The following is a 72,089-nucleotide window of genomic DNA, read 5'->3' as shown; positions in this document are numbered from 1 at the left end:
AAGTTCATTCAGGTTCAGTCAAATTAGTTTTAGGAGAATAGCAAAAGAGGACTGTATGTTAATTTTATACGTTGTATTTAGGAATTGCTCCTTAACAAATGAAGACTTATGTATGTGAAGTTCTATCTACTTGTGAGGTAATTTTGCTAGGATTGAGTGAATAATGAGATAACTTCTTAAAAATCAATAAACGTTTTTTGGCTATAAGATATTGCCTGCTATGTTACATTTCCATGTTAGATGAAAACTTTTTCATTAAATGATTGTTAAAGTTCTGTCCAGTTGACCTGGACTAAAACCCAGAATTTTGGGGGTGCCTGGGTGGTTCAGTCAGTTGAGCATCTGACTTCGGCTCAGGTCATGATCTCGCAGTTCACAACTTCAAGCCCCGCCCTGGGCTCTGTGCTAACAGCTCAGAGCCTGGAGCCTGCTTCGGATTCTCCCTCTGTCTCTGCTCCCCCCTCACCTCACTCATGCTCTTTCTCTCTCTCTCAAAAATAAGTAACATTAAAAAAATAAAAACTAGAATTTTCTATTTTGTGATGTTTATTTTGCTCGATAACAAAGCTTGATAATAACAAAGCTTGATAATTTTTCCTCAAATCCATTAGGAAATCTTGTTTCTGCCTTTAAGATATATTTAGAAGAGGGGCGCCTGGGTGGCTCAGTCCGTTGAGCGACCGACTTTGGCTCAGGTCATGATCTCACGGTTTGTGAGTTCGGGCCCCGCGTCAGGCTCTGTGCTGACAGCTCGGAGCCTGGAACCTGCTTCAGATTTTGTGTCTCCCTCTCTCTCTGCCCCTTCCCCACTCATGCTCTGTCTCTCTGTCTCAGAAATAAATAAACATTAAAAAAATTTTTTTTAAATATATCTAGAAGAGGAAAGCTTCTTCCACTTGCACTTCTGTTCCAACTATCTTAATCCAAGTAAGAACCATTTCTCTTCTGGATTACTGTATTAATCTCCTAGCCCTGCTCCCTGCTTCTACCCTTGATTTCTCCTATATTTACTTTCACCAGAGCAAATCAGGTAATCTTGTTAAATGTAAGCCAGGCCATATTATAATTCTGCTCAAACCCTTCAAATCACTACTCATTTCATGCAGAAAAAAAGACAGTCTTTACAATCACTGCATGATTCTGCATGATCAACCACACGCACACACACACACACACACACACGCACACATGCATTTGTCCACCATGCTCACTTCACTCTAGCCACGTTGGTTTCCTTGCAGTTCTTTGGTCAGATTGGGCTTGCTCCTGCCTTCCAATCTTTGTGCTGATCACACCCAATGTCTGAATTGCTTTTCCCCCAGACCATATGATTAAATCTCTCACCTCCTTCAAGTTTGTGCTCAAATGTCACTTTCTTAAGTTCTTTCTATCCTATGTGCAACTACATCTGACCCCCAAGCGTGGACTTCCTACTCCACACATCCTGCTCTTTCTTTTCTCTATAACAGGTAGCAGCATTTTCCAAATTGTATATATGGAAAGGCGTGAGGGTATTTATTATGGCTATTGCTAATTTCCTGTCTCTTCTCCCCTACTAGAATGTAAACTGTGAGGGTGGGAACTTTTTTTTAAATTTTTTTTTTTACGTTTATTTATTTTTGAGAGACAGAGTACAAGTGGAGGAGCAGCAGAGAAAGGAGACACAGAATCCAAAGCAGGCTCCAGGCTCGGAGCTGTCAGCACAGAGCCCGACACGGGGCTTGAACTCACAAACCGCAAGATCATGACCTGAGCCAAAGTCGGACACTTAACGGACTGAGCCACCCAGGTGCCCCATGAGGGTGGGAACTTTTTATACTTTGTTTATTAATGTGTTTCATGCCTATGTTTGGGAAATTATAGGTACATCATAAATATTTGTTGAATGAATGAATGAATGAATGAATTTGAAATTCTAACTATTAATTAAATACAATTTCCTGAAAAAAAAAAAAAAAACAAAAAAAAAACCTCCAGAGGTACATTGATGTCATTTGTTTTGTCGTTTAACAAGGTCAGGGCCATGTCTCTGAGATTTCCTTGGTCTTTCCTTCATGGCTGCCTCATAGTTGCAATATGGCTGTTGCTATTCCAGGCTTCTTATCTGTGGTCCAGGCAGGAAGAATGAGAAAGCAAATTGAACAGTTCTCCCCAAGAGAACAAACGCTTTCTTTCCCTTAATCTCTCCTGTAGTCTTCTACTAGCTTTAATCTCACTAGGTCACAGGCTGAAGCTCAGTGGTAGAGAAGTTGAGAAAAGGAAACAGGATTTCTATAATTGATTTAGACCAATCATGAATCTCTGGCTTTAGATAAGAACATAGCCAGAGGATCCATTAAGTTGTGCCTAAGGGGAAGGGATACTGGGGAGGTCACTAAGAGGTTGCCACATGAAATCTTTAATCTACTTGCTGAGTCTGAAGTTACAACAGAGAATAACACTATATAAAAGAAGACACAAAGTGTTTATTTCACTGAAGTTCAGAGACATAAAACAATTTACATGAGTTGAAAATTAATAATAGTATCATAAGAGGGAGTTCTTGGGGTTTGTCCTTGGATTGGAGAAGCCACATCAGAAAGACATGAGGTTGACAGTGGGAATGGAGTTGGGACATAAAAGTCAGAACATCAACTCCATCATAAACAGTGACAATAAATATATAATTATATATATATATACATGTACATGTTAAATAAATAAAATGTAGTAAAACCTTGGATTGTGAGTAAATTGTTCTGCGAGTGTTTTGCGAGATAAGCAAACGTTTCTAATCAATTTTAACTTGATATACGAGTGATGTCTTGCAATACAAGTAGTATGTGACGCCAAATTGTCACATGATCACAACTGAGCCAAAGGTGGTTCTCTCTCTCTCTCACTCTCTCTCTCTCTCTCGCTCTCTCGGGATTGTGGGTGATCATCTCCCATGCTCAGATGCTCCGCCTCAGGCTGCAGTGTTTGGCAGAAATCAGTGATTTTTTTAGAACATTGCAAGGTGCCCATAACTGACACTTGTGTATTTTTTGTCACTTCCAAGGACCTATGGACAGTCCTTTGCTTTTCCCTCCAAGAGTAAGCTTAGGGATGCTTTGCTTCATTCTGGTCAGGCTGCCTGCAGATAGAGACCCTTTCCTCTGCCGCCTTCTTGCCACTTACATTAAATGTAGTATATGACAAGAGTTTCTCAATCCTGTATTATAGTCCATATCTGTGCAAGTGTATACAATGGCTCCCATGCAGAAAAAGATTCCATTGAGCCAGTAGATAGCAGTGGTTCTGTCAGTGATACTGAAAGTCATCATTCACAACAACCCTCCTCTCTCTGGTCTTCCTTACACCAGCCATCAAGGTTTTCAAAGGTAACTTCAGGTCAATTTGCTCATTTATATTTTGTATTTTCTTTCATTATTTTGTATCATTTTACAGTATTGCCATCATTTTTATATGAATATCTTTGGGTTGTGGAATGAATCCTCTCAGATTCCATTCTTTCTTATGGGGAAATTCGCTTTGATATACAAGTGCTTTGGATGGTAAGCATGTTTCCAGAATGAATTATACTCCCAAACCAAGGTTGTACTGTATGAGTATGAAATACTAAATTAATTAAAAATTTAAAAAACCAATAAAAATTAAATTAAATATTTAAAATAAACAATATAGATAACACATATAAATAATATATAAAATATAAATCTATAAACAAAAATATATAAATATTTATAAATAAATAGATAAAATTATGGCAAAGTTTTATGCCAGTTTTTATAGAAACATGCTGCAAAAAACAAAACAAAACAAAACACACATCTCAGAGAAAACAAACCATATGGTACTCACTTAACATTGCCTGAAAGGCTTTGGGGCTTTTAGAAACATAGTTGAACACTGGTGATCTAACCCAGTGATTTTATTATAATCATGAAGGAACTGAGGCCCAGAGATGTTCATGGATTTTCTCTAAGGTCACATGGTAGCTTTCGTGGCCAAGACAGGACTGCAACAAGATCTTTCTATTACATCATTACATTTCCTGAATTTAATTTTAGCATGAATATCCTCCCTTGAAAAACATCACCAAATAGCCATTTGTTATCAACAAATAACAAGATCTTATTATTCTCATCCTGGTCTTACTGTGTCCAACTCTAGCTGAGTTGCTAGTAAATAACAAAAATTTGTGCAAGGTTTGGAGAGGCCATTGTAAAGAGTGCTTAGATGTGTATCAACAAACTCAGGGGGAAAATTGGAGAAGAAAAGGTCAGTGTTTACACAACTGAGTATAGCTTTCACTGTTGACTGGACACGTGTTAAATCTAGAGCTTATATCCCAGAAAAATGTTCAATTATCAAAAGGGCATTCACTCACCAGCTACACGTTGTTAAGATTTTCTAATATTTAAAAGTCATAAAGGTTACCATACTTAAAAAGATATTATTGAATGTTACTGTTCCTTCACAGAAATTGATCCTTTTACTATTTATTCAACTATTCATTCAATTGAACTCACTGAGGAGAACGTACTGCAAATATTTAAATGGCTTTTGTCAGAGACAGAGTGTTTCAGCCCAAATAGGCTGGCGAGCCCCATGGGAACACTCTGAAAACAAATATTCAGAATAAAGAGCCCGATTTTACATCCAGGACACCAGCCTCAAGCAGTTCCCTGATCAAGTCTCTCTCAGTTCACATTGTGAACTCAAGACGTCGAAAAGCCCCATTTTAAGTTTAACAACAATGAGAAAAAGCACTAAGAAAGGGGTAAGAGGAAGGCAGGGGAAAACCCTAAGTCTGAAGCATTAGGAAATGAAGTCACAACCCGGTTTTCCTTCCTGACATCAGGCAAACACGGTTGACTTTGGAGCCAACAATGGCCTGCTTATAGTTATTTCGAGTGTCAAGTGCCACCTGGTTTCATGTCACTGAACACTTAACAAAGCACAGGAAAAGAGAGGCTAACGCATTGGGGGAAAGGTACCTATCAGATTACTTTCTGAAATCTCAATCTTTCCCAAACAAATGTAAATACTTAGATGCACCTGAATCATTCATTTTGAAAACCCAGCAGAGCCTTTCCTGCGCAAGTCAGACACATTAAGGCAACAATGACTCCGGCTTTGCTCAACTGATCTTTAAGATTGAGCTGACAAAACTGCTCTCGCAGAAGTCCCGCTTACTTCCTTTCCCCTGGAGAATTAAAAAGTTGCTCTGGGTTATGGTGCCAGAGAATCACAGCAGTAGAAGGGCCAGAGAAATGCCAGTAGAGGGAAGGGCTGCAGGGTCTGAGCGAGGACCACATGTTGACTAAGTATGTGTATGTACGTACGTATGACTAACTATGATGACAATTTTCAGACTGAGCTAATCATCTGCCAATGACCAACTTCACCTGTCATGGTGACTCATCATCACCTCACCCCTGCCCATTTAGCCTGCACGTGGTCTACACGCGTACAGCTAAAGGGTTCGGGTCTTCTTCAATTGTATTTCCACATTCACTTGTTCACTCATTTAATTTCTTACTCTTCCTTTCCCCACTTATCCACCCAACAAACCTTATGGGTGAAACAGGCAGGCATGATGATAACTGTTAGAGATGTGAAAGACAAAACATTTTACACACTAGGTAGTACGTACGTGGGAACAGAGATGGTGGTGCAGACTGAAATTTTGCCTAGGGGACTTGAGAAGGCTCCACTGGATCACTGACATTGAGAAAGGAAGGAATTCACCAGGAGGAAAAGGCATTCCAAGCAGGAGGAATGGTAAATGTAAGGGCAAGTTAGCACAGGTCTTGCTATGCTCAGGGAAGGCTGGTAAATTTCTATCTGCCAGGTTAGTAGGACACACAGGCAGGGATGAAAGGGAAAAGATAAAAAGTGACCAGGAAGTTGAAGGAAATAGACCAGTAAGGTAAATCACTGTCCAAACTGCTTCTCCACCTAGTGTTTTCTCAGCCCAGTGTAAAATGGCTTCCCTCCCACTGCTCCTCTGATACTGTTTGCCAAGGTCACTGATGACCTTCTTACGACTGAATACATGCGTAATTTTCTGGTCCAATTTTTCTTATCATCTAGGCCAGTGATGTACCAAAGGCTGAGCAGTGAGAATAGAGACCATCTTGGGTATAGGCGATAAAGGGGTACATTTTCTATAAGGAATTTAGAAAGAGTAAAAACTTAAAAGTTTGTCATTTTTTATTATCACAATGCACAAGCAATTCCAAACAACGTAAGTATAAAATACTCTTTCCCAAAATTCTTTTGTTGATCCAAGATCTATGTAATTGCTATGGTTGCTACTTTATTTTCATAATTACTTTATTTTAATAATTATTTTAATAATAATTAATAATATACATTATTACCATACATATGTATTATATTTTTAAAATTTGTTTTTTATTTTGAGAGAGAGTGCTCAACACATGTGAGAAGGGCAGGGGCAGAAGAGTGGGAGAGCATGAATCCCAAGCAGGTTCTGCGTTGTCAGCGTGGAGCCCAGTGTAGGGCTCCATTCCACGAACTGTGAAATCAAGACCTGAACAGAAATCAAGAGTCAGAAGCTTAACCTACTGAGCCACTATACATGTATATTATGATGGGCCTATTGTCTGTACAAATGCATATTATGCAAAATTAAAATAAGCACCCTTTTATTAATTACCTTTTAACAAATATCATATTGTACGTGAAAGTTAATTTCACGAGTCTGCAGTTATCCAGTTCACCTCAGACACATAGGGACTCAGCTACATATATTCATTTCAAGATTAAATCCATAATGATTCCAAACCATTCAGGCTTGCTTTGGGCATGGTTTGTGTCTCCAACCATACGGTATACATATTCCCATGTTTAATCAGTAGCTTCAAAATAAGCCGTCACAACACAGAGATTGTAAAAACAAAGACACAGAAATTGAGTTATTTTAATTCTGGCATTTAATGTCAACACATCTTAGGAGTTTTTATTTGTATTTAAAATAGGGGTGTACCTCGCTGGCTAAGTCGGTAGAATATGCACTCTGGATCTTGGTATTGTGAATTCAAGCCCCACGTTGGGGGTGGGGGGGTGCAGTAGGGGTGTAGAGGCAACTTTAAAAAAAAGGAAATCTTTAAAATAAAATAAAATTGAAAACAGCAGCACAGAGTGTGAACTTTGAGGTGCTATTTGCTTGGTATGTACAAATTTTATGAAATAGTTTACTGAGTTTGAATAGTACCTATAAATTACAATTTATTCTTTTAAAACCGTGCTCATTTTAAACTTAAAGAGCAAATCAATAAAATAAAGATGATTATGATCTTACACGATGATGGCTAAAACTTATTTCACCATATGAAACAGGAACTCTGCCCCAGTATTAAATACACTGGGTACCGATCAAGGCGACGTTCAGCATTTATGACCGTGACATCCTTCTTCAAATGCTCTTCTCTTTCGGCCTCTCCCAGTATTTCTCCTACCTAGTAGTTTCTTTTGCAGGATTCTCTTCTCGTTGGTGAAAACATCATATTTCTCAGGTTCTGTCCCAGGTGTTCGTCTTGTCTTAATGTACACGTTTCCCCGAGCACCCTCTTCGGCTCCAGTAGCTTCAGTTATCATCAACTGCACGCTGACAACTCTGAAATCTGTACCTACAGCCTGAATCTCGCTCCTGAAGTAATTCATTTGTCTGACTCTCCGCTGAACATCTTTCCTCAAACATAGCTGAGATATCTGATGCATTTTCCAAAACTGAGCCCATGAACTTCACCTGCTGCTTGGTGAAGTCTGGAAATCTAGGAGTCGTCCTCGGTTTAGCCTTCTCCCCTCTCACACCACGCCTACTCAATCACCAAGGCTGACAAATACCTCTCCTAAGAATCTGTTGGAGCAGCCACTTATCTGCTTCCTCACTATCCCCACCATTACCTAGGTCTCTATCACCTCTCCTTGAAATAGCTCTGACAGCCATCTTGCACCTTGTAGACACAGAGCTCTTAAGGGTAAATTGGATCGCGTCATTAACCTGCTTAAGATCATTTAATAACCTCCAGTGTCTTTATTTACAAGATCCATATGAAGGGGGTCCCATTGTCCCTTTAGAGTTTCATCTCTCAGCTACTGTGATCCTATTTTAGTATTTTAATATATTTCAAGTTACCTCCTACCTCCAAGCCACTGCTCGTGATGTTTCCATCATCTAAGCTCCAAGGGAAATATTATTTCCTCTGCAAATCCTGATGACCAGTCAAGTTTGAGTTAGGTGTTTTTCTATCCAAGTGGTAACTGCAGTGTCTCTCTCCTGTTAGTGTTTAAAATAATTAGACTTTAAATTCCTTAAGAGCAGACACAAGATCTCTCGTTCCTCATTGCTTTTCTAGCAGCTTACACAGTGATGTTAGAGAGTGGGCACTAATAAATGTTTTGTTAAGTGAATAAATATACGTATGAACCATTTTTCCCCTAATAAGAATTTCTCTACACCGTGGATCATGGCTGCTTTGTCTATGGCTTATAGCATCAAATGTTCCATTTTGATTTATTTCATTCCTAGAAAACTTTTATTATTCATAATCACATTAATGATTTATTTCAGAATATATTGTAGTATAAAAAACGATACATGCTGAATGAAATCTGGCAGGTTTTTTCCCACCCTCAGGAAGGAAATGTGGATGGTAAATACGTTTAAAATCCACCACGTGGGGATGGCCCACGAGGCTTCTGGCCAATTTTAGAATTGTCCTTTCAGTTTCAAATCCACGTACCAACAGAGATGATCATTTTAAGTCTCTCTTGGTTCTGAGCTGTCAGGGAGAATGTGTAGAAAGAATCTTTTCTGATTTCAAATGAAGAGATACACAAAAACTACTGAAGGCAAGGCCCTTCGTAAGGAAAAAGATGATGTTTTCATCACTGGAGAGGCCCAACTGAAGTCTAATGCCAAGGAAGAGGAAGAGAGGGGCCTCATCTATTCCCCAGCTAGCACAACCTTCCCTTCATGTTTATATCAAAAGCAGTGGCTGCCTCCTGGTCTGGTGTTTACATAAAGATGAGAGGCAACTGGATACTCTGGCTCCATGCTGGCCCAAGGCAGGGTGGACAGCAGCAGGTAGCAGGCACCTGGACGGGGCTCCCCACGGGCCATCAGGGGTTCTAATCAGCTTCTCTTAGCCGGCAGATTTTGAGCAGTGGGTATGTTCCAAATGTGTCAGGGCATATTTTTCAAACATCACTGCGGATTCATTTGTTATGTCTTGCCTTTTTTTAGACCTTGACAATAAAGGGACATTTTTAACCAAGGAAGGGAAAGAGAAGCTAGTGCACACTGATGTTTTATGACATGTTAGGATCCACAGTGAGATTAACCTATTTCTTTGAGATCTTTGGGGCCCTATTATCTGTGACTCCTTGTTGTTTTCCTTTCCACGACTGCAATTATATCTCCAAAGGGGGAGGATTCAAACTACACTTTCATGTTTATGTGCTCTGAATTCTGATATATTTCAAAGTGTGTCCCTCAAGGTGGACTTTGAGAAAACACAGGGCTCTGTACTCTGCTCCAGGTGAGTGTGTGTGTGTGTGTGTGTGTGTGTGTGTGTCCAACTTAGAATATATATACCTCAAACACGAGAATCTTATCTTTGCTTTATTACCCTCCACAGGACAATAAATACTTGATACTTAACACATTTTCACACACACATAAAAAAAGACAAAGATCTCTAATGTACTTTGTGCATGTTTACTGGAGCCTGCACCTACCCTGGGAAGATATTTGGGGAACATTAAAATGGATTTCTTTGTAATGTCATTTATTTCCTCTGCAGCAGCAGGCGATATATAAATCTTCTAGGGCTGTTGTTACCAATCACCACAAACTTGGTGACCTCAAACAACAGTAACTTATTCTCGTACTGTTCTGGAGATCAGAAGTTCAAAATCAGTTTTCCTGGGCCAAAATTAAGGTGTTAGGGCCACCATCCCTTCAGAGGTTCTAGGGAAGAACCTATTCCTTGTTTCTTCCAGCTCCTGGTAGCTGCTGGCAGACGTTGGTCTGTGGCTGCAACATGCCGGGTCTCTGCCTCCACAGTCACATTGCCTTCTCTTCTTCTGGCTGTGTCAAATGTCCCCTCTGCTTCTCACCTATAAGAACTCTTGGGTGGCTCAGTTGGTTAAGTGTCTACTTCAGCTCAGGTCACGAACTCACGGTTTGTGGTTTTGAGCCCCACATCGGGCTCTGTGCTTCCAACTTGGAGCCTGCTTGGGATTCTTTCTCTCCCCTCTCTTCCCCCCCCCCCCCCATTCAAGTTTGCTCTAAATAAATAAATAAATAAATAAATAAATACTTTTAAAAAAAGGAACTCTTGTGATTATATTTAATATGCATCTGGATAATTTGTGATAATCTTTTCATCTCCAAATCCTAAATTTAATCACAAGGAGCTTCTGTAAGGAAGAGAAGTTTCTGGGGATGGACTGGTAAAGAAGTATCCAGTTCTAGGAGCTTTTCATAAATAAAGGATTCCCATAAGGTGGGTGCTGGTAAGAAATTGTCAGCAAATCTTGTAAATAAACAAATAAACAAGTCATGTATTTAACTTAAGGATTCAAGAACAATTAAATGAATTTGTGATGGCCTAAACCCAAACTGTCTCTTGAATTAATATTTGCTTCAAGATGTGTTTAGAGTCAAATGGAATATCCCATTTTGGAAAGAGAAGAAAAGCTTTAATCATATAAACAAACTGAAATAATAAGATCAATAAGTGTGTATGAATATATAGTTATGTGACACCACACGCGATCGTTTCTCTGTTGTTACGCTGAGCCCTGGTGAAAAGAACTCATCCTCAATCATTTTGAGTCTTATGATGTTGGTAGTTCCAACTCTATCAGTCACGCTCAGGCTCTTGCTGTCTTCCTTACAGTCAGCCTATAGAAGCTTCAGATACCACCTGAACCCTTTCTTTTGGGTTAGTAAATATTGTGTGATCCCTTAAGTCTAGTTAGTGGTAGCTTCTTGTCTATTGTCTATAGTCTGGAGAGGGAAGGTAAACATTAAAATATAGTGACCTTAAGTTTAGTGATCAAAAGATAATTGTTCTATGCTCACACAAATTTAAAAGTAAAAGTTGGTATTGCTGAATGCTCATCAATATTTCATTTTCTTCTAGGTACATGATGTAATGCATTTCCTACATCCATGAAGTTAAACTGACCAAACTTCTGTTTCATGTAATGGGAGGTGTTAGATCTTTTAGAAGTCGGTACTCAGTTCACCTTGTTCTTTAGCATGGCAACTAGTGACCTTTTCAGATAGTGAAGGCTCCACCAGCGTGGGTCCCACAAAAAGAGGCTTGTGCCAACTCAAGTCAGACATATAGCAAGCATATGAAATAAACCTTTGTGTTTTTCAGTCACTCAGAGTTTAGGTTGTGTGATACTGCAACATAACTCAGCCTACCCAACTGATACATCCAATGAAATTGGTGGACTTGGAACTGATGGTTAAGCACTTTGGGAGCACAAGAATGGTAGGAAATTTGAATTACCAGATGGTAAGCTCTACCTCTGAAAGCACATACTGAAAACAAAAGAAAGAAAACTTATGTGCACACAAAAACCTGCGCGTTGGTGTTTATAGCAGCTTTATTCATAATTGTTAAAACTTTGGAAGCAACCAAGATGCCCTTCAATAAGTGAATGGATAAACAAATGGAGATACATACATACAATGCAATATTATTCAGCAATAAAAAGAAATGAGCTATCAAGCTGCAAAAAGACACAAAGGAAACTTAAATGCATATTGCTAAGTGAGAGAAGCCAATCCAAGAAGGCTATATACTATATGATTCCAATTTTATGACATTATGGAGAAGACAAAATTATGGAGATGATAAAGTGATCATCGGTTGTCAGGGGCTGGGGAGAAGTCGGGATGGAAGCAAAGGTGGATGAGAGGGGTGAACAGTATAGGGAAATTTTAAGGCAGTGAAACTATTCTGTATGATATTACAGTGGCTACATGTCATGATACATTTGTTAAACACACAGAAGGTATAATACAAAGAGTGAACCCCAATGCAAACTATGAACTTTAGTTAATAATGTATCAATATTATCTCATCAGTTGTAAAAATGTGCCACACTAATGCAAGGTGTTAATAATAAGGGAAACTGAGTGGGGGAGTGGCGGTATGGTGGTTTGGGGAAATGTCTGTACTTTCTGCTCAATTCTGTAAACCTGAAACTGCTCAAAAAAACTAAGTAAAAAAAGAAAAAAAAGAAAAGTTAAGAATAATTTTACTGATTTAAATTCCAAAGAGCCATTTGAACTATTACGAATTGAATATGTAAGTGATGGCAGGTTGTTGTCGCATTGAGGTTGGTGTGGTGGGTTCAACTGTGCAACATTTGATGGGCAAGAAGTGATGAAACTAAAAGTTATCCTGGTGGGATATGAAAAAAAAAAAGTGATTCTTAATGAAATATGAATAGATTTAGGCGAACTATGGTTAATGAGAGTGAGGAAAAAAGAGTCTTTCAAAACAGGATGTGCCAGAAATGTGCCATCTTATGGATAGAAATAATGCTGCAGCACAATGTTGCTCAAGCAGGTGACCATGGCTTTGAATGCATTTATTTAGTCATTAGAATTTAGTCATTAGATATAAGGTACGTAGGAAGGATCCATTTTGAAAATGGAAGCATAAGGAGCTCTACAAACCCACTCCCCAGCAAAACAACATCACCAAAGACATTTTTTTTAATTACTCTGAAAATTTTCCTAAGGGCATAGAGCAAGTGAAGAAGACATTTACGCAGGAAAATCTCTGTTAAATCTTGGTAAGAACAGTGAGAGTCTATGACATTTGAGCTATGGCCTGCTCCTTTTCCTCTGCCGCAGTTTAATGGAAACTCCACTCAAGGTGGGTGTGGCTGAGAAGATGAGGATCCCTCTCCCCAGCTCCTAGTTAAAGGTTTACTTCCTTGGAAGGGCCAGGCCACCAGCATTTCTCGTCTTCTGCAAAGCTCTGTGTTTCAACAGCTAAATGTCAGGTGAATACCAAAAGTCAAGGGCTGTCTTCCTCTACCCAGATTCCACTCTAAGGGCAGACAGTCTGCCCTCAGTGTGGCAGGCCAGGAATGGTTGGCTTTGGTTGCCCCAATCCTGGCTTGATCGGGTTAGAGGTTTCTCACCAGAAATGGCGAACTGAGAAGACTAGAAGCTATCATCTCCACCCAGCACCCTGCTTATAAATCTGGAGTGTTAACTGAGAGAAGCAAGCCACTACCTCTGCTCTAGCAATGGAACAATGGCTCAGAAATTTTGCCTAGGGGAGGAGGCAAGCCATAAGGACAGAGAGTTCTGAAAGTCTCCATTTAGAATAGAGTTGAGGAAGTTCAAACCTAATGTGCTCTTGAAAATAATGAGGATTTTGGTGGTAAGCAATTGATGGGTGGCTAGTAGCTCCATGAGAACAGGAAGCTAAACCATAGGCCAGCTATTTACCAGAGAGAATCAGGGAAAGAGACTGTAGAAGAGCCCTCCTGGGAACAGAACAAATCTCAAAGACTGGCCTCAAAAACTACTCTTGCAAAAGGACCCAAATTTAATTAGATCAGACAATGGAGCTATTTATGCCTCAGGGCATTGTCAAAAACAATAGAGCAAGGATCAGGCAATTAGTGGAGCCTAACAGCTGGGTGTGACACCAAAAGAAATAGACAGTTTAACAGATCAGGGAAAAAGACAGTCAAAGAGAGAGCCTGCCACAGCCGTCATCCTAGGGTGCCTGTGTTGAAAGAAATTAAAGCCGAGCAATGTATGAAAACATTCCATGTTCATGGATTGGATGGATTGATCTTGTTAAAATAACAATACTCCCAAAACTGATCTATACATTCAATACAATCCCCATCGAAATCCCACCAGTCATTTTTGCAGAAATTGTTAGTCTTATTCTAAAATTTGAATATATAAATTTACGAAACCAACAATAGCCAAAACAGTCTTGAAAAAAGAAGAACAAATCTGGAGAACTCACACTTTCTGGTTTCAAAAATGACTACAAATCTACAGTAATCAGGATGGTGCGGTACTGGCATAGAATAATCATGTAAATCAATGGAATAGAATTGAGAGTCCAGAAATCAACCCACACATTTACAGTCAATAAACTTTATACTGTCTGAGTGCATGTGTGGCAATATCGAAACCAAATTTTTGTTAGTTTTGCGTTTTCTTTCTGAAGAGTGACTAAAACAACAAAGAGCATAGCACGGTTATTCATAACAGCTAAAAATGAAAATAACTCAAATATCCATTAACTGGTAAGTTGCTAAGTAAAGTGTGGCATGCATACCATGGGAAATTATTCAGCAATAAAAAAAATATCTAAGTGCTGATACATGCTACAACATGGACAAACCTTGGAAATACTAAGTGAAAGAAGCCATTCACAAAAGATCATATATGATTCCATTTATATGAAATGTCCAGACTATATGAATCTACAGAGACAGAAACTAGATTAGTGGTTATCAAAGACAATAGGAAAAAGTGCAATTTCTTTTGGGAGTGAGGAAAATGTTCCTAGAGATTATAGTGACTCTATGAATATACTAAAAATCATTGAAATCATTGAATTATATACTTTATATGGGGGGAATTATATCTCCATAAATCTATTATATTTTAAACAGAGGGCGACGAGAGAGAGATTGAGAAAGGGATCTGATACATAGGACGCTCTGGCCTGTAATCCTGCTTGAGTGAGTTTGCTTGGTGATGATCAGAAGCAGCTTCTAAGTACCTTAGGATCCCACTCACCTACTGGCATCAAGGTCATCATTATTTTGGAAAGTTGCACTTTGACTATTCCAAGACCCTTGGCTTCTCAGAACCTTCCTCAGACTACTATCATTTACAACTTGGAGCAAAAGAGAGTCCTGGACTATAACTTTAGTGTGCTCACTTCATCTTTAATACTAGTTTGCTTTTCCGGAAGGCCATTTGGACATGTAAGAAGCACGATTTCAACTAAGACCTTATTTCTTCTCTTGGGGCCGGGGACAGGAAGTGTAGTTTTTCTGAATAAAATGCGATAATTAAAAATTAAAATGTTTATTACATTAATTTTACATAAGACAGTAAGGAAATTACATCTTTCTGCCCAGTTCCACACATATGAAATGAGCTTCTGCTTTTACATCAATTTAACACATCTTTACTCAGCACCTAACTAATTACTGAATGTTTTACTTTTCTTTTTTTTTTTTTTTTTTTTTTTTTAACGTTTTTTTATTTATTTTTGGAACAGAGAGAGATAGAGCATGAACGGGGGAGGGGCAGAGAGAGAGGGAGACACAGAATCGGAAACAGGCTCCAGGCTCCGAGCCATCAGCACAGAGCCTGACGCGGGGCTCGAACTCACGGACCGCGAGATCGTGACCTGGCTGAAGTCGGACGCTTAACCGACTGCGCCACCCAGGCGCCCCTGAATGTTTTACTTTTCTAATAACTCTTAGAACCTGGCCATTTGGTCTTATAGCTAAGCGCCATCAAAGTCCTCTGATGAATGAATATTCATTCTAGTGCACTAGTTCGTATGTGGCACTGGTTTTTTTGCATTTCTACACCACACGGACCCAGATGTCCTTTAGAATCTAAAATAGCTTAATGTTAATTCCAGCTCCTACCCTGGTTGAAGGTCTTATCATCAAGGAGTTACTTGTGCCACACTTATCAAGACAGCATGTTCTGCCTGAGTTTGGTTTTGGATAGTTCAGACAAAGGTAGCCCTCTGGAACATAAACATGTTCATGATTCTCAGGAGAGGCCATGAATTCTTGCCCAAGGCCTATCTCAGCACCATGGTGTTTGAAGAGTTGACAGTTTCTTTGCTAAAAGGCAAGACTTCTAAGATGCTCACGGCTATTTGTAGGAAAATATGGTACAACAGGTAATTAGACTTTTACTGGCAAAACCCCCAAAGTTTCCATTCTCCTTTCAAGGACCAGTTCCTCTTATCAGGAATTTCATAGCAGAACAAATTTCTGTAGATTAGAGAAGGGAGAAGGGAGGATGCCTGGGTTGGACCACAGAGATCACTAGCTCTAGGGCTAGGGGAGGCTGGCCAGTTCTTCAGGGAAATGGACGTGTTCCTACCACATAAATGACTTTGTTCATGTCCCAGACCAGTGAGGGGAGGAAGCCTTTCGTTTTTTGTGTGTGAAGAGATCACCTTCTGTTCATTTTCCGACTGGGCATAATTTATTAACTGCCATCTATTAGGATTTGGACTTGCCACTGAATGTAAAATTTAGAAGACACACTTCTTGACTTTAGAAGGAATACAAGGTAAGTTGTTAACTACTCTAATGAGTGCAATAAAAGAGGTCTACACAAAGCATTATGGGATTATGGAGGGCTGAACACTCTGCCCTAAAGGAATCACAGAAGAGCTTCCTTCAGCAGGTAACTATTTATTATGTTTTAAAGACAAATATAAGTTTACAAGGTTGGGATTGGGAACGAGAGGGAAAGGAAGGAAGTATTTTAGGCAGACAATGTTATATGATTGAAGGCATTGATGCCAAGAAGGTGGATGTGCTCAGGAAATAGTGAATTATTCTTGGGAAGGTATGGACATTGGAATGTTTGGTGATGGTGGGCAGGAAGGTGTTAGGTGGTAGGACAATGAGCTAAAAGTGTGAAAATGCAGGCAGAGCCAGAAGTCAGAGAGCACACTACTAGATGTAGCAAGGCTAGCTGGCACATCCAATGGGGTGCAAACAGTCTTACAAGGATTTGCAGCTTGCTTATGAAAAGATGAGCTATAATGGCTGCCACAGGCAACCCGTTCAGTCGCAGGAGAAAGGGGTGGTTTTCTAATTATAAGAAAGTCATCTTACTATTTTATCTTTATATTACCATTTCATATTAATTAGCTAAGGGAAAATTCAATCTCATACGGTGGACTGACATTTTGGCTCTCCTTTGTGGTCCTGCTGGTGGTTTTCAAAACTATAGGCTATGACATCCACACGTTAGGCCACTTCCTTTCCAGAAGTGATTCCACAGGTGAATGCTCTATCAGCAAAAATGAGTAAAACACAGTCCACATGAATTTTTCTCAAAGTTTAGAGCACCTACCAATGAAGCTTGGTAAAAGCAAAGATTGGAGGACAGAATTTGTCTAAGTATTTGTGTCAACAAAATGCTATAAAAAGACTGCTTGGAATGGCTCAAAAATCCTCTTCCTCTGACTGCAGAAGTACACTATTTTAAAATTCGGGTTTTTTATATTTCCTGTTAGCTACTCAAAGACGACATCTTATGTGCAGCAGCATTTCCCCAGGGCTGACATTTATAAGATTTGAATTTTATTTCCAATTATTCCGCTACAACTCAAAAGAGTACATTAATTCTGGTTTTTCAAAACTTACCCATAACATGGCATCTTTAAAATGTTGTAAATAGTCCTGGACCATTTAGAGAAATGTAGAAAGAAGATAATGCTAAATAATACCAATAGATTCCTCCACCAACCCTACAAGGTGCCGGTGTCAGATACTCCTCTAAGTTTCATGGAATAAACAAAAAGTGACATGCTTAATAACAAATATTTAAAACCCATTTTTAATAACCAAATAGGTCACAGTTTAGAGATACCAGTAGTAGAAAAAACTTTGATTATTAAAGACTCTCCACATTTAAATCACTGGCACTATCTTGTAGTCAAGACCTCACTGGTTCTCTTCTTAAAAATCCCTTGAGGTGCCTGGCTGGCTCAGTCAGAAGAATATGCAACTCTTGATCTCGGGGTAATGGGTTCAAGCCTCACATTGGGCTTAGAGACTATGTAAATAAATAAATAGGTAAACTTAAAAAAAATCCCTTACTAGGCAATTACTCTGTGCACCTGTTATGTATTTTCACAATATAAATCAATAGATCAAACAAAACATGGTTGCACATCTCTGACTCTAAAGGTGTGGTGTCTGTATGTTGTAGCAAAGTGTTAACTTTTTCAGTATTTTAATAATGTAGAAGAGTTGAATGTATTTCTGCTACTCGGTTATGTTTTAGACAAGGTTTATAAACCTGTTAGGAGAGTACCTGCAAAATTTTCACTATTGTAATAGACTTATTTTAGTGACAGAAAATATAAACTCATTTTGGGAAAATGCCTTCTTCCTAAATTATCATTAATAACATATTTGTAAAATAAAAGTTCCCAGGCTGTCAGTTCACAAAAATTGTTTTTTTTCCGTAAAAAAAATTGGTCTCTATTATTTATTACATATGTATTTCACTTATCATTGTCAATTGCTCATTACCTATACATATATATATATATATATATATATATATATATATATATATATATGGATGCATGTGTACACACATATACATTCACTTTTGGAATGTGACTGAAGACCATTTTAATTTTAAAATAAACATAACACTCATTGAAAACTGGATAAAAACCTTCTAATAAAATCTTAATTTAAAACAAATATTCATCAAGTCTTTATTTTTTAACATTGTACAAATTCGTTCTCCCTTTTAAAATCTACAGTGCTCATTCAGTTATACACCAAATAACAGAATTGAGGACAGGTAGGCTGACTATCTTTCTGAGAGATGCTTTAATTGTTCTGCTTCTAGATACACTAAGTTGCTGGCCACCTTCTTCTTCGCCGCACCCCTCCCCCCACCCCCCACCCCCGCCTTAATTTTTCTGAGAAGGGCAAAGCATCCTTGAAGACTTGCTATTTTCATAACCAGAGACTTTTATATTTATGGAAAACCTAAACACCAGAGAAAGCCCACAAAATAACAGTCATTTCAAACCAAAGACAATGCATTTTTTCTCATTTATTCAAATTCACTGCAGGAAGTAAACACTAAAAGATTAAAAAACAAAACAAAAAATTCACACTGCAGTATGTACAGTTTCATGACATCACATGAAGAAATTAAATTTCTAATAAAAATGACAAATTATATTACTGAGCAGATTGCATCAAAATTGGTTGTGTAAACCCCAGAATTCATATCATGAATGGTAATGTGCCTGTATTCCAGTATACTGGAACACTCTTGGTATAATGTTACATTTCCAATGGGATTAAAAAATTCATGAAAGTAGTTGTCTGAACTCTTTATGTTGAAAAGTGGTTGACTTGATTTTAAAAAGTTTTAAGACCCTTGGATTCAAAGCACATTCTTTCACAAAGCTTAAACCACAGAAGTCATGTCCGGAAATGGACTACTGTCCTGTTGGGACGGACATCTGATCTGACTTGTTAAGACATTTTGCCAAATGCACAGACGCACAGGGTCCCCCATGCACTTTTCATGCAGCAGGTAATCACAACTTAAATAAAGGGTTTATTCTATACATTTGTCCAGACTTGCAACTGTATACACACATGCACAATTTTTAAGCCTGTCTGATTATATTTACACTTATACATGGAATATACAGAAACCAAAGAGATTAAAAGGCTTTTCTGTTGCATTAGAACAATACAAAATATGTATTTTTCATTAAGGAAATCACTATTTACATCACCTTTAAAAACTGATTTTAACATCTTCATGTAACAAGTCAATATATATATATATACATATTATATATATATATATATATATATAAAATATATATTCTCACCAGTTTACTCTTCTGTAAGATGTACCAGAGAATAAACAGGTAATGCTACCTTACTGATGCCAATGAGAGCTGTAGTACCCTTTCACAAATGACTTCATTAAGAAGAAATTGTCTAGATATCTAAAATAGTCCTTGAAAACGTGTGTATGTGCATCCTTATATCTACATATGCATAAACAAAGTGGATATGGATGTATGCCCTTTCTCACCACTCTTCTTTAAAATCACCCTAAACTCAAATTGGGGACATTCTCCAGTACATCAGAACATCATTCTTGTGGTCATGTTTACCTACGTATTATATACCCTCATCCCTTTAACTGTTAATAATGATAACAAAACCAACCAACCAAAGAAACAAACAAAAATGTAGCAATGCTGGCCCTTGATGTCCTTTTCCTTGACCTAAATTTCACTCCTTTGTAAAAGCCTCTTTTCCCCTAATCAAAAGGGAATACCAACAATTTTTCTAACCTACCTCTAAGGCTCCAGACTTTTCATAATGGCAGGAAAAAAATGACTTGCTTAAAAGCTCATTTATATTGTCACAAGATTGTCACAGAGTAAATATGGGATGGAGTAGAATATATTCACTGGCCAGTGGAATTTCCATTTCAGAATAAGCATATGCCTTCATCTCTCCATGATGTAGCATAATATTCACTCTTGACTACTGTTTTATAATATATCCAGTACCTATTTACAAATCATTTTGAGAAAAAATAATCACTTAGGGTTTTGGATCATATTAGGAAATAACGCCCATTTTTAATATAAAAATCTTAGAAACAACTTCAAGTAGAACAACTTCAAATAGATATCCTTCTAATTAATAGTTGATTATGTAATGATTTTTTGATAGGTCAGTTGCAAACCTGGTTCACTTTTAAAAACAAAAATATCTAGTGAATGAATGGTGGACTGTAAAAACTGCACTTAAACATATGGATTCGTTTCAAGATCAAAACCCCATGTGGCTCAATAGTAAGTTCTTCCAAGATAACACCCGTGTTTACTTTTAATTACTATTTTAAAATAATAGATCCAATGGAGTGGTTGTGTACAACTCCTGTCACGCCATGCCTTTTCTACTTTTCTGTTAGTCAATCTGAGTTTAGTGCCATTCGTGGGTTTGAAGTAAGTATTTTCACCTTTGTCAGCAATGTTCTTAGGACAATGATTTTAATAGAAATTAAGGATGTATTCAGGAGAAGTGTCCAAACCATCCTGGAATCACCTGAGTTTGGTAAGTGGCCCTGTTATTCCATCCCTAAGGCTAATTAAGTAGATGTTACTCATTAGAACACATAAATAATCACAGATTTTCCTGAGATGTTGAGCCAGATATGAAAGTTGTCCCCTCCACCCAATTTTTTTTTGTCATAAAAAGTATTCTGAACCCGATTTCCAAAGACATAACGGTTATATATGAACTACAATATTGCAAATTTTGGGTTGATGTATAACTGTACTGGGGAAAATATAGGCATCAAATAGGGTTTTTTTTTTTTTTTTTGGTTTTTTGTTTTTTTTACAATCCTGTGTTCTGAGAAAAGTCATAAGCAATGGTTCTCAAACTTCAACATGCAGAAGAAACATCTGGGGAGTGTGTTAAGATGCAGATGGGAGATTCCCAGGTCCACTTAGCACAGATTGCTGTTCTGTAGATCTGAGATGCCGTCTAGGAATCTGCATTTTAAAACAAGTGCTCCAGATGATTCGAATGCAGGTGGTCTGAGTCCAGCTTTTAAGAAACCCTGGTCATAAGACTCACAGGTACCACAGAAATGGTGAGAAGTAAGTTTTACAAGAGATGGTGAAAATTGTCCAAAGAAAAGCCATTTTGCTTCTGTTAAAAACAACTTCTTAAATATTCAACTATTCAGGAAACCACCTGAAGATAAATGTTAACTTCCTAATTCTGTAAAAGGAGGAATATTAATTTAGTAAAGTAGTTAAAATACAAAAATGGAAATCTGCCTTTTTTTTTTTGTTTTTAAGGATCTATCAAACTTCCATCAGTTGTAATCAATTTTTACTAAGTAGTACAAGGTTTAAAGAATTAGGTATTGAAAAGGACTGGGGTGGGGTAGACACATTGGGAACCACAAAACCCCTTCCAAGAGTTAAAAATAATTTTTTTTTAGCAAAAGTGAAAAATGTAAGCATATTTTTTCTATTTTATTTTTGAATCGGATAATGAGAAGTGAATTAGGTTTTTTTATTCAATAATTAACATTTAAAGAGTTATTTAACAATTTGGACTTAAAAACACATGTGTTATGTAGACTGACTTCTGCAAAGCAAAATAAAGTACCCTAATAAAGGCAGTAAAATGCATTAATCCACTATGGATGGAGATTTACATTTTCATTTATGCCTATTATTTGTGATTATAAAAGAATTTCATTCATAGGCTACTCACAGTTGTTGTCTGATGCATACAGAGTGTTAAACAACCAATTGCTAGTTCAGTAGTTTCCTCATGGCATCTAACGTAAAGCAAAAAGTAGTATGCATATTTAAACATCACCAGTAACCAATACTTTTCAAAATGAAAAAAGTTTCAATTATACCATGCTTTTCTCAAATCATGCTCTTATTTATACAGATCTCAAGTTCACACTAATTAGTTTTAAAAAGATCCAAAGCTGGATGGCAGGTACATTTTATTCTGATTCTTTTTTTATTGTTAGCACGTTTCCCAGAAGTCCATAAACTTCTCCATTTGCGCTGTGTGGGCGAGAGGCATTACTTCCCATATGGCTATTGTAAGGGCTTCTGAGATTAAAGAAAGAAGCTTTAGTTTCTGCAGCAGGAAGTAACTCTTCTTTGATTGTAACCTGTGAGACGCTTTCAGCAGATGAGGGCTCCCTCCAAATGTCCTTGTCCTGTGTTTCTCGACTGGTAACAGAACTGCCTCCCTTCTGAAGCATGTAATACAGTATTGGGTTAGTTTTGGTCAGTCTGGGACAGTCTTTTTCATACTCATTCTTATCTGCATCTGTGATAACCCACTTAATGGGTCCCTTCTCACTGGTCATGGAACACCCATTCGAAAGCCCAGATTCTGGTCTAGACCCTGCACAGCCCATGTGCTCGGGAAAAGAAGGGCTCATGGGAGTTTTTACTCCCCCTGGGTATGGAAATGTCCTGCTATCCATGCAACTGCTCGGCTGAGGGGAGCTGTACATCAGTCCATTTAAAGAAGAAATGCTGAATTCAGGCTTGCTGTTGGTCACAGTATTTTTGTGTCCTTTCTTTTTACTCTCGACAACAGAGTTACTCCTGTGCTGGGACAAATCTCTTACACAGTTTTCTGAGAGAAGCAGCTGTTTCAGAACATTGAAGCTTTTGCTCTCTCTGGCCCAACTCCTATGTTCACCATCGCTGGCTGAACCATGGCTGGCAGGATATTTAAATTCAAGATCACTTTTGTTAAATTTCAGCTCTTGCTGGTTAAGCAAGGACCCATACAACACTTCTGAAGCACTGTGACTGTTTGCAGCATCGACTATATTATTTTTCATCTTTTTAAACGGATTTTCTAAAGGCTCCGTGTAAAGCTTCCTTTTCTTAGGAACCACGCAAAGATTCTTTGATTCTAGAAGTGTCAGTTCACTATTTCTGTGACTATTGTCCAGATCATCTGCCAGGTAACTCTCTTGGTTCTGTCTTAGCAATCGACTTAACAGACCATTCTTTGAGAAAGAAAAATCCTGAGGTGAAACGGGCTCCGATTTAAAGTCCTCGGGCACTGGTAAGGCAGCTGTGCTTCTCTGCACGGGAGGAGCCATACCTAAGAACGGGGCACCCTTGGCGTCGTGGCTCAAGTGCACATTTGTATTATGAATATGTAAGTCATCGCAAGGCTCAGATTTTATTTTTACCATCAGTATTTGTTCATTTAAAGCTCTATCTGTGTGTTCCTGAGTGCTTTCATCTCTTAAAGGAATTTTCTCTTTCTTTTCACTCTTCCCTTTGTTGGGGTTTCCCAGGAGCAACTGGAGGACAGTGCGCCTTTCAAGCAGATTTTCTATTTCAGAACCAGAAAGTCCTGATTCGGGACCTGTTGCTGGACTGCTAAATGCCTTATTTTCTTCAACCGCATTTGTTTTATTTGAGAGCAGAGGACTATTTAATCTGTCAACCATGCCTACAGGTTTATCTGTGTTTACACTTAGCAGCTGCTTACTAGGTCTCTGCTCGTCTCCTGCTGCGGAAGACTGCATTCCACACTGAGCTAAATTTTGTAACAGTTTACTGGCACTGAAAGTTGCAGAGTTTTGTGCACCTTCATTTTGGACTGGTTTCTCTCCTTGCGATTCTTTGCTTTTCGTAAGGTCCATCAAGTGGTTAGATGCAGTATTTGCTGGCTTTTCAGGTTGAGAGCTGCAGGCATATGGTGGGGAGTTCCATTTGATGACCAGAGAGTGTTGGGAAAGGTTGATGGGAGACTCTGCTTTTGAGGATCCCAGTAATGGAGGAGTGCTCACTGGGGTAGTCCTGTTTGTACTGGGGCTTTCTATTACAGAAGTCCTCGTGTAATTCTGTGAACCGAACTTCATCACATCACTGTGTACTTCCTGAGGACTGCTGTTTCTTTCGACGCTTTCTTCATTCTTATGGCCAAGGAGCAATTGAAGAAGTGTTACTTTCTGGTGCGAATTTAGCTTGGAATTCTTTGAGGTATCTTGATCTTCTTTGAGATCGACACTGGGGACTTTGGGATCCCAAGTGTTTAGCAAGGACTGAGTTAAATTATCTAGAGAAACAGGCTGGTCGGGTTCTGGTTTCTCAATTCGATGTTTGCAGGACAAGTCTATGGGAACACAGTTGGAATAAGAACTTTCATCGCCACTGCTATCATCTGTAAAACTAGGATTGTTATCTGAGTACTCATCAATGGTTGTAGGTGTACTGCTATCCTCAAAAATGCTTCCTCTCTCACTATGATTATGTCCGTTCATTGGCTTTGGTATGGTCTGGCTTTTAAGAAGATGTAAAAGCAAACTATTACTAGCAGCTTGTTTTATACTGTTTCTTTCCAGTGAGTTCTTATAGCCTGCATTTTTGGGGGAAGAGGGAACACCCACTGGATTCTGAAACGTGGCATTCTTGCTAGCCATTAGTTTGCTTGATGATGTTCTTGCCTGACCATTGAGATGGCTTGACATTCCTTTTGAGAGCTGGAAACTGCCAACATCCTTCTGGCCATTTTCCTGCAATCTGGCCATCGCAGCAAGTCTCTCACTCGCCGCCTGACTGGCGTTTTGTGTTTTTAAAGCATGTTCTCGAGAATACTGCTGCAAATGGGCTTCACTCGAAAGGAGTAATGCTAACTGGCTGCAAGCAACACTAGGTTTGGGGGAAGTGGCAGGACTAGCCCTTTTTTCCACCATGCTTGCAACCGCCTGCAATCTTGCAGCACACGACAAGGGTTCGCTCATGACCTTTGTCCCACTTTGTCCAACACGATGCGGTGACTCTGGGAACCGATCTCTGATGAGGTTCTTAGTTACGTCAGGAAGACTGGTATCAGGCTTTTGATCTTTAGCTTTACTTTTCTTCAACAAAGTTTTTAAGTGACTTGACGCAACACCGTAGCACCTTAAATCTTTTTCCACTTTTAAGGAGTCATGACTGAGGGCATATCCTTGCTCCTTGAGGCTCTGCCTAATTTGTTGCGACAGAGCAACGGTCTGCAGCCTAGAGCTGAATGACTGAAGCAAAGAGGCCAGTAATGTGCTATCTTGTTTGCCTTTAGGCACATTGTCAACCATGCCAGCTAGCAAAGCTTCCTTCTTTACGTTTAAATTTACGATGGAATCAGACAGCCTCTTCCGCTTCGCTGCGTTCCAGTCCTCAGAAGACTGCAAGAGCCTGGCTTTTTTGAGATGCAACATGCCAGATCCCTGATGTGAATGTGTATTGAGAACGGGCCCATTACTTTGACAGGTGGGAAATGCACTGCCAGAAATGTTAAAGTTCTGATCGTCTTCATTATGCCCAGCAGACTTTTTGTCAACGGCAGTCCCTGATCCCTCTGCTGCCTGATGCATTAGTAATCCTTCTAGGTAAGTTAAAACAATAGAATCCTGGTGCACATCAGAGCCAAGCTCTTCTCCATGAGTCATGTTCAATAGAAGTGTTCACAAGGGCTTGGTTTCTAGTCACGCTGAAGAATGGTTTTCTGTGGGGGAGTGAGATGTAACTTTAATAAGTGGGCGTCAGTTTATCACCTTCCATGGTAATTAGACAGAGATGCACTGTTTCACTCCAACCAGGATTTCTTTTGGCAATGACAAGAAAAAAAGCAGGCAAACTCCAAAGCAGTAGGACCACAGAGCAGATCAACTCCTAAGCAAGAAGCAGCAGAAGAATTCCTTAATACGTAGGTCTACAGAAGCAAGCAGACAGACTCCTTAGTGAATGCACTGCTCCTTCTTCATCTTGCTTCCAATTAAATGCAAATATCAGTGCTCTAAAAAATAAATAAATACATAAAAAAGTTAGGAAGGGACAGAGCTAGAATTATGCTATGATACCTATAAGCAAAACAATCAAATATGTGTAAGTTTCTGCATATATGTGTGTGTGTACAAAAACATAATACACATACATATGTATGAGTTACAGTCACTTCTTTAGTAATATATTTTGCCATTCCTATTAGATCGGAAATCTCCACTGGAAAGCCTATAAATTAATCCATATTGTTAAAATGATCAAATCAATTAGAGAAAGCACTTAGGTGTTACAGGACTGTCTTCCGAAGAGCACAAAGTTTCTGAATTTTCATGAGCACTTTTCTGCAAAGTAATATGAAGCTAAGTCTCTTTTATAGTAAGGGAGCCAGAATTTGCTCTCTGACGTGCCTGGGAGCTTATGAAGGAACAAAAGCAGCAGTCCAGGAGAAAACAAGAAAAGAGACAAACATGACATGAACCCCTCTGATAAGCTGGATGTGGAGGTGAGGACTGAAGAGAGATGCACTTCTGACATCATCCTTGAAACATCACACATTCCACAAGTGATCTGTAGATCTTCTGTTTTCAAAGAAATGGAAGCACTAACAAATACAAGTATTTTGTGGGCCTATGCAAACTATGACAGTCTTAGTCATATTCATAAACATTTAAGTGTAATCACAAACTTATTCACCCGTAATTTTTACCATGACTTATTAAAAACAGAAGAGATGGATTCTCTAGATGCTCATCAAGTGTATCCGAGGTTTAATGTTTGTTTTGAAATCTTTACTCATTTGCTTTATGTAGAAATTTTAATGTGAGGTCCATTCTGAGCACAGGCAGAACATAGGTTGTGGGTGAACCTGTAACTCCCAAGTTCCTAGGATGTTCCTAATATAAAGTACTTTTCTCCCCACGCATGCTATCTCTTTTTGTGTGGCTTTGCTATTACTGAGTATAAATAAATTAAAATACTGTATGTGATTTGACACAATTTTGTAAGATTTTAAAATAAAAATCATTAATTTAGAAAAACGTGTTAAGGTACTTGTACCTACTTTTAGTTTAGAAAATGTGGTTACTCTAAGATGTATAAGTATAACTATGTGTATACAATAGGCTATCACAGCATCCTGTTGAAAAATGGGCAGGAAATGAATTTAGAATAGATTTGAAGGGAAGATAATTGACTTCTTCCAGAAAATTCTAAGTCAACGTGGTTGTTTTTCATTAATTTCTTTGGAAAGAAATTCTACAAATAGCACCATTACATGAAACGGTGAGGAAAGAACTTCTTAGAGAAACCTGCTTTTTAATAAGATGACTCTGTAAATGAAAGATTGTATTTCCTATGACACTGCTTCAGGCGGCACTCAGCCACAACACCTACCATCATTCTAGCAAAAAATGAAATGCTGAAGAAATTAGGAACTCTGAGACTACTTAAGGCCTGAATTCACTCAGACTCTGCTATTAAAAACTCTTCAGGGAATCCAGTGAGCCAAATCTCTTCAGAAAACTTCCTTTTCTTTCCTTTCAATAACTGAAGCAGGAGAAATCGTTACATTTTATTAATATTTAAGTCAATTTATAAATAACAAAGCAAGAACGAAGAGATAATAAAAAACAAATCCATTATAATTTTAAATAAGAATTTACACATAGCCAACCCATTCTTAATTCCGTATCTTCCTGGTTTTGAAAGACAACATATCCATATGGGCAACTGACAGCTTGTTAACTGTCATGCATGAACTTGGAAATATCTTGTAAACATCAATTCCAGATTGCAAATACATGTCTAAGAGGCGGGCGTTATCACTTCTGGGTCTGCTCTCTGTACCTGTATAAATCAAAATGTGTTACTTTGGAAAACTTCGGTAGCTCATAATTATGCTGAAGAGAGGACAGACATCTTCCTTGTTCCATAAACTGCAAAATATGTATTTTATTTTTAGATTTTCTAATGCCAATTACAACGATTAATCAATGGATTATCTCATTTCCACGTCATCTATTTTCTTCTAATCTCTTTTCTTACATACCAGCCTTCAATAACTGTCCACTTATGAACCATTTCAAATAAATTTTGGTGTGCCAACATGGTAAGAGAAGAAAGAGTACTGCCATGCATCCTTTGAGCAAAACAGGGCAGTTGAGGTTCTTGTCACGAAATACTGAGTGATGAAGTCCTTCTTATTGAATAGCTGAGTAGACGGAAGTAGCCTATTTCCTTTTTGTCTTTAGAAATATACTGCTATGGGAACAATGTGAGGTGACAGATGTATTAACTAACTTTACTATGATAATCATTTTGCAATATATGTGCATATCAAATCATCATGTTGTACACCTTAAACCTTCACAATGTTACATGTCAATTATGTTTCAATAAACCTGGGAAAATGAGAACCATACTGTTGAACTATATTGTTCACTCATCAATTCTTGAGTCTGAGAAAATTCATTTAGGATTTTGTCCTCTGAAGACAACAGTCCGTGATGTTGCCTGTGCACTCAATGTCACCATCATCATTCATGTCTAGAGTACAACTATCATTCTCTTTGCAGCCATCCTCTGATTCATCTAATTGAAGCATCTTCCTATGCCAACTTTCTTCTCTTTCACATTATAGATGGGAAGGAAAAATACTGAATTCTCTATTGTGTTTCCTAAAAACTTAAAACAGAAGAAGAAGACTACAAAGACAGTGTCTCCAGACTTTTCTTCTGAAACATTCATGAGAAATGATACAGAATTAATGGGCTATGCAATAAGGAAACTGAAGATGATACAGGGATGACTTATTTCATTATTGCATCATCCTTCTAGGCACTTCTATTATTTTCCCTTGGCTTATTATTTAGTCTTTATTTGGCACAAGTGGAAATAATGAATCAATTCTCAAGATCAGAAAATGGAAAAATATACATAGATATAGGAAAATTAAGATCACTAAAGTTCCAATAATGTATCTTTGATTTATAAAAGGTTCTATTAGACATATATAGTAATAGCAATATAACACTGTTCTTTCCTATTAAAAATACATTCATTAAAACTTTAAGAACAAATAAAAGTCATATAATCCTTGCTACTACTTAGAAATATTAAAAAAAAAAAAAAGCTTCAAAATCTAAAACCAGATTTGTGGTGCCTAGGTGGCTCAGTGGGTTAAGCATCTGACTCTTGATTTCAGCTCAGGTAATAATCTCATGGTTTGTGGGTTCGAGTCCCATGATAGGCTCTGCGCTGACACCGTGGAGCCTGCTGATTCTATCTCCCTCTCTCTCTCTCTGCCCCTCCCTGCTTGCTATTTCTTTCTCTCAAAAAAATAAATAAAACATTAAAAAAAAACAACTAAAAAACTAATATTACATGTTTCAAAGAATGCTGCCTGAGAGTATATCAAGGATTAATGTATTTCATGGCAATTTAATAAAATTCATGTAAAACTACTTCACAATGTTAAAATTATAAACTGAATCTTCCTTTTATTAATTTAAAATTGTTTGTAAGAATAAAAACCTTTTAAATTTCATAAAATTGACTTTTCACTGCTCTAACTAGCCTACAGTTAAAAAAAATTGCTAGATTTAAAAAAACAGTAAAATCAAACTAAACTGTGAAAGAATTCCATGGAATCTTGACCATATGCACAGATTTGGAGAAAGATCCAAGCTTCAACACACAGACTAGTTTATTTAAATATCTAGTAAAATGCTTGAATTCAGAGAGTATTTTTTAAAAGCTACATTTTTAAGTACCTGAAAAATATGAAATTATGTTGAAGTCTAACTTTTTTTATTTAGAGTTTTAATCAATAAGATAGTTGTAAATAATTTGCACATTAACCATTCCCAAATGGGTATCATATTGATCTTTGAGGAAGTTAAACTAATTTCATTGAAATGTGTTTTGTACTTTCTATTTGGAAATGGCTTATTAAGCAAAGGGAAAATCTGAATTTTTAACCACTTTTGAAAATGGCAAAATAAAATTTTATTTGGATAAATGAAGGATGAATCTAATAGAATTCTTATATGTGGGACTACTTTTGGTTGACAACACATAAATAATGAGAAAGGTCTTCCTCCAGCTGTTTTTAAGGAAAGGATACAGTATCTTACTTGTCATTAAACTCTCCATTAAAAACACATTTCAATGACTAAACATCCATGAAGTTACTTTGTATGGTGGTTAAATTATGTCTAGTGAACAGAACACTTCATGACTTCCAATTGTTTCTGTGAAATCTCTTCTAATTTATTTTGCATTAGCAAGTAATACCAGTTTGCTGAATTTAAAGGTATTTCTCCAATGCCACTTTAATAAGCATTTCAATTTTTGGCTCTGGTTCCTCAAAATGTAAAATTAACTGAAAGTCTACTTATCCGTGACATTCAAGAATAACTCCTATTGGATAACGTTACCAAAATTCCACTGTAGATTATTTTAGGGATGCTTTTTATACAAAAGGCTAAGAAAAATATTAAGATGTTTCACTGAGGATTAGAAGAAAAATATCGAAGTTTTAAGAAGATTCCAAAGTCCTAATTATTGAACCTTTTATTAATACAAACTGAGGTAAATAATTCAGAAAATTCTTGGTGTTCTCTAAGGTGAGTCCTTGAAAAAAAGTTTTAAAAGTTGAAAGGAAACAAAATCCAAGAAAAATTTATCAGGAGGATGTAACACCAAACATTTTATCCAAATGTGTAAGATTAGGCTTTCCAAACCAGTGGCCTATGAAAAGTTCTAATACATAGCACTCAACACTTACTTTCACAGAACAAGAAAGAAAAAGTAACATTTCAGATAAGGGTTCTGGAGCTTCTTTAAAAAGTCAAGATTACAGTGAATCCCCTATTATAAACTGAAAGTTATTTTTTAACCAAGTCAACAAAACTGTAACTGAAAAAGGAAATACTACCAATACCGATACCACAGAAATGAAAATGATCATAAGAGGTTACTATGAACAACTATACTCCCAACAAACTTGACAACCTATAAGAAATGGAAATATTCCTAGAAACATACAACTTCCAAAGACTGAATCAGGAAAAAAATAGAAAATCTGAATAGACCAATTACTAGTACGGCAATCAAATTAGTGCTAAAATATCTCCCAATGAAGAAAAGCCCAGGACCAGAATTTCACGGAACATTTGAAAAATTAACACCAATCCTTATCAAACCCTTCCAAAAAGTCAAAGATGAGGGAACACTGCCAAACTCATTTTATGAGGTCAGCATTACCCTGATACCAAAACCAGAAAAAGGTCACTACCAGACAAACAAACAAAAAAAGACTACAATGATGAATTATATATGATGAGTATAGATACAAAAATTTTCAGTAAGATACTAGTAAACCAAATTCGGCAGCATATTAAAAGAATCATTCACCATGATCAAATGGGACTAATCCCAGAGATGCATGGGTGGTTCAACACCAGCAAATCAATCAATGTGATACATCACATTAATGGAATGAAATTATCATGACCATCTCACTGGATGCAGAAAAAGCATTTGACAAAATTCAACATCTACTCGTTAAAAATAGGCATAGAAGAAACATCTCAACATAGTAAAGGCCATTATATGACAAACCCACAGCTAACAGCACACTCAATGGTGAAAAGTTAAAAGTTTTTGCTTTGAGATCAGGAGCAAGGCAAAGATGTCCAATCTCACCACTCCTATTAAAATGGTATTAGTCCTAGGTAGAGCAATTAGGCAAGAAAAAGAAATAAAAGGTGTCAGAATTAGAAAGGAAGAAGTAAAAACTTCCTCTATTTATAATGATTTTATACATAGAAAACCCTAAAGATTCAACCAAGCAAAAAACTGTTAGATGTAATCAATAAGTTCAGTAAAAATTGCAAGATACAAAATTAACCGACAAAAATCAGCAGCATTTCTATACACTAGCAATGAATTTTCTGAAAAAGAAATCGATCCTATTTATAATAGCGTCACAAACAAAATAGTTAGAAATAAATTTAACTAAGGAAGTGAATGATCTCTCCTCTGAAAACTGCAAGACACTCATGAAAGAAAAGGAAGAAGACACAAATAAATGGAAAGGTATCCTGTGTTCACGGACTGGAACAATTAATACTGCTAAAATGTCAACGCTACCAAAAGCCGTCAACTTAATGCCATTCCTATCAAGATTCCAATGGAATTTTTTCATAGAAGAATGAAAAACACTCTTAAAATTTATATGAAACCACAAAAGATACCAAATAGTAAAATATATATACATATATATATATATATATATATATATATATATACACATATATACACACACACACATATATATATATCTCCTAGGAAAGTAGAATAAAGCAGGAAGCATCACACTTTTTGATTTCAACCTATACTATAAAGCTACACTCATCAAAATAGCTTGTATTAGCATAAAAACAAACAGGCCAATGGGACAGAAGAAAGAACCCCAAAATAAACTGAAGCATATACGATCAACTAATATTTTGACAACGGAGCCAAAAATACTGAATGGAGAAAAGACAGCCTTTTCAATTAATGGTATGGGGATAATTGGATAACATGTAAAAGAATAAACTGGACTCATATATTTTACTACTCCCCAAAATTAACTCAAAATGTATTAGACTTAAATATATGATCTGAAATCATGAAATTCCTCGAAGAAAACATAGGAATAAAGCTCCCTGATGTGGGTCTTGGTAATGAGTTTTGGGATACAACACCTAGCAATAAAATAAAGCACAAACAATAAAATAAAAAATAAGTATACTACATCAAACTAAAAAGCTTCTGCACAGCAAAATAAATCATTGACAGAGTGAAAAGACAACTGATGGAATGGGAAAAGATATTTACAAGCCATATATCTGATAAGGGTTAATAACCAAAAAATATAAAGAACTCATACAACTTAATAGCAAAAACGGCAAATAAATCATTTTTAAAAAGGGCAAAGGACCTGAAGTGACATTTCTCCACAGAAGATATACAGAGAGCCAACAGGTATGTGAAAATATGCTCAGTATCAGTAGTCATTAGGGAAATGCAAATTAAAATTACAATGGGCTATCACCTCATGCCTGTTAGAATGACCACCATCAAAGGACAAGACATAGCAAATGCTAATGTGGATGCAGAGAAAAAAAGTCCTTGTGCACTTTTGGTGGGATTTAAACTGGTACAGCCACTATGGAAAACAGTATGGAGGATCCTCAAAAATTAAAAATAGACCAATCATACGATTTGGCAATTGTACTGCTGAGAATATATCCAAAGCCAATGAAAATACTAATTTGAAAATATATCTGCATCCCCTTATTCCTAGCAGTATTATTAACAAAAGCCAAGACATGGAAATAAGCTAAGTGTCCATGGATGGATGAATGAACAAAGTAGCTGTGAAACACACACACACACACACACACACACACACACACACACACACACAAATACACATGACGGCATATCATTCAGCCATTAAAAAACAAGGAAATCTTACCATTTGTGACAACATAGATGGCCTTTGAGGCATTATGTGCCTCATATGTGCCTAAGTGAAATAATAAGTCAGACAGAGAAAGGCAGATACCATATACGGTATCACTTATATGGAAAATCCAAAACAAAAACAAAACAAAACAGCAAACTCAAAGAGATCACACTTACCGCTTATCATTACCAGAGGCAGAGAGTTGCGGGGAGGGGAGATGGGAGGAAGGTGGTCAAAAGATACAGACTTCCTGTTCTAAGATAAATAAGTCCTTGAGATGTAACACACAGCATGATGACTAGAGCTAGCACTGCTGTATGATATATAGGAAAGTTGTTAAGAGAGTAAATCCTAAGAGTTCTCATAATGAGTTTTTTTTCCTTTTTTTAAAAAATTGTATTTATATGAGAAGATGGAAGTCAGCTAAATGTATGGTAGTATTCATTTCACAATATGTGAAAATCAAGTCACTGTGCTGTAAAATTACAGTGACATATGTCAACTACTTCTCAAGCTGGAAAAACAAAAGAATTCTAAGTATTTGTAAACATTTGAAAAATGGAGTTATTGTGTCTAAAAAAATTATAAATATCATTTGCTATTCTTTTGATTATCATAACTATTGTTTTATTCCACTTTACAATTGTCTTACATATAGGGGCATCTGGGTGTCTCAGTCGGTTAAAGCGCCCAACTTCGGCTCAGGTCAGTATCTCACTTGCGTTGGTGAATTTGAGCACTGCGTCGGGCTCTGTACTGACCGCTCGGAGCCTGGAGCCTGCTTTGAGTTCTGTGTCTCCCTCTCTCTCTGCCCCTCCCTTGATCACACTCTGTCTCTCTCTCTCTCAAAAATAAACATTAAAAAAAATTAAAAAATAAATAAATAAAACTGTCTTATATATAAATGGAAACTAGTTATTAAATTTAGATTTAGTTTCAGTAACTCAGTCTAAAAAACTGATCACCACCGCAACAGAAGCAGAATAAATGACAGAAAAGGGAAAAAAGAAAAGTTGGTTTTTGAAAAAAATTTAAGGAAAAAAAACCACATTCAATTGTTGTCATTTCAAGCAGGGAATAATAAGGACATGATAAGAAAGGACGACTGAAATTTATTAGAATGCATTTCTAATCTATTGAGAAAAAAGGAATAGATATTAATGTCCTTTGATACAATTTGAATTCTGAGACAGTAACTTTCTTTGTAGTATTATCTTTGTGCAAAGACAGATGTGTGGTTGTACAATTTGATGGGTGCCAAGAAAATAAACTTATCTGAAAACATTTTGCTCAACTGAGGGCCTCAACATTGTAGAACAGAAGAGCTTCTTGCCGTCTCCCAGGGGTTCTCAATTTAAATAGTAAATAGTCTTCAAAGGTTGGTAACAGAAGCCAGTGACACTGTGTGAGTAAAACAGCGGCCCAGATTGCTCTCCATTGCAACCTGAGGGACTTAACATATTTTTGCCCAAGGCCAAATTTGCTCCTAACTTCGAGGTCCATCAGCTTTAACTTGCTGTCAGCTGCTTCCATAGGAGTAAAATTGTGTCATTCACATTCTCTATTAAATGAGACTCACTAGGACATGCCAGTGTTTGCCTGACTCAAGTGTTCAATATAAAGACATGTGTATGTGAGGACCTCTTCAACCCTAAAACTTTATTTCTATGACTCCAAGTAATTTATCAAATTGTAGCTGATAACAAGGACAAGCATGTTAACCAGAAAGTTGATAATGCTATCATAAAGTTGTGGAAACAGTCCTGACCAATATGTGTCATAGTCTTTTCAGTGAATTCTGGGGGAAGGAAATGATTTTGTAATAGCTATACAACCTCCCCATCCAATCGCCCCAAATTATTTATCTTCATTACTTTCTTTAAGGGGGCCACAGAATTTCAAACAGATGTTTACTTCAAAGCTAAAAATGAGCTTGTATCCAAACTGGAGCTTTTGCTGATCTCACAATGACTACATACTGAATAAAATGCAATAATAAAGATTCAGGATCCTTGGTGGCAGATAAAAGCATATGAGAGAGAGGACAATTATTGTCCTGGTGACAGAAACAAATATCTCCTATAACTGATATAGCAAAAGAAAGAGCTTCATTGTTCTGAATTATGAGAAGGCTTATGTTTATGAAGCAAATTCGATAAAAGCCACTATTTCACTCTACCTTTACAATTCATTAAAAAAATTAATCTTAAATCAAAATTAAGATTTGAAGCAAAAAAAAGGCCCACGAATCACAGGAGCTAGAGAAAGAGCTTAACTGCCAAACAATTTCTATTCCAAAAATGTAATATTTTCCTGGATACTATGTTGCATTTTCTTGAAAACACGGAAAACTAGAATATCATTAACAAAAATTAATTCTAACTACAACTGTTAAAAATCCAGAAGATAAACATTATATGATAAATACATAATTATTTATTTAGCATTAATATTAATGTCTCTCACTGCCTCCTACTATTCTTGAATAAAAAACAGCTTCTTTGAAGAAACACAAAACAATCACTAACAAATTATTTTGGTAGCACATAAAAGTGAAAAAAAAAGGGGGGTTTAAGTATAAAACAAACAGAGAGCATAGGTTCTCCTAACCTTTTTCAACAGCTGTTCAAAATAACTGGTTCTTTCTATCAGTTTTCAAAAGCATATTTTCCAAACTCTATCAAAATATAAAATATAATGGAAAATGGTGCTTTCTTCTGGAATTGAGTGTTTATAGTGTTTATAGTATAGTTTATAAACATACATACATACATACATACATACATAACATACATACATACATATATACATACATACTGGGACATTCTTTGAGATTGGAGTATAAATTCTATTTAATTCAACTATGGTCTCCCCATCCCTAAAATAGATCTGACATACAGATACAAGCACAAGGTCAAGGTCACAGATCAGTAAGAAAGATTACCAACAGAACGGATATAACAGCTGGCAATTGATCAAAGCTCCTGGAGTTTTTAGTACACTTACCAGATAGTCTGCATTTACTCATAGGGTACACTCTGTTTTAAAAATGTTTCCCATCTTTGAAGACAAGATCTTCATGTACCTTTTGTTATAAAGCATATTCTGCTAAAATGTTGCATTGATCACAGAACAAGAGAAGAAACTTGTGTATGTGTAATTCAGAATCATAAGTTTTTATGTGTGTGTATGTATATGTATGCTTTCATATTAATTTGCTACTACTGATCTTTGCAATGTGACAATTTGAAATTAATTCAGTTGCAGGTTCCTGAATCATCCCATGTTCCCCCACACCTCCATGTCTTTGTACCAGCTGAAATGGAAATTAATTGCGTATTCCTCAATATCTTGGGCCACTTCCTCCCAAATACACAGATTTAATGGCTAAAAATTGGTTCAACCAGGAAAATTTTATAATATAACCATAGCTTTCCATGACAGTTTCTAAATTATACATAGAAGAAGAAAGTTTTGTCATCAACAACAGCAACAAAAGTGATTCTTAATGAAATTATATTATTGAACAGGGCAATTATCTAACAAAACCATGCTTTTGTTTTAGCTGTTCAAATAAGATATTGAATTGATTTTAAATTATATTTATGAACCAAAAATTATGTGATAAATGTTCTTACTGAAAGTGTTCTGGTGAAGAAATCATCATTTTTAAGGATACATCATGCTGTTGGGGTAAATTTATAATAGAAAAGCCTTCCTTGTTAAATCAAATATCACCTGCTACGGCTTTATATAATTTGCCAATCAAGATATATGTACATGCAAATGTTCTCAATGACCAGATTTTCATTTTGCAAATTATTTTGAGAATTAAATAGGTTTAAATGAAAGTACGAGAATTGTACTATATTAGGAAGACTGGGGTTTCTAGGTAACAAAGTAAAAAGAAAGAAATATGTATCAAATTAAATACCACAAAAAGTGGACCATCCTTTACCAGGAGAAAAAAACTGTGGGTATAGAAAAATTACTAGTAGTGGACGCTAATTTGTATATCAAAAGTTGATCAGAAAATCTATTGACAATTTATTTTATTTTAAAACTAACAGAATTCCTTATAAAATACACTATTAAAGTCTATTTGCAGGAATCGCTTTTTAATCAATTCATCAGTTAATCAATTAACATTCTCCTTTGTGTGCTGCCTGGTAAAAGTGTTACTTTGCTTTGAATGGTCCATGAACTCTGACTTGATTTTCCAGAAATGGAAAACATCATGACATCATTCTTGCTTATACTGGTCCAGAATATAAAGCTTTCCAGATTGAAGGTTTTAGTCAGCTTGAGGCAGAGAAACATCACTACAGACACAATCCCTGGGAAGACAGACATAATGACGATATCTGTAAAGAGAAGAAGTCAATAAACCTGACAGGGTCCCACCTCAGGGGATTAATAAACAAAAACAAGAACATGTACAATGTACCTGGAGAATTTCTATGTCTTTAAATATTTAAAGGGTAACATTAAAATACGTTCTTCAACTAGGAAGATAATGCTACTGGCATACCATCCATCATTAGGCTATTCATTTTAAGTGGTTTCATTTTTATTGAAGAAATTGCCACCCATACTTTCCTCTGACCTCTCTTTTGCTCATCCGTACACGTAAACAAATGTTTGTAGGAATAATCTCAGTAACTATAGGCAGTAGCTGCCAATTTGAGCCCCAGCATTGCTGCTGTCCAAGTCTCTGGTGTGTTCAGTCCACGCAGCAGGGACAGCCTGCATGTGGCCCTTGCCAGGGCACCTGACAGTCAGACACAGACATAGACCCAGGTCGGGGTGGGGGTAGTAAGGATGCTTTAGCAGAGGCTCCTAAGAGCTGGCAAAGAAACAAGAAGAGCAGCAGTAACATAAGTCAGGGCTTTTCTGACCTCACTCACTGGACAGAAACATTTCAGAACAACTTTCACTTGAGCAATTAAGATCATTAAAAATAACCACTACTGTCTTCCATTAGCATTACTTAATAAAAAATAATTACACACTCTGGCTTTATGAGACCCTCAATCTATCATATACATCTTTTTTTTTTTTTTTTTTGATAGAATAGCATTTATGTGGAACGGCATATACATACTATATCCATCACTTCTATGCTTAGTAGTTTGTTCAATTCTAACATCAATTACTGAAATCTTTATATAAATATTTCCTACTGTTTATATTTTGCTTTGTTGTTTTGGTCCTTATTGTGCTTTTGATGACAGCATTTCTATAAAATGAATAATTTGTTTTACATTTAAATTCTTGTCATTACACTTGAAAAAGACATAAGAGTGGGAGCAATAATGTACAAAAAGTAAAGAACATTCTGCTCAGTGCCCTTTCCCCAACACAGTCCCTATAATCATTATTTGGTGAAATATATCAGACTGAAAAATGCATCATCATATAATGCATTTCTCAATCATAAAATAAGCCCCAACTGCCTACAACCAAGCTAAAGGATTAAGGCATGTCTTTTATCCTGTAAGCCTCAGCTGAGGACTCACCCCTTCCTTGGACACCTTCCCTCACCTCCACAGGCTGACGATAGTTTTCATCTCAGGAGCTCCACAGTACTCAGTAGATCTTCCAATCATCTCATCATAATGTTGTATTTTGGTTTGTTTATGCCTGGCCCTCAAAGAGAGGGTAAGTTCCTGATAGGCAAGGACTATGTCTTCATCATCCTTACATCTCAGTACCCTGCAGAGGTAGCATTCCCAATGGAACATGCAAAAAAGTCAACCTCTTAGAGACTGAGTCTGTAAAATGAGGGGTAAGCTACCATAAATTCTAAGGTATCTTAAGACTTCACATGATATGATAAAGCTATTTATATTGTTTAGTTTCAAATTCAATTTATCTCTTTTTTGTGCCCCCCACCCTGAATATAAACTAACAAAAAATTCATAAAATTAAAGAGCAATAAAATATTTTTCTCTGTTTGGAAGACAGTGTGACTAGCATTCTGTTAGAAAAACACAACATTTAGGGGCGCCTGGGTGGCTCAGTTGGTTAAATGTCCGACTTCGGCTCAGGTCATGATCTTGCGGTTTGTGAGTTCGAGCCCCGCGTCGGGCTCTGTGCTGACAGCTTGGAGCCTGGAGCCTGGAGCCTGCTTCAGATTCTGTGTCTCCCTCTCTCTCTCTGCCCCTCCCCTGCTCACGCTCTGTCTCTGTCTCTCAATAATAAATAAATGTTAAAAAAAATTTTTTTAAAAAGACAAACACAACATTTAAACATTTTAGAGATACATATATATCTAGAAGATTTTAGTTTTCATAAGATCATTTTCAACATCTGTTGACATAAAAAAAAATGATCATAGTCATTGAATTTGCTTTAATTAGTGTCTTCCCAGTCAAGGTTTATAAGAACTAATATGCCCACAGACTATATCTAGAATGGATAAATGTTTCAGAATACTGGTATCATACAACTTATCATTTTTCTTTCTCAAACTACTCATCCTTTGGAAAACTGAATCAAATCTATTTAACATTAAAACATTACTTTGTTAAATTTTCATATGATGGGCACGTGTTAAGCAATGAAGTTAATACATTGAAAGATTTATTCCCCCAAACTAGACAAATCAAATTCATCCTAAAAAATAGTTATGGTAAAATGGGGAAAGAAAAGCTTTATGAAATAACTTTGTACTGTATCGACCACAATTGAGAAACTGTTTCCCTATACTCATTTTAAAAACCAATCACTGCAGCATATATCACCATATAGTAAAGAACTTGAACCCTTTAAATTATGTGATAAAGATTAAATCAAATTGGTGAAAACTATTCTCAGGATAATCTTTTTCATGTGAACTTAAAATGCTTTAAGTGTGAGCTTTCACTGTGTCTGGCTAAATAAAAACAATATCCTACTGTTTTTGAAGTGACTCAATGAGAGTATGTAAACATAATCAAATAGTTGTTTAAGGACTTGAACATGAAAAACTAAAAACCAAGTCAATAAAAACAAATATTATCCAAGCAGGTCTTGAACACTGATGGAAGAAGAGTCAGTGTGTCATTGTTATGCCTTTTCTTTCTTTTTTTAAGTGTTTATTTATTTGTTTTGAGAGAGAAAGGGATAGAGAGTGAGGAGAAGGGGGGCAGAGAAAGGGGGGGGGAGAGAATCCCAAGCAGCTCTGCAATGTCAGCACAGAGTCCCATGCGAGGCTTGAATTCACAAACCATGAGATCGTGAGCTGAGCCAAAACCAAGAGTCGGATGCTTAAGCAACTGAGGCAGTCAGGTGTCCCTGCTCTGCCTTTTCTACCCTTCACCCTACCTGCAATGTTTCTGTTAGTGGCAATATAAAATTATGACATTCGCTCCTCTGAGCCATGCTGAAGGGGTAAGCTTTAGGTCTCTTCTTGCCACATGGCATGGTATCAAATCGAAATAATGTTTCCCGGGTCTGAGGAAGCGAAGAAGTCATGTAGGTCTAAAAAAATATCTAACTTTGATGTAGGTGGGTAACATTTTGAAAATCTGAGTTTTCTAAAATGTACAAGTAAGTACTCTTTAATTAAAAACAAAACAAATCAAAAACTATTTAGTCATTTCTTTTAAAGATACTGAACTTTCTCATCAAATTTCCTTGACATTTATTATAATTTTTTTTTCCTGACACTTTATTCACCTAGACCAATCACTTCTTTTTAAAGGTAAAGTGACAAACATCATAGGAAAACAAATTTATAGAACTTGTATAAAATTGGCAGAGGAGCAAATGGTTAGAAAGAGAAAGCTATTTTCTTACGATGATTCTACCATCGGCCATCATTTTCCTAACAGTATGTCTTGCAAATTGCTTCTATAAACACAACTGGATCATAGAATTTAAAGTTTAAAAGAGAGGCGAAAGGTCATCTGCCTAACCAATCGTTCCCACAGAATGCTTAAACCCCTTTATAACCTATTTGCTAACTCTGATTGTCTATTTTTTTTTTTTTGTTCTTTTGTTTTTGTTTTTTTCCTGAAGACCTCTAGTGACCATGGATTGTCATCTAACACAGTATCTTTTGGAATCAGAGAGCTCTGGGTTCAATTTCTAACTCTTCCAACTGTTCTTACCAAATAGTTGGTAAACTGTTTGACCTTGAGCAAGTTAAGTTAACTACTCTTGAAAGTTTTATATACAAATGTATAAAAACCAATACCTTTGTCACAGAGCCTCTGTGAGAGATAAATGTGACAATGTTCATATAGTGCTTATTAGCACAGTGCCTGGGTACAAAGCAGGCATTCAGTAAAGGTTATCCATTATTTAGAGAACTCCTTCCACATTTGCACAACTGCACTCCCATAAAATTCTTCCTTGCACTGGGCTATAATCTATCTCCTTTTAGTCTGATGGCCGGTCTTTTAGAGGCCTCAGAAAACCAGGCTAATCCTTCAATTATCCTTCAAACACTAGAAGATAGCTGCCATATTCCACTGACTAAGTCTATCACCTTGTTAAGGTCTAGATAAGATAGTTAAATTCCATTGTTGACAGGGGGCTAACAAAGGGCAAACAAGAGAAGATGAATGTTCCAGGGCTCCAGTCTGTGGTGGGTGCTGCAAAGATGCAATTCTTCACAAATTCCTGACTGGCCAAAGCAGTGTATTGCCACAAACTATTGACTCCTACAGAGTTTACTGTAACTACAAAGGCCCTGCTTTTCCCCCAGTACTCTAAACCATACCACCTCCTTAAATGAAATACCAAGATGTATTTTCTTTGTTTTTCCTCATGGGGTTGGTTGGTTAATATTATATTATCCTCATTCACATTTTAACAAAAAAGGTACTAAAGCTAAGAGTAATTGAATGATTGTTTAAACTGCAAATTAAGTAGCTTATCCAAACCCAAGCCAGGTCTTCTCAGTTCTAGCCTTGCCTAGTAGTATGTTAAACTGCCACAGAGTATAGAACAAAAGTGAATTTGGAAACATCTGGTAAGACAAATGCTCTTATAGCACTCTTAGAACTTTGGGTTTTTTTTTCCACTTCAAAATCTTATCTCGGTTATCCTAAGTCTCTTTGTTTTTATTAGAAAGACCACCAAGCACAGTGGTTCAGAGAACAGTCTGTGGATTCCTGACTCTGTAATTCATCAGTAAGTGACTTTGGTCAGTTACCTATCCACCCTGGGGCTCAGTACCTTTAGCTGTAAAATAGAAATCATAGTGTCTACCTCCTAAAGTTATTGCCTTAAATGAAATATGTATGTAAAACATTTAGTAGAACATCTGGCATTTTCTAAGCACTCGATTAATGTTAACTATTCTACTAGCCATGGCCATAGCAACAGACTTTCATAAAAAGAAAAAAAAAATATTCATTTGCTGGTCACTACACACAAAGCTTCTTGAGAATTGGGGCTGTCTTTTGCGTTTATAATCTTGGACCTGATAGATTAGAGGCACGCAAAATTATCTGTTGAATGCTTTAACATAATACTCCAAATATCCCAGAAAAAAAACAAAACAAACAAACAAAAAAAACCACCACAACTTTGTATCCATAAAATATTTTAAATACCTAGCTAATTAATTCTTTACTTTTATAATTTTATAAGACATGTTCCCATAAACCGAAGAGTAATTTTAGGTACAAAAGATGCCTATCATTTCTTTCTTTCTGAGACCTTTTTTCTTAAAGAATCTGTTCCCAGTCCACTAGCCACAGGGAAGTGTGGGAACGTCAGGAATTCAACTACATGGCATCAATTCCTTTCTTCTTCTGGGATCTAAAATTCAAGGAGATGGAAAACCTTCACTTTGGGTTGCTTTAATGAGGCCACAATATAGAGATTAGAATACCAAGGACTTAGTATGTTGAAAGGAAAGAATGAAGTAGGCACATTCAGAGAAGCAAAGACGAGGAAAGCAAAAGGAAGAGAGAAGAGACACAAGCTGCTGAATGGTTTTCCAGTTTCAATGAGGGGCAATGCACTCGTCACTAGGTTCCTGTGGAGCCTCTGGCATGTCTCTATAATGAATGAATGCCCCGTGCTTGAGCGCTGTTCAGTGGCCTTCTGTTCTGTGCAATCACAGCATCCTTAAGATATTATAGTAATACTATAGGACACAAACTTCACCTTTGTATCTACAGTCTTAAAGACCTCTGCAAATATTAATACTTGCCCTTACTTTTCCTACCGTGCCTCTGCTTCGTGTATGGTCTTGGAGAAACATGGATCTCCAATTTTCAAATGGGGAGATTTAATGACACAAAGAGGTAAATAAGTTGTCCAAGGTCATACTTAAAGTTTGTAGGGGCAGAGCTGATAAGAGAATTTCAAATTTCTTATTCCCATGAGCTTGAACTAACCAATAAACCAGCTGCCTCCCTTGACGGAACTAAAGTATGCCAATTATCCAAACTGTGTAGGAAACATTGACCAAAACAGGGGTTAATTGGACATTGGTTGTTTTAATTCCATAATCAGCTCTTTCCCTGAGCTACCCTGGGAGTGAATAACGTATCTTTTGCAGGAATGGGAAGGAGGCCAGCACAGGCCATCTGGCTGAACATGTCCTTTCGTCAAGTTATCCCTGCAGCTGTGTGAAACTTACTGATGTTGAAGAACTTTACAGTTTAATTTGCTTTATCATTTTCCCTCTACTCTATTAAATCTAAAAGTAGATAAATCTTTATTTTCCTATTAGCCAAGCAACTTAACTGACTTTGAAGTTACTGAATTTACATGAACATATATATTATGTGTGTGTGTGGGGGGGGGGTTTGAAGGGGATTGAAATTTTCTGATGTTAAAAATGATTTCTCATACTCAAAATGAGAGCAATTCGTTTAAACCATTGGCACTAGAAAAGAAATAAAGACTCATTGTTCTTTTCACATGAAAAGTAAAACAGAATATTGGTCTTCCTCTCAATCAAGAAAAGAAGGAACCATGAAAGAGCACAGGTGGCCTATTTCCTTGTCCATGCTCCTGAGTTCTTCTACTTTGTAATTTTGCACAAAGTCCACAAATCTGGACTTCTGAATTCAAGAGCAGTCCCTAAGATCTTAGAGTCAGACTCAGATCCTTTGAGTGGGTTCAGATCATGACTCTAGCACCACAAGCCTAAGGCAACAGTCAAGAGTTGCTCTAGCTCTTAAGCGTGTATTTTCCCCCTCACATTCCTTCTTTCTTGCTGAATCCTTCCACCCTTCCTCTGCTCTCAAGGTGTTTACTCTTCTTTTTTAATTCTCCAGTCTTAAATTAATCCTGCCTGTTTTACTCATGAATACTGCTGGTATTCAGAACTAGAAAGGGTCCTGGTATTGATGGGAAAGCTATATTCTCTATGCTGGGAATTGTCTCTAAGAGTGGGAGAGGGCGGGTTATTAATACTTAATAATGCAGGTATTAATGTCTAACTGTGGTTCAGACCAGTGTTGCCCAACCCCTACATGATGAGCCTTGAGCAGGGTTTAACGCCTTGAGACTCAATGTCAGAAAGAAAGGCAAGCTTAGAGGGAATGTCTATCCAATATACAATCCAGTTACTTTCTCTTAATTTGAAAGGTACGCATCCATGCCATGGAGCTACATTAGGAATCAGATAAGAGGTGATAAAATCTTAAGGGAGACACTTGTATTCAAGCTATATGTGTGAGAGCATGTGGAAAGTGAATTCTTAAAGTAGAACCAAGCAATAAGGATAGGTAGATGGGTTATGTTGAAGTTTGCAAGCAAATAAAGACCAGATGGTTCTTGCTCAGAGGGCTCTTGAGGGATCTTGATTCAGCTAACCTCTACCATCTCTAGAAAAACATGCCCCTAGTTCTTTAATTTTTTTTTTTAACATTTATTTATTTTTGAGAGACAGAGAGAGTCAAAGCATGAGCAGGGGAGCAGGAGAGAGATACAGACTCTGAAGCAGGCTCCAGGCTCTGGGCTGTTTGTTAGCACAGAGCCCAACATGGGGCTCAAACTCACGAACTGCGAGACCATGACCCGGACTGAAGTTGGACGCTCAACCGACTGAGTCACCCAGGCGCCTGGACCCTATTTCTAATAGAAAATAGGCATGGCATTGAACAGTGAGCAGCATCACACTGTTATAGTGCCTGCAGCGAAACTTCATTAGTGAAGTTGAGTGGGAAACAGGGTTACCCTGTCTCATGCAAGGTCAGGTTGTACCTAAGGGCTCTAAATGCTTCTCTTGTTTCATTTGCTGCTGTCAACTATTGGATTTCCACCTGTCTCCAATTCTTAACTAAACTTTGGTGGCTCCTGATCCTAGATCAGCCTTGGCCCAAAATGTTTTGACAATAATTGACCAAAGGAATAATGACTTGGTCAAAAATAATGATTATTCCATGGTGGGATAAACAAGGAAAGAATCAGAAGGTTCCACCGCAATAGTTCTCCAACTAGTTCTTGCTTAATTCCTTCCTGCGTATCATATATAATGCCTCTTCCTACTAATAGGACCTGGGCAGAATCAACAGAGGGAAGATACAGAATTTGGCCATCTGGATGAACTCCTGGAACTCTGTGGCTACAACAGATACTGAAGAAAAAAAAAAAAAAAGAAAAAAGTGACCTTGTGTTATTATATTATCTCTTTGTGCCTCACTTTACTCATTTAAAAGTAGAAGGCTCAACAAGATCCTCTTTAAGATTCTATCATGTCTCCCCAGGCTCTAGTTATTTTAAAGGCCTTCTTGAGAATGTTCTTAGTACAGCTAAGCCTAATCACTCTGCCTTTCTTTCTCTTCTCCATCTTTTAGAACCGAAGCTCCTTTCAGGGGTTAAGTGTGTATTCCCACTCCAGATGGAATAAAATGCCTTCTTCGTCTTCCTTCTTACTCACACAAGGGGGACTTGTATAAGTGGCACTCCAATTTTTTTGCAGTTGAGCTTTAGAGGTATCATGGACAGCGAAAGGAAATAAAAATACTTGCATAAATGATAATGAATGTTCAAAAAGTGACTAGAATGAAAAATTAATACACTCCTCTTGGAGAAGGAAGAAACCAGAGAAAATGTGGTATCCATTGCTCCATTTACTTTCCCCACAACATACTCTAGAGCCCAGGCACGTGACAAAGATTTGCCAAAACATTCCCAGTACTGGGGCACCTAGATGGCTCAGTTGGTGAAGCATCTGACTCTTGGGGCACCTGGGTGGCTCAGTTGGTTAAGCGTCCGACTTCAGCTCAGGTCATGATCTTGTGGTTTGTGAGTTCAAGCCCCACGTGGGGCTCTATGCTGACAGCTCAGAGCCTGGAGCCTCCTTTGATTCTGTGTCTCCCTCTCTCTCTGCCCCTCCCCTGTTCATGCTCTGTCTCTCAATAATAAATAAACATTAAAAAAAAAAAATCCGACTCTTGATACTGGCTCAGGTTGATCTCAAGGTCCTGAGACTGAGCCTCATCTAGGGTTCCAAGCCAAGTGTGGAGCCTGCTTGGGATTCTCTCTCTCCCTTTTTCTCCACCTCTCTTCCATTCTCTCTTTCTCTCTCTCTCTCTCTCTCTCTCTCTCTCTCTCTCACTCTCTCAAAATAAATAAATAAATAAATTACAAAAAATATTCCCAGCATTAAAGTGGGAGAGACTTTATACAAATATTGTCCATTTACCTTTGAGATGGTAAGAAACCTCATCCAGGATTAAAAGGTGGCTTTTCCTTTAAGAAATTTTCCTCCTCTCCCATACTCTCTCTGTTTCTCTGACCAATGTTTTCTCCCCTATTCTGAATACCCTATAGTACCTAAAGAAACTCAGTCTATGTTTGAAATAAGTCCCAGAGGCAAGGAAAACACTTAAACAATTTAACTTACAAATTCAGCTTCAGTGAGTTTTGTGGTTTATGATATACTCATAGAAATGGTTGATAAGTTTCTGTATCAATTTACACAAGAGAATACCATTCAAACTTTTCAAATAAAAAACTTAGAATCCACCCCACCCCTAAAAAAGTCTAACCGCAAACATGGGTTTGCTATAGTTACCAAAATTGACTTACCGATTACGGTATCCCCTCACCCTTTCAAAAGATATGTATGCTATTGGAGTACTCTCAAGAAAAGTGGCACAAAGAGGGGGAAAAACTCCTTCCATATCTAAAAACATCTACAGTGTACTAAAGACAGTCCCCAGATTTGACAATATTTTTGTTCTAAATATATTATTTAATGGCATAAATACTGTGAAGTAAAACGGGTTGGAACACATGTTCAGAATTAAAAGGGCTAGGTACCCACAAAATGAAAGAATAAAATTATACATTAAAATCTGCACACTGGAACAAAACTAAATAAGAATGTGTCCTGAGTTTCTACTTATAACTACATAATCAAGAAAAGTGGTCAGCAGGTAGTTGATACTAGCCAAATGCTCTTAATACAATTATTTACGACTGAGAAGGGATAAAAATGATTCAACCTCCTTAAAATCTGTTCAATATCCAGTTTTTAGTTACTAAAAAAAAAAAAAAAAAAAAAAAAAAAAAAGCCAACAAGAAAAACACTTCTACAGTTGCAGAAGATAATCTTTGCATTTTGCAATGTTAAGTATTTCTACTTTTGTTTTATCAAGGGATGGGCCTGGGGACAAGAGAGGATTGGAAGTAACCAACAAAACTCGAGACCAGTAACAGCAAACCATCGGTGACTAAGAAACTAGACTCCATAAACTGTTTTACTGCACTGGCTAGTCACAGAACTAGACATCACTCTCATCTCACCAGCTTTCCATGTCAATAATTTAAAATGAAGAAAATCTAAAAGTCAGATTTTCCACAGTTCCCTTTGGAAAGAGCTTCTCTTACACCTTCAAACAATTTGTAGAATCAAAAACTCCTTCCAGTTTTCATTTATAAAACATACTGTGAACTTCAAACGCAGTAGCACTGGGGCTCATCCACTAGCTCTGCAACTCTGGGTAAATCTGTCTGAGCCTCAGTTTAATACGTACGATATCAACTTATCTACAGAGACAGTTGTGAAGACTTAAATAACGGATATAAAACACCCAACACAGCAAGTCCTTAAGAAATGGTAATGTACTCTCCCCTTCTCTGTGCTGCTTACATCTCTAATAGATATTGATGATAATTTACATAATTGTTTTAATATAATTTTATGTTAATTAGGCAAAACCTATGCTTTCCAAAATCAAATAGTATAATGGAAACTACAGTAGGTAGTACTATATTGCAAATGTTTTGGATAGTAAGGTATTTTATTAAGTTTTTTTAATGTTTATTTTTGAGAGAGCGAGCGAGCATGCGCGCACACATGAGCGAGTAGGGGAGGGGCACGGAGAGAGGTGAACACAGAAGCAAAAGCAGGGTCCAGGCTCTTAGCTGTCAGCACAGAGCCCTACAGTGGGGCTCGAACCATGAACCGTGAGATCATGACCTGAGCCAAAGTCAGGCACTTAATCGACTGAGCCACCCAGGCGCCCCAGATACTAAAGTATTTTAAACAACCTTTTATATAATACCACATACCTAACTAACAGAATATCTAACAAATAGAATCTGAAATCTAAAGTAAAACCATATAAGATGTATTCTACTAGGACTTGGTACGTTAAGTTATAGGACATTGCTTAGCCACAGTATTGGGCCTATTGATTCCACTATCCAATTATTTATAAGATCATCCATTACAAGCAAAATGCTAGATTTTTATGCTGTTACAGTGGGAACTTAAGTGCTACCTGATTTTTCGTCTCTTGTTTTCATGTAACAAAAGGAAACAAAACTATTAGTTTACTGAAAAGTATCAGCCTTGTCAGTGATAAAACTTGGACCAATTTTAATTTTGCTAAGGAAATGTGATTTTTAAAAACTTAATGTTTAAACCACCTTTGCTTTTTGCAGTGAAAAATACTATCGACAGTGTAAGTGTTCTATAATGGATACTGAGAAGATAATTGTTTCAAATATACCTAAAAAGTGGGTAACATACTGAAGCTGAGGATTTGGGCTTTAAATCTTAACTCGGATATTAACTTTTCTGTGATTCTAGAAATGATGTTACTATCTAATAAGGCTGTAAAAAGGATTTAATGAAATAAAACATGCAAAGTACATAGAATTGTGGCTGGTATCCTCTAAGTACTCATAAGTGGAAGCAGATTCTATAGTAAATAAACTCTATCTTTCCCTCTAAAGCAAAAAAACCAAAAACAATTAAAAAAAAAACAAACAAAATTAGACTATATGTTCTTCATTTTTCCAATACTATGAAAAATAACCCAAAACCTGTACCACCACAGAATAGTACAAGCAATAGTGAAAAGCCAAAGTTATGAATCATTCCAATTTTATATAATTAAACAGTGGTACTACAAATATAGCTTCTGAGCCAAATAAAACTAATGACAAATCTAATTCACATTCATGTGCACAAATACACACACACATTACATAAAAGGAACAATTTAGATAAGAGGAAATCACAACACATATCTGAAAGATCTGAGTTTCAGCTTAAGGTTTGTCACTTACTACCCTATAACCTTGGCAGCTTGCTTAATTACTTTAAGTCTCAAGTTTCTTCATGTACAAAAGAGGGAGAATAAACTCTACCAAGAGAATAGTTGGGAGGATGAAATAGTTGGGACAAGAGATGGGAGATTACCAAGAAAATAGTTGGGTATGATGACATTTCTTAAATTTGAGATCCAAGGCTCCCAGACAGGTGGCTGTGCCGGCCTGAGAGACCCATGACGTCAATAGCCTCCATCAAATCATCAAATAAGTACTTGAACCCCAAAGTATTAACAGATATTTTAGTCTTGTCAAAACTCTTAAAAACCTTTCAAGCTATACAGGCTTTTCAGGTATTGCTATTTCCATGAACCGTGTTCTCCGAGGCTGGTCGATATTTAAATTTGTGAGAATTTTAATATTCCATGGACATGGAGGAAAGAAAATTCTTATACATGTAAACCTAAACCAATGTCTGCATCCACAGCTTAAGAAATTCTATCAAATAACACTGAGAAACTCATTGATGATTACAGAGATTATTTTTTATATAACATTATCTGACAGCTGTTGGGATAACCAGTTTAGCTGTGTGTTATGTGTGTACTATTGTACTAGCTTCCTAATTGGCCCCCCTCCAATACATTCTCCACATTGCAGTCAATGCTCTTTGTAAAAGGTAAATCCCTTTGGCTAAAAACCCATAATGGTTTCCTATTTCACTTTGAATAAAGTCTGAATTCCCCTCTACGGTCCGCAAGACCTTGTAAACTGGCTCCAGTGAATCTACCCAATCTTATCTCCAGTCATTGAGTCCCTTGCTCATTACATCCTACTAAGGTGCTGTCCAACAGAAATATAATGAGCGACAGAAACGTCATTTAAAATTTTCTAGTAGCCATATTTTTTAAAAGCTAAAAAAGGTAAAACTAATTTGAACAGGTTTTATTTAACCCGATATATCCAAAACATTGTGATATATAAAATTCTTAAGATATTTTACATTCTTTTCATCAGGTCAGGCCTTCTGTAGAGTCTATTTTACACTGAGAGGACATCTCAATTCAGACAAACCACGTATGGCTCATGGCTGCTATACTGGACAGCATCACTCAAGCTATGCAAACGTCCTTCGATGCCAGAACAGACAATTCTTACTGGCCTTCTAGCCTCTGCATGTGTGGTTCCCTCTTCCTGAAAGGCTCTTCCTTTGCTTCTTTGCCTTCTTCCCCAGCTTAGCCTATATGTCCACCTCCTTTCCCACAAGCCTTTCCCAATGGCTTTATTCCCTAGCAAAGCACCCAGGAAAACACAGTTGTCTTAGGAGTTCTCTCATTCTGTAGTTTTCTACTTTTGCTTACTTGCTTTTCCTTGCTTTTAAAGTACTTAACGCCTGTCTTCTAGTACTATGCTGTAATTATTGCTCCACAAGGACCAGGATTACTTTTATTCTGTTTGCCACAGGCACATCTGAGACGCTAAATTTTTGCTGAGTAAGTGGGTATCTATACACATTTCTCTCTGACCACATAATTTTCATACTGAAAAGCAACTTACAGTATAAGAAATATATATATAATCATTTAAATTTATCATGTAAGCCAACTAAAGATGCTTTAAGAAATCCTTTGATTTTTAAGTAATGAGCTTTTATAAAGATCAAAAGAAATAATCACTTCATTTAAAATTACAAGTACTACCCAATGAAAAAGTTTACCTTTAAACTCAGATCAATCATAAAGCATTTCTAATATCCTCTTTTCTGTGCCTTCCAGAGAAAGTATTGTATTAATTGCTATTTATTTGGCATTCACATTTCTAAACTTAGATCATCCCAGTCTCCTAAAGATCTACAAAAGTCTGTAATTGCTAAGTAATTTCTACAACTTAAGGGAGAAAAGAAGAGTCTAGAAACTACGAGTGGCATTTGAAGAAAGGTAAACTTCTAGATTCTAAAGTGAGAGCCATGATCTACTTAGGCGTTTTACACTCTTACATGGAAAGGTGGTCACTGAAATCATGCAGTTTTTATACATATTTTAACACAGTCAATACAAATAAAACTCAGATAACTGATCAAGTATGTACTTTTGGAAAGGAATCATATTATTAAAATTACAGACTTTTTTTAATGTTGAAATCTGAAACTAAATTGAAAGGTAAAAAATAGGAATAAGAGTTTATAAATAGCTTTACCATGTTGAATATAAAAGATGTAAAGACTGTATCATTCATTTTGAAATACCCAGTTCTACTGAATCATATTATGGTTAACTAGTCAAGTCCTCTGTTATCATTAGTAGCATAAAGAATACATCTACACAGGGCTTGGCTGTCTTACATTGAGACACACAAACCACCAGCCCCCACCCCCACCCCCCCCCTCCCGCTCACCAAAACTATCAAATATGTATAAGGTCCAAGCACCATTCATGTGTCTTTTCATTTAATCTTCATAATAAGCTCAAAAGGCAGATATATAATAATCCCATTTTGAAGATGGGTAAACTGAGGTTTAAAGATGTTAATTAGTTTGCCTATAAACAGCTCTGCCCAACTGTTGAATCAAAGAGATACATACGGAATTCTTTCCCCCACTAATGTGGGGGAAAGGCTCCATAGTCAACTCCTATGACTTATAAGCTTCATATAGAGTTGCATTTTGAGCCTGAGATGGCCAAGTCCCCAAACCACACCTCCAATGCTGACTAGGTTCTCCATTGCCTCCATGGGTGGTCAATTTGGTTTTCTGTCAGTTCTCTAGTTCCCTATTCATTTCTCAGCTAGAAACAAAATTAGGTTATGAATCTCAGCCCAGCTATATGAAGGCAAGTCTACTCTTGTCAGGCACTGATTTTTGGACAGACCGTCTTTAACTTGGATACCCATCTGACATGCTGGGACCCATCCACAAACCCCAACTCCATCCCCAGGAGTCTAATCTTTCTGAAGACAATCTGAATCAGAATATTTCTCAAATTTGGCAAGTCAGCATTTAATTATGCTTCAAAGAGGCCATGCCTGGCTAGTATCCCCTCTTGGAGGTTCCTTCCCAATAAGAGTCTATGCTAGCTGTCCTCTTTCTCTGCTCAGCAATTACTACATTATTAAAGAAAACACTGCCATAAAATATTAAATATCAATAGACCATAATGCATTTATTTGTGATTGCACCATTCACATATTTACACTAATACAAACACTACAATTTTATATAAAGATTTTTCTTTAGTTTTTAATATCTTTCTTAGTGATACTCCGTATTTTGTCATTCTTTCCAGTATAAAAATATACTGGGTCCACATTCATGGGGACCAATCCATAATTGTGTATATATAAAATGATGTAACATCAGTTTGCTTTAATATACTTCCTATTTGGGAATGAATTAAATTTTACTGCGGCTATAAGATTTCTCATTTGTTAAACATACTCTATATTAACTGCTTTCTGAGGTTGCTACCATGCAAAAACTCTGGTCCCAGCCTAGCTAATGCTGGACACCAAATAAAAACTTTTGCTCATTAACTGAGCTTAGAGAATTGTCACCCACATATTTCAAGTTGTCCTCATGAATGACTTTCATTTCATGGCCTAAATTAATAGTCATGATAACATGCTAAATATCGTTTTTGTCATATATTTAGTGTGCTTAGGTATCTCTGACTAAAGTGAACACTAAAGCGAACATGCAGTTTTCTTGGATGTTCAATGTAACTTGTTGGTGTTGGTTGATAAGCATAATGTGCCTAGATCCGCAGAAAGAATCTAAATAAGAAACAGATTTCATAGCTTTAGAAAATGTCTTATCATAGACCAGTATAGGAGGAAAAAAGACGAGTCGATCTGAAGTGAGGAACTCATATACTCGTACGTGCTCATCTAATGTTCAGAGGAAGAACGATGTGAGGCACAGTGAATTACTCTAACTGTAAAACAATTCTATAAACATGGTCCCTAGGTTGGTTCTAAAGCTATAAATCTCTATTCCTTCAACACACAGAATATTTTCAGAAGAGAAGCTGACGCTAAAAACTCACTACCATCAGCACAGCAAAAACTGAAACTGTAAATAGACCAGAGAAAAAAAAACAAGTGTGTGTGTATGGGGGGCAGGGGGTGCTGGTTGAGTGCTGTTTATTCATTTGACCAAGAAATACTTACTGAGCAGTTATTATGTGCCAGGTACAGTAAGAATTGTGGGTACTTTTATAAACAAAAAGCAACCTCCCTCTCCACCAAAAAAAAAAAAAGAAAAAAAAAGACAACAACAAGAAAACATAAATATCAATTTCTTTTACTTGGTATTCTCTCCTCTATGTTCCCATTCTGAGTTGGCTGAAGATTATATATATGCATATCATTCATTTCTTTTAAAAAGGTAAAAGAGTCCAAAATTTTCAAAGTTTGAAAAGCAATTACAAAACTAAAAACTAAAATTAAAAGTAGAAGAAGTTCAAAATATGTTTTATTCTAGAAATGAAAATATTCTGGCTCTTAGTTCTATGGTTTATTTTTCCTTTACATTATCTCAATTTACATTTTTTCAATAAGAAAAAAAACCCACAAAACTTAGTGTATAAGAGTACAGTACTAATCATTTTGATGACTTACATTCAACTGAAAACCTACCTAATAGTCTTCATTTTGCCATCAAGTTTAAAAGTTCTCTGAAAACATCCCTTCCCTTTATAGATAATATAACCTTAAATTTTAATCATATCAGGAATTGGTACATTTGTAATTGTTATTTAACAGATGCTTAAAATACATGTTTCTCCATTCACTCATTTTCTATAAAAGTATCGGGGAGCAAGTCTAAACCAATGTCCATGACCTCTGATTACACTGATCTTCTGTATCAGGATGTTTTTGTGATATAAAGTTAGTATATACACAACAATTACTCACATATTTACAGAAGCGAAATGTAATGTAAAACCTGTAAAGCTATATACTAATTTCATTGTTAAAGTAAACAATGGAAAACAACTTTAATTCCATCAGTGAGCTATTCTGCTTCCCCTCTTTCCTAAATCAAGTGTTCCGATTATAATCAAAGGATCAGGATGGGGACAGAGGAGGCAAAGGGCACCTGCAGTTCAATGTGGCAAGGGGCTTGGACAAGAGGAATATCTCCTCTCCCTTTCATAGTACAGATTTATATGTAACCTCAAAAGTGCAGCTACAACATTTCAAGAATGCCTGAAAATGGCAAGGGGTCAAATCCCAATCACAGATATTTCAACCGTTTTGTGAAATATTAAAACATTTATTTAATTCATACTGAGCAATCCTGAATTTTATACTGTTAAGTCTCTATCTGAAAAACATTCCCAGAAATAAAAACAAACCCAAAAAAAAAAAAAAAAAAAAAACTAGAAAAACTGTTTCAATTTCCCAAAACAGAATCAAACAGTACAGTGTTTATGCAAATGAATGAAACTAGTAAAAGAATAAAGTAAATAACACATTTCTTAATTTCCTTAATATAGTTTAATGTAGTATAGTGGCTACCTCTTTTTCTTTCCTTTCTTTTTTTTTTTTAATTGAAAATCTCTTTTTCTTATTCTCTGTACCACATTAGGTAGGACCTTTAACAATGTAATACCCTGAAACATAATTAAAAATCATTTCCTAAACCAACTAGGTCCTCCATGACTTCTCCCACTCATTTTGTGCTTAAAATCCTCACAATATTAGCTTGAATTTCATCTCCGTCTGACACGTTTCAAGCAGTGAAGCAGATTAGTGCCTCAGAACACTTTACAGGGTTTCGTTATCAATCAGGTTATGTTCCCGGTGACGCTTTCAGCAAAATTATCTTATTCGAATGAACTCTCATGGATAGAAGTAAACAAAGCTGTAGCCCACTGCTCTCGCATACTTTCCATTCATTTATTTCCTTTTTCTTTACTTAGACTTCAAGCACGTGCCATAGAAAGAGCGCATGTTAAATATTCCTGGAGTGTCACAATATGTAATACAATAAAACAGATTACAACCCTACCTTTCTTTCACAGCAGTGGTGCCAAGCACAGGTACACCGGAGCAATCAATTTGTTCTGCAGACAGTAAGGCTTTCATAGAATACTAATGTAAAATCTCTTTTCTTTCTCCTTTGCCTTGACTCCCCAATGCCCAGGTCCCGACCAATACTAGGAGGAGGGCGGTATGTCTTCTGCTGAGATAACCACAACTACTAATCAAGTCTACGTGTACAAGGGCACAGGATTAAACCTCCACCAAGCTTGAGTCAGGGCTTGAGAGCAGCTAACACATGCACAGCACGGTCAAAATTAAACACACGCACGCACACACACACACACACACACACACACACACCATGCACATGCCACGAAAATACAGATGTGTCTACTTCGGTGAACTAATTCATCACACTTTACCACTAATAGTTTCTTTCTTTCTTTCTTTCTTTTTTTTTTTTTTAATTTCAGAGCATAAAATCACCTCCTGTTGGACTGGGGGCTTAGATCCAACAGTACCCAACAATAATTATGATTTTCCAGAGATGAGGATCATGATCAGTATTCTCTGCATGACAGTATTCAGTTTTTTAAACATGGCATTTTTCTAAATTGGACTATCCAATACACTGTACATAGACTTATACTTTCAGGTATTAACATAGGGTTAACAGACACAGCAAAGATTCTTTAAATTTTAAACTTAAAAAGGGAATAAAATAGCTCAGGTCCACTTCTTCAAGAAAAGGATGCACATTACCAATAATGAAAAGATGTCTGGAAGATTTTCATTTATCTTAAAGTTTTTATACTAGGTATAACCCCAACCTATTTAAAAAATATTTCCAGGTCTTAAAATGTTACTTAAAAAAACATCTTAAACACTTTATAATTATGGTAGCATAGTGGTAATTTTGATCTCATAAATCCACAATGCTGAGGTTCCTCTCTATGAAGGATTTTCACTTGGCTTCTTCTTCTTTTATCCAAAATGTTAAAAGGTATGCCAATCATTGAGTAGGGTGATGACAGAAGTTGTTAAATATGTTTTAACAACACATATTACCTCATTTTCATTTGCTTGCCTTAATTTTCAAATAACTCCTAAAAAGTACTGATAGTCAAGGGTCTGCAAACTAAGAAACAATTAAGAACAAAACACTCTAGATAATCAAAGAAACTTAAAAGGAGGCTTCCTAAACCAGCTCTATTTTCATGTGCGCAAATGCTTTAACACTGATAAAAAAACATGTGTCTTATTCTGCACTCTTCCTTTTTCTTCAAAAAAAAAAAAAAATGCAGCAGGAACAATTAGGAAATACTGGGGCCTTCAATGAAGTATTGCAATAATGTTTAATCGATACTGATGCATTTGTCCTTGACACACTGACCGTGTCATCAGGCTACTGTCATGTGATATCATGTCATTTCCCCACCTGGCTCATGACCTTGTCCTCTAAATGACCTAAAGCCTCCCTCAAGTAGCAGGAGGCCCCTCCCCGCTGTCTCAGCAAGGTCGAATGGGTCAGCGTGTCCTCATCTATAATCCACCACCATTTGTCAGCAGGGAGGCTGGAGGAGGCAGGCTTGCTACAAGGGGAGAATGCCCAATTAGGCAGCTGTCACACAAAGCATAGGCTGCAAAATTATCCCCTGTCAAAAGAAAGAGCAGCTGCGGGTGCCAATTACAGCAACCTTTCAACCCTTTAGGTACTGGAAACTACACAGAAGTAAATGAAGAACAATTAGTGATAACAAATCGATGAATTAGGACAGTGAATTAGAAATTACTAGCAGGTGAGCCTGGGTCATACATGACATAAGGGCATACCAGACCCCAGGCAAGGGCAGGGATGTACAGAGTCACGCTAAGCATTTTCTTGCATGTAGATTTTCCCTCTGGCACTTTCTTTTTTATAAGCCTCAAATCCTTTAAAATGCTCATTACCTAATAGTATACATACCTTTTTACTTTTCTTGGAAGACCCAAATAAACGATTTCTTGACTAGAAGAAAATCCTTCAGAACAGTGAGTCTAGTTAACTCTAAATTGCTCTTATACAATCTATCATGCTATCCCCTCACACTTAAATTTAAGTGTGGCCCACGGAATCGAAAATACCAGTTCAAATAATCACACCTCAAATATTATCCATCTTCATAAAGTACTTGCCCCGATGCTACTTTAATCACACTTACTGGGAAATACCTCTACGAAAGCAACTGGGTATGAATTCTGGGAAAACTGTTAGGCTGATATCATTATGTTGATGTTAAATTTCTCTGCACAGTGTGATTCTGTGTATAAAGAAATAACTGCAATGCATGCTTCTCTATATGATATATATTTTTAAAAAAACAACTACATTAAACTACTCAGATTATTTTGCTCCTGCAGAGGTGATACGCATTGAGTCTCAAGCATAGAAAGCCAATCCACTTGGACTGTATCCAACGGATGTCTTTGGTAGTTAGCACTGGGAGGCAGCAGAAAAGGAACAAAAATGGGCAAACATGGCCCACAAAGGAGAGGGAATCCAACATGGCTTAACGTTTATGGACACGGTTTCCTTGTGCCCTGAAAAAGTTACGTTTGTTCAGAAACAACTTTCTTAAAGTCCATTTTAAACTCATGCTCCTTATTTTCCTTGGAAAAAAGTATGTATCTTCCCACGCTGATTCTTTGGAAGTTGAGAAACCTGAATGATAGGTGCTATAATTTGTAAAGAAGCAGGGATAAATTGCTCAACTAGAATTCTACATCACAAATGGGTAAGAGTGAGGAAGACAAGGGGAGGCAATAAAAAGCACTTCACTCATCCCCCTCCAACACATTAGAAATAAATCACAGTTGCCAGAGGGAAAAGTTCATAATTCCTAGCTCCTAAATCAAGTCATTTGATGAAGTTTCTAGGAGAGAATTGTCGTGGGAAGAAAACTTCTCCATTAAAAGTTTATCCAAGAATTTGATTCATAAATTATGTTTCACATTGTGAAAAAATGGGCATTTATAAATTTTCTTTAGTTCAGAATTCAACCTTCTAAAGTCAGACGTAAGAATTCAAAGAAAGAAATGGCAAGTAGACCGGAAAGAAGGAGTTAATGCCTTTAGAATTCAGCTTCCATCATACATGGGTGACTATCTCTTTAAATAATTTAAATCCTCTCCATCAACTACAAAGCTGTTTTGAAGCCATTTAGCTTTGTTCTTTACATGTGTTCTAATTAAGAAATGACCTTGTCATCACACACACCATAAATCCGGGATTATTTCCTACAGCAAAAAATTCACAGAGTCCCCCCCAAAAAAAGAAAAAGAGGGGAAAAAAAGACTTCTTCCTCAGTTCCTCACTAAAGGAAGTTGTTGGTTGGCTAAACGCTGAAGCAGTTTCACCGCATAATTTTTTTTTTGTTGTTGAATGTCACAGGGCGGGTTAGTGTGACCTTGAGCTGCATCAGCAGCACAGCAAGGGTCGAGATGCCTGCAGGCGCCCTTGTACTGGATTTGCAAGACAAAAACCTTCAAACTAGCTGAAGGACATCTTAAATCTCTTCAAAGGTTTTCCGAACTAATCTGGGCTGCTCTTAGCAGGATCTGTGCCAGTGTGAGAGGCAAAATTAAAAACAAGGTCTTTGACAGGATGTTGTCTCCTCTTAACCCTTCCTAAGCAGAACAGAACAAATCACAGGCTTTCTGGAGAGACAGTTTACCTAGAAGCATTCTTTCATAACAAATTACGTAAGCAAGCAATCACAAAGGATGGGGCAGCTATTAGTTCTCAAAATCAAACCTCCCGTGACACTGATTAAAGAATTTGGGTCAATTTTTTTTTCTTGACCATATTTTAATGTAGTGAATGTAAAACTTAAAGCTCTATTTGCTATCTTTTCGATTTGTAGCACAGTGAGAGGTTAAGAATAAGGAAACATTTCCATCCACATTAATCTCTAGAATTCTTTCTTTTTTTTTTTTTTTTTTTTTTTAAGGACTAAGCCGTAGCTGGTTAAGTCACAAACTTCATGCATATTACAAAGAGCTTACTAAAATGACAACAGGTCAACAAAATGACATCATAGGTTTACAAAGTTCTTATATCTAACATGATGGATGCACTGCTAAGAGGGGGAAAAATCAGAATAGTGAAAAGGAACATAAAATGAACAAAGCAATGTCAGCCTTGTTAGGGAAAAAAATCAGTGTGAAACGTTGTTACTGTGCTGTAGTATCTCCAATGCACGAACCAAGAACTGGGTGCGAGTCTTCCCTGGCAATGTTTTCAAAGTTTATTAAGTAGCTATGCTGCCAAGCAGTAGTCGAAGGAACAAATAGCTATATCACTGTCTTTAGGATACTGCATTTTAAGTACCCTTCCATCTAGAACATGTTAATTTGTCATCATCAGATAAAAGGTATGACGTAACTAGTCGGAGAGAATATTTAGTAAAAGGTACAGAGTTTATTAAGGTTTGGTAGGTTGCAAATTAGGTCCTTTAAAAAAAAATAGTCTAAGTAAATTCAAGATTATGCTGAGTAACAACCACACTTTCACTTACTTGAATTCAGACACACTTTTCTGAATGGGACAGGAAAAGGGTAAAGTAACACCTAGTAAGCAGACAATATACGAGAGTGAACCATACGTGTGCATTTCTTTAGTCTCTGTGTAAAAGGAGACAAGAGCATATACTGTACTGAATGCTGTGGCTGAAGGCTGTTAAAAAAAAAAAAAAAAAGGACTCTAGGGACACAGAGTGAGCAGTAACTAGGTTTTCAGTTCACAGGTACATGTGCCCTAGGTGGTGGTCAGTGATGGTTAAAAAACAAGGAAGGGCTGGCCAGGGAGAAGAGAATGGCACCACTCTAGGTTACAGAAATAGCACTCAAAGGCAGGGAAGAGCTGAGTGTGAGACAGGAAGGGGGGGTGGTCCAATGTGACTAGAGATTAGGATGAAAACGCAATTGGGACCAAGGACTTTGAATCAAGGCCATGGCAAGGAGCTGGCCTTTATCTGGTGGGCAGTGGAAGGGTTACAGGCAATAGTCTGATTAAATGCATGTCAAAAACAAAAACAGAAGTTGTAGAGTTGTTGACGGCTTGGAGGGGAGAAACTGAGATGAACTAGCACAGAAAACATGGTCCAAATGAGACAGGGGCAAGAATGTTGAAGAAAAAGATAACTCCAAAAAACGATAAAAGGCTGGTCTGAATATTTAGAAAGCAATGTGTAGAACATAAATAGTGCTATAAAGTAGGATATTTTTAATAGCAAATACATTAAATCAAAAAATTATGAAAATAATAACCATATCTCAAGCCCAGGTTTGTAAATCACCTTGCTGACATGATTTGTACAAAGTTTCAAGAAAATCAGGAACTCCTGTAGAGGTATTTAACAAAGAGTCAGAATCAGATCTGTTGGCGATTTGAATTTTGTACATTTAAAATAACACTCTTCATTAAATAGCAAGTAAGGATTTTTGCCTATTAAGGCAGGAACATGTAACTTTTCAGAATAGTGTGAAGGTATCTTCCCTTCGCCATAAGAGACAGATGTCTGGCTTAAACCATAATGTGGTTGCTGGAGCTCCCACAGTATAAAGAGTTCCATCAACACTAATGAGAATAAAATTAACTCAGCAAACATTTATTCTGTGTATACTATGTTTAGAACTCAGAATTAAAAAATAAAAAGTCCCCAACATTCTATCAGCTTTGTACTTCTAGTGTATCACTTATAACGATAAGTCCTTAAATTATAGTTCACACCATGACACCATTACACAGTTAACAGACTACAAGTACAAAGAATATTAAGCTGTTAGTGAATTAAGTCCCAACCAGCAGCCATCTTGGTATCCCCATGCAGCTGACAAGGTACACAATGAAATCTCAGAACTCTCTGGGAAGACCCAGTACCCGTGCAATTTGAAGAGAGTCGTCAAATACTCCAGAGACTGACTGTCCTGCTAAGACCTCAGAAAGAATTTAACAGAGTATCAGCCAAGGTAAGAGGGTAGGGAGTGAAAAAGAACAGGAGTCACTAGAGCCAAGAAACTATCTGCCAGAGAGCAGACTGTACTCTCAGAAAAGGAAAGCCAGCATCAGGGATCAGGTTGAGGCAAGTAGAGGGGAAGGTCAAACAAAGGAGAGAAGAAGAAAGATTCTGAAGGGAATATTTCTCACTTCCCTGAAGAAGTAAACTTTACTCTGTGAAATCATGAAGAAAATGACCAAATCACCAAACCCTCTAAAGTAAGAAGAATCCATCACAGGAGAAGTGTTTGGAAGCTCACAGGTCATAAAAAGGTCTAGCAATTGAAAGCCAGGGTACTGACAGGGCACAACTAGTGATGACCTCCCCAAGTATCTACAAATAAAATGACTTTTCCTTGAGTAAGCATCTCCATCCTACCAGTAATACTTTGCAGCACATTTTATGTCTAGACATTAATATGAAGATGGGTAATATGATAAGCCTTGCAGATTAAAAAAAAAAATTTACTAATCTGCAAACACGAAAAGTAGGATACAACATTATTTAAATAATAATAGAGAATACTCTGTTGGCAATTAGACAAGCTAATTCCCGTAAAGAAAAAATTCTTAAAGCACCTCTAAGGAGGTGCGTGAAGTCAAAACTATTTTCATAATAACAACCTGTTACCTGCTTGTTGTCTCTTTCTCTCATGAATGTACACAGAAGTAAGTGATGTGTGTTACTGATAATGTGTTAATGACTAAAGGAACACAGCCTTGTATATTCTTGAGTTTTAAATATTTTGTCAGTTTTAATGTCTTTAAAAATTTTTTTTTTTTTTTTTAATTTGAGAGAGAGAGAGAATACGTGAGCTCTCTTTAGAGAGGGAGAGAATCTCAAGCGGGCTCCATGCTTAGCGTGGAGGCCTATATGACCCTGGGATCATGACCTGAGCTGAAATCAAGAGTTGGGCGCTCAACCTGGTGAGTTATTCAGGTGCCCCTCTCAGTTTTAATTTCTAATATGGCAAATATTGGTTGATATGGCCCTCATAAAGAAAAGCTCTTTTGGGTCCTCAATAATTTAAAAGCCTAAAGGGGTCCTGAGACTGAAAAGTTCGAGAACTGCTGCTAGTCTACTGACATAGAGTCAAGAACTTCACAATCTTGGTTTCAATCTTCAAACAATATCTCTTTCTAATTTTCAACAATTTATACTTTTAACAATGCCAGATAAATACTGTTCTCTGTGCAGACATGTCTCAAAGACCCAGGTGGGGGAAGAAAACAAAAAACAAAAAAACGATCTTTTAAAAAAGAAAATTAGTAGACTAAAGAGGGTAAGAAATATCTACTATTTTTGTGCAGTCACTCCTCTTCTGAATTTACCATGCAAGAAGTAACAAATCCACAGATATTTATAAAGAGGCTGCTATGCATTGAGAACTGAAGACAGAAGGATAACTAAGTGACAAACTAGCCCTTGGTAGGCTCACCATCCTGTCAGAAAAAAATACAGTCCACAACATGGTGAGATACTAGTAACAGAAAAGGTATGGACACAGTTAAAAAAAAAAAAAAATGGAAGGGCAAATTACTGGGAAGAAGACAGGCAGGGAACGTGTTTGCTAGTTGTGAAGGCACACCATTGAGGTGGCATGTGAATTGACTGGCAATAATCAAGGCTTTGCCAAATGGAACAGAAGTTAAAAGGCTCTCTTTAAGCAGTGGGAGGAGCATCAGTCCCAGCAGGGAAGCCCAACAGCACACAGCATGTTTTAGAAATGTTAAGTAATCTACACAAATAACAGAAACTGTGAGTAATTAGGAAGTTTTATGGAATTTGATAAAGTAATTTGAGGTCATCTGTTGAATTCAGTGATGAAAATATGGATTTATAATTTGTATGTCTTTTTCTTAATTTCCAACCTGTTGTAGAGAGAAACTTTTAAAAAATACAATGAAAGTAATTTGTTTTAAAAAAAAATGAAGTGAAAACAAAAGCTAGTTCTTCACAGATATTTTGAGAACCTTGGAGAACAGGCTGCAAGATGGTGGGACAGAGGGGCAGTAAACTAGAGAGAAAAGCTTCATGCTAGAGCTTGCATGGACAGTACTGTCAATAATCTTTCTACAAGTAAATGAAGAAAAGAAAATAAATAGGGTTTGAAAATTACTGGCATATCATAAACCCTACTGTTAGAATCACACTAATTTCAGATGCACAAACAGCAGGCCATGTGATTGATGGGCAAACATAGCAGAGAATCAAGGAGAATATCAGGTTCACTAGTTATTTTAAGTGAAGACGACCAGGGTCTGTGTAAGAAGAGAAAGTGAATTGACACTCTGATCAACACATTTTAAAATTATTTTAATTATTTCATTTGCCACCTTTCACGGGACAGAAAAACCCTGAGTTGACATGGTGGCTTGGTATAGTGGAGAATTTTCCTCTCAAAATGATGTTCGTTAATATCATTAACTTACTAAAAGTATTAGGTAAAGCTTACTAAAGGTATTAAGTAAAAGACTTAAAAAAAAGCCAATTCTTTAAAGACACCAAGTTCAGCAAAATGTTAATTATACTAACGTTTCCCATTGTAACAGTGTATTAGGATTAAGGAAGACCTGTTACTTTCTTATGGTCATTATGCTATTGGGATTGCTGAATTACTTTATCAGACTAGTAACAGGAGCGAATTGGAAGTTTTAGGAAAATGTAGTGGCTGTGGAGGCAAAGGCATAAGCAAGGAGGCTTCTAGCACAAACACTCCAGATGAGAAAGGCGCTCTGAGACAAAATGCTGGCTGTGGGAAAGGAAATTAAAGAGGGAGTGGAAGCAACGTTGGTAATTAATGCTTCATTTGAGCCCAGCATCCACATTTTCTTGCCCAGGTTGTCCACAAAACCAAGGAAACATCAGTTGAGAAAGCCAAGTTAATTTATGGGAATTAATTCCAACTAAAATAACTCCCCTAGATTCTGGATTGATCTTGGTTTCACCAGTACCATGTTATCAACTGAAAACCTTGTGTAGGAGTTTAAACACTTTTTCAAAGTGTTAGTTCTTAAATTAAAAACCTTACTATGAGGCATGTTTTATAAAGTTTGGGGAAGGCATTCCATGTAGACAACTAGACTTACCAACCTGGTAACCCAATCTGTTAGAACCAGCTGAATCACTGGCCATTTTTGTGTCTTCATACAGACATTTCTATATCTGACAGAAAACCTACTGAAATAGTTATCAACAATTTAATTGAACTAGAAGAAAAATATATACATTAAAGAACTCTTCCCAGGGAGAAATCATAAGATATAACAATAAAAACTCCACTTAGTGAGAAAATGAGTATTTGAAGCTAAACTGATTTATGGTCAATTATCTAATTCCACCCGAGATGGTCACTATTTTTTGTATTACCAACACTTACCAAAATTAGCTAATAAATGTTGCACTCTGAAATAAAAAGAGCACAGAAAGTATATGGAGTCCTATAAAACATTAAAGAAGGTGATTTTATTTTGTAATTTATATGGGATAAGTTTTTGTTTTTTGTTTTTTGTTTTCCAAAAGACAGAGCTGACAAGTGAGGAAAGGAAATCTGGCCTAAGGCACAGAGAAGCTTTATAAACACTTCATACTTTATATGATTTGCAATATTCATTGAATCAAATTCTTTTCCTTTTTCCTTATCACCCTCTTTGGCCTCCCATTCTCAAGAACATTACTCTACTTAAAAATATGACATACCTGTTTCTGGAGGGTAGCTGTATAATGGACAGATTATAGTAAAACCTCATGGAATATATTAATTCACACTCTTCAACTGTATTCTATTGAATACTAGTCTTCTGAGATATATAAAAATCCTCCTTTGGAAACTAAGAATCCAACGGCTGACTAACAGAATGCCTACTGAAAAGATATATTATGACAACTTCTCCAAATTTATTTGACCATGGACCTCTAGTTCAAAACAAAGAATTGTTTAACAAAACATATTTTAAAAAACACATATTGAACATATATTCATTTTTAAATCTTGAAAAAATTTAAATGTACATAAGTGATCATCACTAATAGCTCATTTTTATATGCTTTCAAACTATTCATTGTACATTCAAAATAGTCTGTCTTTTCTATCTGGGAGAAAAGATCTAAATTTGATCATTTTTCAAGGACAACTTTTTGGCTATGTAAATTTGCCAGCTGGCTATCTATGATTTATTTATCCAACTGTCATAAGTGGTTGTTGGTTACTTGGTAAAACAAGGGCGTTGACAAATTAAGAACAACAAACTAATTATATCTTGTGGGTCACAAGAATATGCATGATTATAATTTTCATTTTAACAAAATTAAAGTTGAGAATTAGAGCGCAGTAACAACTATGCTCATCAAATAATAAAAGCAGATTTTGGACTATCAGTCATTAACACATAATTATACCTGAATGAAAGAACTCTTAGCATTTAACAAATAAAACTCTGGTCGATTTAAAATCTCAATTTAGAGGAAAAAATAATATAAGAATATGTGAGGAATGACTACCAAACCAAAAAATTATTAGTAACTGTATAGTCCTTTTATTTGACAAATACAATGGTTTAAAGATTTTCCTACTTAAATTACAAGAAAGAACAAAGAGAATGATTAAAACAAAAAAATAAGAAGAATAATTAAATAACTTAATCCCTGGGTTTTCTGAATATACTCAGAATAGTCAGGAAACAGGAATTCGTATTAGCACTGTGCCCACCATCTCACACGTAAAATAAGGAAAAAAGTCTGGCTCAAAGTTCCATCCCCCTTTCGAAACATCAGGGTCCATTAAAATACCGTGAATTTTAGGATTTCCTATCTGTTTTCTTCTAACAAGAATTTTCAGCTAGCTAATTGAAAGTGAACTCTTCACAACTAATTATGAGCACAATAATTCATCACTATGTCCTTTCCCAGTTTAGTCGAAGTGCTTCTGTCCAGGCGTAAGCAGCACAAAGTGCTAGAGCTTAAGACATGACAAATTCATTTAGGCTGTAGCTATACGAGATAACAGGAGTGCTAATCCAAGTAGAATTAACCACTTGCCCATCTCTTTCTGTCGTACTGCCCACCTACTTGTGGTAACTTAATCAGATTATTTTATCACATCTCAGAAATGCTAATATACTATTTGCCTTGTAAGAGGTAACCATTTTATATAATTCAAAAAGTAATCATTGACTCAGATTGTGATAAAACCACAATAACCAAACATGCTTCTATTTTTCCTCAAAACAATAATTAACTTTTTATCTGAAATCAGATTGCTATTTCGGGTTTTATATTAACTGTCCATTTTCTCTGGGTTTTGGTAAAAACAAATTATCATCAGCACAACTAATATTTCTGATTTCAAGCTTCTCAATCCCTCTCCAGAAGTAATCTATACCTTTGAATTCTGCAGAATCTCTCGTGTCTTTCTTAGGGCATTTAACTTCTTTCTACTGTTTGATAAAATTTATTTATCTCCTTTCGCTGTAAGCTCCTTAGACTGTATCTTATTCACTGTTTTGTTTTAAACCACACTGTGCCTAATGAAATAATTTGCACAGATATAACGCAAAATATAAATCTGGTGACTACGAGCTAATTTATAACTAAGAAATTATGGTCCAAAATATATTAAAATTACATTGATTAAGCCTTAAGAATGCAGGAAAAATATTCTCACCATCTGTCTCCAACAAGGTTTGTATCTACTTTCTGAGAAAGGAAATCGAGAAGGCTGTTGAAAAGTAGCTCTCCTGTCATCTGGAGTCTTCAGATTCCCTGTTCCTCCTTCAGTCTCATGTGCATCTGAGGAAAAGGAAAAAGATAGTTTTGCATCTATTCCAAACCAGATTCTGGAATATCTTGTGTGAAGTTCTGTAAACTTTTCCCAGTATCTTTTCTTGTTCAAGTTCCATGTAGAAATAGGCATTTAAGAGAGAAATATGGTTTTATGAAATATGAATCATTCATTAAAGGAGAGCAACATATCTTTGCTTTCTAGACAGTACATTTGATAAAAGTAGATGCTTCAAGAAAACAAACTGTGAAAAGGTTTATAATTGTTTCGGATATACTTATAACCTCTGTTAATTTTATTTTATTTTTTTTTTATTTTTTATTTTTTTTTTAATTTTTTTTTTTTTTTTCCAACATTTATTTATTTTTGGGACAGAGTGAGACAGAGCATGAACGGGGGAGGGGCAGAGAGAGAGGGAGACACAGAATCGGAAGCAGGCTCCAGGCTCCGAGCCGTCAGCCCAGAGCCTGACGCGGGGCTCGAACTCACGGACCGCGAGATCGTGACCTGGCTGAAGTCGGACGCCCAACCGACTGCGCCACCCAGGCGCCCCAAACCTCTGTTAATTTTAAATTTCAGTCAAATCAATTCAATTAAGTTACAACTAAAAATTCTAAATCCTTCCAAAGGTGTATTTTCAAAACAGAAAAATAAAAAGAAAAAATATATATAGTTTTTTCTCATATTAAGCTTTTTCTGTTACAAAATACTATTTATGTAACCTTCCTAGCACAAAATTTGTAATAAATATCAAATGACTTATGTTCATAGACAGACTTGTGCCCCAATCTTCAAAGCAACTTTATTTTAAATAAAGTTGTTGGAAACAACTCAAATGCCTATCAGTAGGTAAATAAATTTCGGTATGCCTATACAATGAAACATTTACTACTCAGCAACAAAAAAGGATGCACTATTGATATAAGCAACAGCTGGGATGAGTTTCAAAATAATCATGTTGAGTGCAAGAAGTCAGACAAAAAGGAAAACATAGGGTGTAATTCCATTTGCATAAAACTGTAGAAAATGCAAAGTAATCAAGAGGGAGAGAAAACATTTCAGTGGTTACCTGGGGATACAGGGGTGGGAAGGTACAGGAAGGAGGGATTACAAAAGGACACTACCTTAATTGCGGAGAGACGGTATCATGCATATGTACATATGTCAAAATTGATCAAACTGTAAACCTTAAATACGTGCAGTTTATTGGATGTCAATTATAACTCAATAAAGCTATAAAAAATTAAATTTCTTAAAATGTTGTATGCTCCTTGATGTAGCAATTCCAAGTCAAGGATTTATCCTAATGAGAATTTATACAAGTATTTGGCCATAAGGATGTCATAATATACGTTATTTATAATAGTAGAAACCATTGAAAACAGCCATTGAATCTCCAAATAAAAAGTCTGGGAAATTTTCGTATATTACATGGTGAGATACTATGTATACACTAAAATACTACATAAAAAATTATAGTATATCATCATATATAACTTATTACATAGTAAGTGATAAAAATAGGAAACACAGCATTATGTTCAGTAAACTGAATGTGTTTCAAAAGTATATGAAAATAAATGCAGCAATTATTTCATTTAGAGATAATTTTTATTTTTCCTTTTTTGCTGATTTATATTTCCTAGTTTCTTTATAACAAACATGTATTACTTTGGTAATCAATAAAACAAATTCAAGGATGAAAACAGCAGCAGTCTACAAGTGTCCACTCCCTAGTACAAGTAAAACTTGTACAAGTAAAATACTCCTCAGAGGGGGTGTACATTACAGAGTTTTGAGCTATCACGTCACCTCCACCAGTGACCTAGCCAACAGTAGTGAGAAAAGGGCAGGTCTGACAGGATGAACTGGAGTAATAATTAGTAGCCAAGTGATTTACCAGTTATAAAGCTCTTTTATGGGCATGACCTCATTTGATCTTCATAACTCAGTGAAACAAGCAGAGAAGGCATTATCCCATTTTATAGAAGAGGAAACAGACAATGAGCAAGACTAGGTAAATGTCATGTCCCAATATTACAGGTCTTGGATTTAAATGGAGTCTTAACTATCAATTCTGGTACGAATTCTAAGAGGAATAGGGGACAAACACTTCTGATTATGTATAACTAGAAGGCAGTGATTTACACGTGAATTTAAAAATACCCATATTTGCTACTATATTAGTATTCTCATTTGAATATGCTAGGGGCCTTAGGGACGTCCTAAATTCCCAGGCCCAACCTCAGAAGCTATACCCAGGCAACCTCATCTTGTCCCTGGTCAACATTACCTACTAAAGCACTGAAATTCAAGAATTTGATTACTCAGTTTTCAGTTGCATTTCTTTCCTTCTTGGAAAAAAAAAAAAGTAGAACCCATAACTACATTTATGAATGCTGCAAATAGTGACTTACAAGTTTGATGTCAAAAGATCTAACTTAACGGTACTTTAAAATACCACCTTTTGGGCCAAATCTCTTTTGGTACATGTGCAGACAAGAAATAGTCTCCGAACAACCCCAAGTATATTATATTCAGTGAAGAAAATGACCAACTCCTCACTAAAGTATCAGTAAACATCTTCAGAGGCACATTATGAACAGGTTGGTTAGCATCTGCTGATGAGGTCTTCAAGCATAAGAAACCCTTGTAGTTACTACTCCAACCATCAGCCCCATGACTACGAGAGACTAAAAAGCTCTTGTTTTCTGGACACTTAATGTGTATCAGGACTCCACTAACCTCTCTCTATATACCATCTTTAAAACAACCTTATGAGAGAACTGTTATCAACCCCACTTTATAGAGGAGGAAACTAAGTTTAAGTTACCCCAAATCATAAAACCAGTAAAAGCTTAAAGTGGAATTCAAACTCTGGTATATTCTACTTGGAACCAAGATGGGGCCTTGGCAGTTCTCTGGAACATAAATCTGACTTTTCTCTTGTGTAACCCACCTACAGTGGTTTCAATTCAAGTAGGGCAAAAACACTGGAGAATGGTATATGAAGTTCATGACTACATTTTCCATGTAAAGAGTAAAAAATATCCAGAGCTCACAATCTGTGTCTGATACGGTGCCACATTCTAGAATAGTTTGTATTAATGTTTAATGGCTGGTCTCTATTAAAGCATTGTTTTAACCCCTTTGAGCTAACATGATCATGTGAAAGATATATAAGTATTTAAATAAAAATTAGCAAAAGATAATATAAAAGAAACACCTCTCACAGATTAAAACTGTCTTATATCAATAGATGAGTAATTCAGTCTTAAGTCCAAGTCAGTGAAACTGAATGTGCCAGGTGTTTTGAACTATGAAGATAGGAAGCATTTCTATGAATAAGAAAACATATAAATAACTTTGTTAGAATTGTAGAAAAGAAGTATTTCTGTAGAATATTATGCAATCATCAAAATATATTATTTCAAATAATATTTAATGATAAAGATGGTAAAAGGAATGTATGTGATGCTAAGAAAGCAAGGTTCTAAACTATCTGTTAAGTTGAACAAATTCTAGGGGCTAGGGACTGTGCTAGGTGTTGGAATTACAAAGGGAACAAGATTCCTAGTGCAAAACTACTCTTCACTGTGTTATTTGCATGATTAGGACCTTCAGGTTGTTTAGATATCAGTTTAAATGTCATTTCCTCAGAGAAGCTTCTCCTTATCACTTTATGGAAAGTAGCTTCCTCTCTACCTCTTACTTTGTTTAAACTCTTTATTTTGTTTTCTGTTTCCTTGTTTTCTTTTATCTGCATCTACTGAGATGCCTAATGGGGTTCTTATCCTTTATTCTATCATTAATGGATTACTACGTTATATTAAGCTATATTACATTAATTGATTGTTTCAGTGTGAAAACAACCCTTCCTTTTTGAGACAAATATCTACAACTAACACCATAATTAATAGTGAAAGACTGAATGCTTTGCCCTATCACGCTGGTAAAGAGGTAAGACGTTTGCTCTAGATACCACTCTGAGACTTTACTCATTGCAATCAGGCCAGAAATTTAAAGACACATAGACAGGAAAAGAAAAAGTTAAAACTCTCTATTTGCAGGCAACATTACCTTGTATGTAGATAAGAAATCTACAAAAAAAAAAAAAAAAAAAAAAACTACTAAGAATATGTCGAAAGGTT

General features: G+C 36.5%; 1 protein-coding gene across 2 annotated transcripts; it reads right to left on the bottom strand.

Moving 5' to 3' along the window:
• Positions 1-18,863: 18,863 nt before the first annotated feature.
• NRIP1 (nuclear receptor interacting protein 1) lies at positions 18,864-67,946 on the bottom strand. Of its 2 annotated transcripts, none has more exons than XM_019467754.2 (2): positions 67,822-67,946; positions 18,864-26,166 (listed from the first exon to the last, which is right to left on the bottom strand). In XM_019467754.2, the coding sequence occupies exon 2, from the start codon at positions 25,817-25,819 to the stop codon at positions 22,352-22,354; it is 3,468 nt and encodes a 1,155-aa protein (XP_019323299.1). In that variant the 5' UTR covers positions 25,820-26,166; positions 67,822-67,946; the 3' UTR covers positions 18,864-22,351. The 2 variants fall into 2 exon arrangements, with proteins under 2 accessions (XP_019323299.1, XP_019323300.1); XM_019467755.2 differs by lacking the exon at positions 67,822-67,946 and adding an exon at positions 56,147-57,362.
• Positions 67,947-72,089: the final 4,143 nt, after the last annotated feature.

This window comes from Panthera pardus, unplaced genomic scaffold (assembly GCF_024362965.1).
Source record: "Panthera pardus isolate Hobbes unplaced genomic scaffold, ASM2436296v1 HiC_scaffold_16, whole genome shotgun sequence".
In the NCBI taxonomy this organism is placed as follows: domain Eukaryota; kingdom Metazoa; phylum Chordata; class Mammalia; order Carnivora; family Felidae; genus Panthera; species Panthera pardus.
Note: the sequence above shows the minus strand (reverse complement) of the source record. Positions and strands in the feature narration are given on the sequence as shown.

Excerpts from the sequence above, each read along its gene's own strand:
- NRIP1 (XM_019467754.2), bottom strand. The coding sequence starts at position 25,819 with ATGACTCATGGAGAAGAGCTTGGCTCTGATGTGCACCAGGATTCTATT.